Genomic DNA, 72,089 nt, shown 5'->3' with positions numbered 1-72,089 from the left:
TTTTGGTGTTTCATGAGGACAAATCTACTACAGAATATTTGAAGGGGATTCGGTTGGTCTCTTGATTGATAAAATCAGATGGATTAGGATCACCCATAGGCCCTAGATAATAGACATTAGAAGCAACAGCCGATGGAATCAAGATCTCATTCCTCATCTTCTAGAAACCAGATAATATAGATTTAAGAAGAAAGGAAACACATGGTAACAGTTGTGTCGGGTACCATAAATTGGGGTACCCCAAGCGTACACCAAAAGAGTCACTTAAATCTCATCAACAAACAAAGCCAGAAGGTACGTCATGGGTTCACCACCAGCCCCGTCCGAGCCCACCGGCTCTCTGCCTCGCCCAAGGCCTCACGCGGGAGGTCTCGACACCCTAACGAAATCTCTGCCTTGCCCAAGGCCTCCCACGAGAGGCCTCAGCAAGGAGCCCAATTTCTGTCTCGCCCGAGGCCCCATGCGTACAGCCTCAGATGAGACAGCTATTCTTCGTATCGCCCGAGGCTGGCTTGGCAATAACCCGTCGCTCCTGCCTCGACCAGTCTTCCCGACAGCATGTCATGTCCTATTAATGTGTCAACCACTCCCACAATCTTAGCCGGACGACGGCTCGACACCACAGAGTGGCCGACGGGACGAGGAGTCGCATCAACACCATACCGTCTAAGACAAGGCATGGCGGGGATTACCGGCCACTGTGTTCCGACGTTGTGCCCATGATCAGCACCGGCGCTACACTATGCCCCGTAACACCCGCCCCAAGGACAACGCGGCATGGGAGGTCTGACCCAGGTCATCATCGCCTCCGAACCAGCGCACCAGACCGACCGCTCCCTCCGAGCCTTGGCACCCTGCATCAGGGCCTTGGCCATCTCGAGATTCATGTCTGCTGAGACCCCCACCATGGTTCGGCCTCGGCACCGACTGAGCCTCGGCCTTGCGTGCAGTCAACCCACAATGACCTGCACACTAACCGCCACACCCACTTCGAGGTAGCCCTGGAGCTCCCATGACGCATAGGATCAGATGTGACCAGCACATCGCCCCAGCGCTTCAAGGACAAACCACTCTAACGACCATACCGCCACAAGAACAGGCTACAGAGCTCGGACATGCCGTCTCCATTCGCACGACGCCGTATAGTTAGCACACGTACTACCCTGGTCCTCCCTTCAATTATAAAAGGAAAGGACTTGGGCCGTTTCTAAAGGGGGGGGGGACAGAGGCACTCACGAAGAACAACACCCTGTAACACGCACACTTCCCTGCCGCCTGAGAGCAACGTCTCAAGTAGCCCACATCACTCCCCGCAGAGACCTGGTACTAGCTCCCTCTCTCACCGTGCTTGTAACCCCCTACTACAAGCACTTCAGTGCAAGGAATACAAGATCGATCTCTCAGACTGGACGTAGGGCACCAATTGCCTGAACTAGTATAAGCCTTGTGTCTCTTTGCATCACCATCCGGGATTGGGAACATGTAGTATAAATTGACTAGTTGGTTGAGGATCCCCCAGTCCAAAACACCGATAGTTGGCGCGCCAGGTAGGGGCCTCTATGTATTAGTTTTGTCATCCCAACAAGTTCTAGATGGCAGACCCCGTACAACCACTGTGTCTTGGCACAGTGGTCTGGTTTGGGAGCCTGGAGTTCATGTCTCTAGGACACGAGTACGAGATGGTACTTCTCACACCCCGAGCCCCGCCTGCCGACGATGACGTCACGCACCAGCAGCCTAGGCGCAGGCGGTGCTCGGGCGGCCGCTCTCGCAGCGCTCGCCAGGCACGACGCGAGCAGGATCACCCCAAGGCCATGCAAACCCAGGGCGACTCGCCGCTCTCCAATGGTATCCCATGACCTGCTGTTGGTGCAAGGTCCCTGGTTGGGGACCTGTCTAGCCTGAGCTTGGACAAGAGAAAAACACCGGTGGCACTCGGCGACGCCCCGACATCAAGCTCCGCTCCTCCACTACTTGAAGAGCCAACTCTGGTGGAGCAGAGCCCAGCGACGGCACCATCTCCATACCCTTCGGGTTGAGAAATGCCGCCGCCTCTTATGCTTATGCATACGCTTCCGCTCATGCAGATCTCTCAGAGCGCCGCCGGTGCTTCGCTTTCGACTTCGACACCACCGCCTCGACCCACACCCACGCCGACTCCTTGGAGGAGGATGAGGCATGGGCCGGAGCGGATTTCTCCGAACTCCACAACCCTGAAGCCATGCGTCGCTTCTTGGCCGCAAGCGACTACTGCTTTGGCTACTCTGACTCCGACAACGAGGGCACCTACGACCCTACTCACGAGTGTTTCCACGTCGGGCTCGGGATGCCGAGGGTGAACAAGGAGGACGAGGGGGTGGGTAGCCAAGACTTACGTCCTCTGCAATAACGAATTGTATAGGCGAAGTCCCTCCGATGTCCTCCAATGATGCATCACCACTGAGGCAGGCCGAGCCCTGCTTTGGGACTTGCATGTAGGGGCCTGCGGGCACCATGCAGCGCCTCGGACGCTCGTCAGAAACACCTTCTGCCAAGGGTTCTACTGGCTGACGGCGGTTGCCGACGCCACCAAGTTAGTACGCTCCTACGAGGGATGCCAGTACTACACACGGCAGACGCACCTCCCGACCCAAGCCCTCCAAACCATCCCCATCACTGGGCCATTTGTCGTATGGGGGCTCGACATGGTCGGGCCTCTACAGAAGGCACCCGGGGGCTACACCCATCTACTGGTATCAATCGACAAGTTCTCCAAATGGATCGAGGCTCGTCCGATCAATCGAATCAAATCCGAGCAAGCAGTGCTGTTCTTCACTGACATTATCCACAGGTTCGGGGTCCCTAACACCATCATCACCGACAACGAAACACAGTTCACTGACAAAAAATTCTTGATGTTTTGCGACGACCACCACGTCCGTGTGGCCTGGTCGGCCATAGGACACCCAAGGACCAACGACCAAGTAGAACATGCCAACGGCATGATCCTACAGGGCCTTAAGCTAAGAATTTACAAACGGTTGAAGAAGTTTGGCAAGAAATGGCACGCCGAACTCCCATCGGTCATCTAGAGCCTGAGGAACACCCCGAGCCGAGCCACGGGGTTCACGCCTTTCTTCCTGGTCTATGGGGCCGAGTCCATCCTCCCCACTGACTTGGAATACGGTTCCCCAAGGCTACAGGCCTATAACGAACGAAGCAACCGCACCACCTGAGAGGACGCCCTCGACCAACTGGAGGAAGCCCAAGATGTCGCGCTACTGCACTCAGCTAAATACTAGCAGACCCTACGGTGCTATTAGGCCCGGTGCGTTCGAGGCCGAGACTTGAAGGTAGGCGACCTGGTGTTGAGGCTAGCATAGAGCAACAAGGGCCGTCACAAGCTAACCCCGCCTTGGAAAGGACCGTACATCATCGCCCAAGTGCTGAAGCCTGGGACCTACAAGCTAGCCAATGAAAAGGGTGAAATCTTCACCAACGCTTGGAACATAGAACAGCTACGTCGCTTTTATCCTTAAAATTCCAAGCATTGTACATATTGTTTCCTGGAATACAATTGAAACTCGTTTTTTAGTTGTTCTAATTTTTCGAGAAAATCCCCAAGCCTATCGTTGGTCTCGGTAATACTATAAGGGAGACTTGGCTTTGCCTCCGCAGAACCGAATCTCCCTCGGGGGCTAGATGGGGGATTCCCCCTAAAGTCCCACGTGCCATTTTTTAGTTGTTTTTCAAAAAAATTCCTACGCCAAACCCTCTAGCATGCTCTGACGAATCGGTTGCGGAAAACCCAAGGACCAAAAGCCTGTCTCAGGGCCAGAAGGCCGGTTGAGCCACGAGACAGCCTAAGCCTCTGGGCTACGGCACTCCCTCACCACCTTTCACCCAGGGGACGGCTTAGGCTCCAAAGAGGTTTTTCGCAAAGAAATCAGATCGGAGACAACAAGAGGGCAGAGGCTCGGAAATACAAGACAAACAATTAAAGAAACACGAGTACTTTCAAAAGAAAGGCCTCCACGGCCACCAACGTTATGATACATAGTTAATTCCTATCCTATTTACATGGCCGCTTGGGCCCAGGTCAAGGCTCAGGACCCCCGGCATCGGCAGACAGCGGGGGAGGGACCACCTCCTCTTTGAACAATGTCGCCAGCGCCGTGCCAGGGCCTTCCACCGCCTCCAACAGCTTCATCACCACCTCATCGGCCTCATCATCATCATCGGGCAAGATGTAACCATCGCTGATGGCTTGAAGGTCAACACCAACGTAGTGCGAGGCGATGACGGCCAGTCCGCGCTTGACGCCCGTATGCAGCGCTCCTCAGAGCCGCTCACGCACTTGACCGCTCAGCACAATCAGACGGCTCCCAAGGGAGCTGCCTGACTGAACCCCCTCAACCACCAGGGCCTCACAGGCAGCACGGGCGGTGCTTTTCAGCGCCTCGTGCTCCCTGATCTTGGTCTCGAGCACCGTCTACACTGCGCTGGAAGCCTCGGCTACCCGGGTAACCTCCGCAACTGACTCTGCACCACAGAAAATGGAATGGGGTTGAGCGAGAGAAAAAACAAGCTAAATAGGGACGGAAGCCTACAGAACTCACCCTTGGCCTTAAGCTCCTAGTGTCGGGCCTTGACCCAAAAGGCCTCTGCTTTCTCCTTCAGGCACTGAGCCTCGACCCGAGAAGCCTCGGCCGCCCTAGAAGCTTCACTCCCCAGCTATGCATCACACAAGGAAGTTAGGGAATGAACATAAGAAAAAGCGAATAAAACGAAGGGACTAGGACTCACCCTCGGCCTTTCCCCTCCAAACCACAGCCTCGGCTCACGAGGCCTCAACCGCTGTAAGGGCCTCATCCAAAGCACCTTTCGTCAGCTGGTGCGCATTCTGTTTCGCCCCTAGCTGCCCAGCAAGAGCCGTGGCCGAGGCCGTAGCTTCTACGGCTTGAGACCTGAAGGCATCCCGATCACTGGCCGTGCGGGTGAGCTCCTCCTCCAATTCCTTGACCCACGCCGCTAGAGGGGCGAGCTGCTCCTAGGCCGTGGCTGCCTAAACCTTCGCGTCAGCACAACGAAGACGGAGGTCCTCCACCTCTGCGCTCTGCGCCGATAGGAGCTCGTTGGTGCCTGCAAGAAGGCCCTTCTGCCGCTGAAGCTGGTCCTAGACATCCCTCTCCCGGTGGAGGAAGACTGACTTCCCAAGAGATTGGGTCTTGAGCTCCTAGGGGAAACAGAACAGAGGTCAATCCCTACAAAGAAAGCTCGGAAAAAGACCACCGCATGGGAAAAGAAAGCATGAACCTAGGCGACTCCGGGCAAATCATTGGCCACCATGGACAGCGTCGTCCATAGAGACCGCACCGCCAGCTAGCGGTACTGCTCGAAGGTATCCCAGCGATCGCCCTCGGCCGCATCCTCGAGGGCAAACAGAGGCTCTACCTCAGGATCATCCCGGCTTTGCCACAGGACACGCGGGTGGTTCCACCCGCGGGGCTCGGGTCACACCCGTGTGAGGGCTGAGCTTCCCTTGCTCGGGGTTGGAACTGGCTATTCCATGACACCAGCCACCTCAGCGCTGGCCATCTCCTGCGCCTGGGAAGTATCGTCGGAGGAGATCAAAAGAATCTCCACCTCCCGGGCGCTCTCCCGCAACGGCGGCAGGCCTTGAACCAAGGGTGCCGCCAAGGCCTCCGCTGCCTTCATCTCCACTTCCTGGGCTGGCAGCCCCACCACGATCACGTTAGCGCCGGTGGTCTCGGGGGCTCCGGCCTCCGCCATCGTGGCCTCGGTGGTCTCGGGGGCTCCAGCCTACGCCATCGTGGCCTCGGCGGTCGCAAGGGCTCTAGTGCCAGCCGCAGCGGCCTCGATGGTCATGGGCGCCGTAGCCTCCGTCGCCCCGGCCTGTGAAACCTCGGGGACCTCGGTCCTGGTGGTCTCAGCGGCCAAAGGAACCTCGGCCGCATTCGACCCACGGGCCTCGCCACCACGGGGCGGAGGCGCTCCCTCCCCTTCCTGTGTTAGGGCCACCTCGGTAGCCCCTCCTTGGGTGGCCGGCTCCTTTGGGTCGGCCTTCGCCGACGCCGCGCCATGTTGTAAGGCGGCTTGCACTTCCACCACCCAGTGGGTGGTGGAGCCGGGGTTAACCTTGAGTGCTTTAAGGGGCGCCAAGGTAGGCACCTCCGTAGGCCGCTTTCAGCTAAGGACAAGACGATCACAGGGTCAGCACAAGACAAAAGAACGAACGGAAGGCACTGCGACCCCACCAAAAATACACCTACCTCGAGTGGGGCGGCAACCGCTTTGCCACAGCGACCCTTGTCCGCAAAGGTGGTGGCGGCGGTAGAGGCATGGCCTCCGTGTCCATCGGCGTCGGTTGGTCCTCAATGGACCCCGGAACCCCCTCGGTCCTCTGCGGGGGCAGTTGCGTCACCTCCGCTGCCACTTGCTCCACCACCGCCATCGAGCCCACTGGGCGAACGGCATGTTTGCCCAATGCCCGCGCCTTGGGCGTGTTGGCCTCGGCCCTGGAGCGGGCAATTGTCAACCTCGGGTCTGCTCCTCCTCCTCCTCCTGGGAGCATCGGGCTGCTGGCCGATGCCCCAGGCACCGTCTCTCCTACGTCAGGGAGATGGTCCAGGGGACCCCGCCCCATCTCGCCCTCATCATCCTCGTCCGAGGCCTCCGTCGACAGTGACGGCGACGGGGATTCCTCCAACGGGTGGCCATTCATCCTTTGCTGCCGGCGACGCTTATCCAGTTCCTCATGCACGAGGATCTTCTTCATGTGCTTCGCCGCCTTGGCGTCCTTCCTCTTTTTCTATGCCTCGGCGTGCGCCCGGTTGATCGCCCACCGCCTTGTGTCCTCGGGAACGAGCGGCAGAGAGGCGCGCACGTCCCTCATCCCCTGCAGTAATGGCGAACGTGCATAAGGGAATGAGAAGTAAGGAGAAACGGAGGAGGCTTAGGGGCTACAGCGGCGCATGACTTAAGAGCGAGAGGAACCCCCGTGATGGGTGCATCGCGATGGGGGTTAGGTTGCCACCCTCAGCTTCGCCTCCACCGTCTCCCCCACCCGACGAAGAATTTCCTCGTCGGAAAGGGCGGAGGAGGACATCCGGATGCCCTCATTGAACTCACCCGGCCTCATCTCGAATAGTAGCCGCCGCCGAGCCATCAGTGGCAGCACCCTCCGGCAGTGGAAGGTAGCCACGACCATAGCCGCGGTAAGGCCACGGCCCCGTAGCCTCTCTAGCCCCTCTAGAAGCGGCTACAGCTTGGGCTGATCCTCCCTCGGGACGCCATACTTCCACCTCTCCAAGCAGCTCCCCACAATCCACCCAGTGTAGGGGGGAGTCCTCCATCGTCGTTCCGAAGATAGAACCAGCTCATGTACCATCGGCGATTAGATGACGCGAGCTAGGCTGGGATGTAGAGGTGCTGGCGGTCCTGGCGCACTTGGAGAGTGCAGCCGCCGGCCCTCATCGCTTTCCTCATGCCCGACGTGCCCGTCGGCTTAGTAGTATGCCCCACCTAGAAGAGGTGGAGCCACAACTCCCAATGGGGAGCAATCCCTAGGTACCCCTCGCAGACAGCAACGAAGATGGCCGCCTATGCGATGGAGTTGGGGTTGAAGTTGTGGAGCTCCACGCCATAGTAGTGCGGGAGCACCCACATGAACCGATCCGCCAGGACGCTGAGGCCACGCTCGTGAAAAGGAGATGAAGCTCACGACATAACCGTCGTGAGGCCTTGGCTCCGGCTCACCCGACGGAGCGATCCACTCCGGCCTGTTGGGGTCCGTCACTAGATGAAGGAGTCCGTCGTCGACGAGCGACTGAAGCATCTCCATGGTGACGTCAGACGGATCCTAGGGGTCCGCCTCGATGACAACGATGTCGCTGGCCATGAGTGTGGTGGAGGGTTCGAATGCGGTGGTGAGTTTGTCTCTCTCTCTCTCCCTGGCTCGCCTTCCCCCTTCTTCTTCCCGGCGTCCGCTGCTCTAGCGACGGCTCGATGGGGGCAGAACTAACGTAGGCAAGGTAAAGTGAGGAGGGGTGAGGCTCGTTGTGTATTTATGCAGGGTAAAGATGAAATGGACAGGCGATGAAATCGAGGAAGTTTCCCCTGAATCCGGCGCGATTAACCCTGATCCGATTTTACCGCTCGCGTGCCCACCTTTTTTCTCATTAATTGCGGGAACAGTTATGTCCCATCCGCTGACACCACGTCGTGCACAACCGCTGTGGTAGTAGGCGACTTTTTGCCTCCCCAGAAAACCACCTCAAAAGGCACGCCAGCCGTTGCCGAGCCGATGGGGAAGATATTCCCCCCGCCCTATTCCTTTCAGATGAAGGAACCAGGCGCTGAGCCTATTATGGTCTAGGGGTTTCGACAGCTGCCCTAGGGCAACAGAGTCAGGGACAACTGCGAGCGAGCCCATACAGGGCTAACCCAAGCAAGCAAAACGCTTGGGACGCCCAAAGTCATGTCCGAGACCGATAGGGAGGTCTCTGAATGGGATCCCACCGTAGGGAGGCACCGAGCCACCGAGGCCCAGTGAACAGCCCCGACACCCACTAGAGAAACCCTCTAGTACTCTTGGAGTGCGTCTTTAGACCGCTAGCCGACCCCTAGCGAACGTGGTATGGGCCTCCACTTGGACTACCCGATAACAGCTCACCAGAAGTGCCACCGCTTGTACCCACCGAGGGTAGCGTGGCACATTCCACCCCTCCTTCTGAGCGAAAAGGAAGCATGAGGGTCGTACAAAAAGCCAGGGGAACCCCTGACGGCCTTCTTGCTCTGTGCAGAGGATAAGGGGCTCTTCCTGCAACCTTGCTGAGACCCAGCGACCCTGGCTTGCACTCGAGGGGGCTCGGCAAAACAAACCCTCCTTCCGAGCGAAGAGGAAGTGTGAGGGTCGTACAAAAAGACAGGGGAGCTCCTGACGGCCCTCTCGCTCCATGCAGAGGCTAGAGGGCTCTTCCTGCAGATATGCTGAGACCCCGCGACCCAGGCTCACACCCAAGGGGGCCTCGGCAAAACAAACCCTCACACGCGAGGGGCGTACAAAAAGCCAGGGGAACTCCTGATGGCCCTCTCGCTCCATGCGGAGGCTAGGGGGTTCTTCCTGCAACCTTGCCGAGACCCAGCGACCCAGGCTCGCACCCGAATGGGCTCGGCAAACAACCCCTCCGTCTGAACGAAAAGGATATGTGAGGGTCGAACAAAAAATTCAGGAGGACCCCTGACCGCCCTCTTGCTCCGCGCGGAGGCTCAGGGGCTTCTCCTACACCCAAGACAAAGACAAACGACCAGAGCCCGCACAGGAAGTTTCGTTAAAAACACGATAAAGGGCATCGAGCCCATTACGGTCCAGGGGTTCGAAGGCTGGGCCCCCTAAGGTTTCGACAGCCGCCCCAGGGTAATAGAGTCAGGGACGACTAGGGGCAAGCCCAAGCATGGCCAAGTCTCGAGCGAACGATCGCTTAGGATGCCCCAAGTCGTGTCTGAGACCGATAGGGAGGTCTTCGAATGTGATCTCACCGTAGGGAGGCAACGAGCCACCGAGGCCCAGCGAACGGCCCTGGCATCCACTAGAGAAACCCTCCAGTACTCTTGGAGTGCATCTTCAGACCGCTAGCTGACCCTTAGCGAACGAGGCTCGGGCCTCCACTCGGACTACCCGATAATAGCTCACCGGGAATGTCACCGCTCGTGCCCACCGAGGGTAGCTTGGCATATCCCACCCCTCCTTCCGAGCGAAAAGGAAACACGAGGGTCGTACAAGAAGTCAGGGGTGCTCTTGATCACCCTCTCGCTCCATGCAGAGGCTCGGGGGCTCTTCCTGCGACCTTGCCTAAACCCCACGACCCAAACTCGCACTTGTGGGCTTGGCAAATGCAAAATCTCTCGCTCAAAGTGAGAAAAAAGACCCTAGGGGAATGAATCTACTCCCCTAGGGCCTCAGGGGCTACACCTGGCGGGTGCACTCATGTGCACCCACCGAGGCCTCGAAGTACAAAAAACGCAATCCCTACAGGAGCGGCCACAAGCCGAGTCTCGACAAACCCTCAGGGAGAGTGCATGCACTCCCCCTAAGGCTCGGAGGCTACTGTCGGGTACCATAAATCGGGGTACCCCGAGCGTACACCAAAAGAGTCACTTAAATCTCATCAACAAACAAAGCCAGAAGCTACGTCATGGGTTCACCACCAGCCCCGTCTGAGCCCACCGGCTCTCCGCCTCGCCCGAGGCCTCATGCGAGAGGTCTCGACACCCTGACGAAATCTCCGCCTCGCCCGAGGCCTCCCATGAGAGGCCTCGGCAAGGAGCCCAATTTCTGTCTCGCCCGAGGCCCCGTGCGTACAGCCTCAGATGAGACAGCTATTCTCCGTATCGTCCGAGGCCAGCTTGGCAACAACCCGTCGCTCCCGCCTCGACCAGTCTTCCCGACAGCATGTCATGTCCTATTAATGCGTCAACCACTCCCGCAATCTCAGTCGGACGACAGCTCGACACCACGGAGTGGTCAATGGGACGAGGAGTCGCATCAACACCATACCAGCTAAGACAAGGCATGGCAGGGATTACCGGCCACTATGTTCCGGCGCTGTGCCCACGATCAGCTCCAGCGCTACACTATGCCCCATAACACCCACCCCGAGGACAACGTGGCATGGGAGGTCTGACCCAGGTCATCATTGCCTCTGAACTAGGGCACCAGACCGACCGCTCCCTCCAAGCCTCGGCACCCTGCATCGGGGCCTCGGCCATCTCGAGATTCACGTCTGCCAAGACCCCCCACCATGGTTCAGCCTCAGCACCGACCGAGCCTCGGCCTCGCGTACAGTCAACCCACAGCGACCTGCACGCTGATCGCCACACCCACTTCGAGGTAGCCCTAGAGCTCCCATGACGCATAGGATCGGATGTGACCAGCACGTCGCCCCAGCGCTTCAAGAATGAACCACTCTGACGACCATACCGCCACAGGAACAGGCTACAAAGCTCGGACACGCCGCCTCCGTTCGCATGACGCCGTATAGTTAGCACACATACTACCCTGGTTCTCCCTTCAACTATAAAAGGAAAGGACTTGGGCCGTTTCTAAAGGGGGGGATAGAGGCACTCATGAAGAACAACACCCTGTAACACGCACACTTCCCTGCCGCCTGAGAGCAACGTCTCAAGCAGCCCACATCACTCCCCGCCGAGACCTGAGACTAGCTCCCTCTCTCACCGTGCTTGTAACCCCCTACTACAAGCACTTCGGTGCAAGGAATACAAGATCGATCTCTCAGACTGGACGTAGGGCACCAATTGCCTGAACTAGTATAAGCCTTGTGTCTCTTTGCATCACCATCCAGGATTGGGAACACGCAGTATAAATTCACTAGTTGGTTGAGGATCCCCCGGTCCAAAACACCGACAAGCTGATACTTGGAAAATGAGAAACTTAAAAGCATACCTAAGAGACGTGGTCGTCGGTCGCCATTGCAGCCAGGATGGATCCAAATCTGAGGGAGGTTACTTGAATAACAGCATGACAGAGCAGAGGATTTGCTAGGGTTAAGGCCTTGGCGATGGCGGCTTTGGTTGTCGAGGCGTGCTCGAGAAAGAAGAGGAAAGCAAATGGACCAAGTAAGTTGGAAAAGATATTATTGAGGTATTATACAAAATTTAGACCAAGAAATCAGGAGTCACGCGAATATTTAGGAATGAAGATTGTGACACGGTGAGCAGGTAAATAGAAATTTTAGAATAAAATTATTTTTATCCCTAAATTCGGGGGCATGTGTTTACACCAAAATTTGGGAAAGAAGAACATGAGAACTCAAAGTTTCTAAAATTGTATCATCAAGGGATCGATCAGATGTGAATCGATATCAGCTGGTTTTGATGTAGTGTCGGAATCGGCTATTTTATAGATGACGTCAGTAGATAACATCAACGGATTACGTACAGATGGCGTCGGGGGAGGAAAATATGTCGAACTCTACAAAAAGGAAAGGATTAGGATCCAAGTTATCTTAAATTAGGAATGTTTTCTTTTATTTCAAAGATTGTAATAAGTCACGTTTGAGTAGGATTCATGTTTAAGTTCTGAGTATAAATATTGGACCCTAGCTATTGTAAGAGACATCCAATCAATCAATACCAATTACTTTTTTTGGCTTCATGCCAACCCTTAGGAGTAGGAGTACTGTTGATCTCGACGAGTTCTTCAACACGCAGGGCTGCATCGATTAGGTCGACCTCTGGCTTGTATGTAAGTACCATCATGACTTATACCTTTGTTTGTAAGGCTACATCGGTCCGGCCGACCTCTTACAAGCTCTAGTATAAGTTAGTTATCGATCCTTATCTAGTACAAGTATGGCTACATCGGTTAAGTTCGACCTCCACTGCTCGAATTAGATTAAGGTCAAGTTATCGGTTCTACCTAAGGGCGACATTCTTTGAGTAGATTCATTAAGTTACTGATCTTGCTAATGTTCTTGTTGTCATTAGTTTCAGCAATATCAACATGTCCGATCAAGATCAATCTAGATCGGCCTCACATCCTTTTAGTCCATCATTTATTTTTGTCACATTGCAATGGTTCTTACTTTAAATGACGGGTTATGTTTTATCGGCCGTTCTACTTCGATCTTGATCATGCATAGTACGTGGCTAAGGCATGCTTGATCTTGAGAAAGTTTACTAGCTAGTTGAATCTGATCTATAGCTCGCTATTAAGGTTGTAATGATCCAATCGATCCCACTGTTAGCACTTTAAATCGGAGTATGCTAGTTGATAGATTTGTTTTCGACCAGGCGTGACCTTGGTTGTTTGCTATACCTACATCGGCTAAATACCCGATCGCTCGTACTTTAATGCTTATAGTGTGTTTTTATGATTCTGTTAAATATGAATAGATCTGTTTATTTTAAAGGTTTGATTTGTTATCTTTATCATGACTGTCATCGATCTGGTCAAACCCCACTGTTAAGGATAACATGTTAGATTTGATGAGTTTATAGGTCTGTCTATATTAAATAGTTGATTGTTCACATGATGTAATCCCTTTTCTATCTAAATCAGCTATTTTAGCCGATTCACCTGTGCTTTCACAGATATGGCACGCTTTTCATGAACCTATTAAAGTATGGTTGGTTCTATTAATTTTCTGGTTCTAGACTATCATCATCGTCATAGCTGCATCGATCCGGTCGAACCTCACTATTGATGGTAATATATTAGATCTAGACAGTTCGTAGATCTGTCTATATCGAACAGTCGATTGTTTGCGTGGCATATTCCTTTTCACTGGATTCATTGGCTCTACATCATGTATTGATCAAATCTAATTTAGTCAGTGATGTATCTTTGACGCATAGATGTTAATAGCTTAACGGAAAATATCATTAAAACTAGGTGCATTGTATTTGTTACCATAAAATCAATCATGACCCACAAGCGTTACAGTCCTTAACAGTCGATTTCTTCTCGTATCAACTATTTAGTCGATCTTCTCGTCTGGCTCCTCCTGAAGCGGCACACTTGGAACTATCTGGGTAAAACCATCATGTTCTACCCTAAATTACTCATAAACTTTTTCTCCTTATCAATTGCAAGTCAAATTAACTGGCACGCCCTTGGGAATTCGCAGGATCGACTAGTCCTGCGTTGAAGCCTTGCAGATCTCTAGATCGTTCTGGCTTGCTACATGTCCACCCGGCGTGGCTACCACATTTTCGCGTTGACAAGTGGGCTAAAGTTTTGACCTAATTTTAGACCACCTGGTTTGAGCTTTAGCTCTAAAGTTTAGAGCTCTAAAGTTTAGAGGGGAGGATCCAAACAGGCCCTTAAGAGCAAATAACAAAAATGTGTTAGTCGTATATTATTGATAGAGAAAAAATACTCCGTAATGTATATAAACATAAAAAAGAAAACTGACATCAACCAGAAAGAGGTAACAGCAAGAGAACCACCATAAGTAATATAACATTAACGAAACCATCAAAATAATAACTGCCAAACGTCACCATGTATGTCGTTGGAAACAAATTCTGTAACCATGGAAGGAGAAGACATTCATTCCACAATGAATCCTCCGAAGAGGGGACCAACAGCCATCAATGCCACAAACGCCGAACAGGGAACCAAGGTTTTTCAACCAAAACTCCTAAAAGAGGAGAGGGCTTCACGACAATGTCTCTAACGAGTAGAGTGTCGCCAAAGACGTGACTGTTGTCGGCCACAGACAAGGCCTAGGCAGGGCCTTCATCCAAGACCCAAACCCTACCACGACATGGATCATCATAGTTGCAACATACTAGCCATCATAATGTGAGAAAAGCTGTTGAAACAATAATTTTAGAAAGTCACCGCCATCAGGGATATTGTTGCGGCACCGACAAGGTCCTAGACTTGAATGACATGTCACCACCACACCGGTCCAAAAGGAATGCCTCAATCCTGCATGTCACCAAGAATCATGCAAAACAAAATCTTGCTCCTTCACCATGTCGCGAGTGTCATCAACGCCATTGCATATCGGCGTCCTTCGAGCTTCTACTGAAAGCCACAAGCATACACATATATTCGACTCTACAGTGTAAAATACATGGTTCTATGTCTATAGGAACAGGCTAAGGAAAGCCCATCGCAGACACCTCTTATGGTCCTTAAGTTGGGGGCCTCAAAGATAAGGTGGACAACTATTAAGACAAGCATCAGCTATAAGGTGGGTTGACTCTAGGGAAAAAATAAGTTACCATTAGTTTCTCCTTCCCAACAATATCCTTGATGCCTAGTTCTGCATCGCCACTGCCATGGATTTCTTGTGTGGCAACCCATTCTTTCTCCTCGATACCTCCATGGAATTCGGTGAGTAGACTTTAGCTCCCCATCTCCTTCCTTCCCTATCCACTGTTTGTATTTGTATGTTGTATGGTGACTCGAATCGTATTTGGACTAAAACTCAAGAGAAATGTACTTTTAGGACTTTTCTATTATGAATTGAGTATAGAATACTACTAGGATTTCACCTGTTAGCTTTTGGAGGCGATAGTGTTTCTTCCTTGTGCTTGTTATAGGTAAATCCTTTACCTTTTTGCAGTGTAGGATCCTGTTTATGTTTTTTTGCTTCCCTACGCTTCACCATTAGCATCCAAGACCATGATGATTTCGAGCAATTTCAAGAACTAGGTGAAGAACAGCTTGTTCCTTGACGAGATCCAGCATCATGCACATGGAGTGATTCAACATAAAATTAATCAATTCGCTGTGAAGAACAGTTCAGTTCTAGTTTTGTTTTGATTCTTTGCATCGGATGTTATTAGATCATTTTTTGCACAGTTGTATGGTTTGAAAGTTTTCCTTTGTTTCTCTAAATCTATATTTTTTCCTAGTAATGTCTCTTCACATGTTCCCCAAACAACAAGTGTTTGTTGGGGACGTCATTTGTGCATATGATTTTCCTAATGAGATTTAGGGGTTGTTTGATGCGGTGACCCATGGATGTGGATACGCTCTTGGGCTGCAACGCCCATTTTGATATCTTGGGCTCACTCGCGAGCCAAGCCTCCGTGATGCAAAATCTACTCTCTCTCTTGGCTCCCTAGAAACAGAATGAGAGGTCATTTCTTTTCAGCCTGGCTCGCTGAAGCCTTCACACGCTCATTGGAGTCACCTCCTGAGTCCCCGTCTCTCACCCACCTCCCCTAGTTCCCGTAGCCATCTCCTTCCTCGCTTTCCTTTAGTATGTACACTGTCGTTGCTGCCTGCCTTGCACCGCTGATATTGCCTTAGTCCAGATCGAGCCTCCCTCTTCCTAGATCTGGTCCTAGGCTACAGTCATCGCCGTCGCCGCACCCGTCACCTTCACTCTACGTGCGGCCCCTCTCTCGCCCCCTCTCTGTCTGAAAGCAGAGCACACACGCATGGCGCTGCCGCTGCCGCATCCATCACCTTCACTCCGTGTGCGCCCTCTCTCTCCCCCTCTCTATCTATAAGCAGAGCGCGCGCGCATGGCGCCGCCACCACCGCACAGATCCGACCGCCGACGCGCCGAGCCGACTGCGCGCACGCATGACTGCTGCCGATGATGAGGATGAGCTCCGGGAGGCCTACCACAACCTTGGCAGCGACTCTCCAACGAGGAGCTCGCTGAGAAACTCCACGATGTCACATGCTCGTGCTGCCGCCGCCACCGCCGCGCCGAGTCACGCCTAGCTAGCCACGCGCGTGTGGTGTCTCCACCGCCGCGACAATACTGCCTCTACACCTGAATCCTCCGGCTTCTCCATTCTTGGAGCTGGACTAGCTCGCGTCCATGACCTACACGATGAAATGGAAGTGAGGAGTGCTGAGAAGAGCACTAGTGGTAAGGCTACCACATGAGGTAGCCATACTCTTTCTAGAGGTAAACAAACACAATCTCAAATCAACTCAGCTCAGCTTGGACATACAATCAAACATGATCGCCTATACCATCTCTGGCTGGCGATAGCCAGGCCAGCCGGCCAGGTCGGCCTGAGCACCAATATCAAACACGCCCTTAATTTCACATGGCTTTGCCCCCCCCCCCCCCCCCCCCCCCCCCCCCCACTACTATAGATAGGCTTTGTAGGGGTGGCTCATGGGCATTTGTTGGGGCGGTTTGGCCAGCCGCCCCTACCAAAGCGTAGCTACAAATCAATTTATAGAGGCGGCTGGTGTTATAAGTCGCCCCTGCAAATCGATTTATATGGGCGGTTCAGTCTAGAACTGCCCCTACAGTATATTTTTCCGCCAAAAAAAATTCAAATTTACAATTTAAATTCGATCATAACATATATATATATATGCATATATATATAATTCAAATCTAACCAGAACATATATAATTCAAATCTGACCACAAGCACAAGAGCACAAGATGCTGGTACTGAGGATTTCTACCTAAGTGAACGTTACAAGTATGTATATAAACATATAAGCTAATGAGGATTGTCGATATGTATACGTCTTGCCACATACTGCAACTCCTCTGTGTACGGTGTACCAAGAAGTGTGCCACTACTCAATATAGTGATTGCGTCTAACACCCCTAGAGCATTAGACTTTCAGACTGCAATATATTATTTTTCTTAAAATCAAATAACTGTTTTGACTCATGCTGCAAACTCAGGTTACATACTAAAATTAAACACATAGAGGACTCTAATGCAGCTACTACAAATCAACTTATATCTTAGTTACTAATGCACATATGCAGTAAAAATTTCAGAGGTAGTGACATTGTTTGGAGGCCCAACACTAAAGACAGTAGTTGAGCATCAGAAATTTGAGATATCTAAGAAGTCAATTGAGCTTACCTTCACTATTATTGGATTACTACTTTCCATTCAAATAGGGTCTTGACTCCTAAAGACAGTGGTTCACTAGAAGTTTGGAGCATCCCCTGGGGCCTTATAATGTATTGATGTCCCTCATCAATATTAAGAGCTTGTGATCTAAATAAAATATTATAAGAAAATCTTAGAATAGGAGGTAATGAATGTTATAAGAGATATTATTATTCAGATCATGACTTGCTAAATATATAGATTAGTATAATTCAGATCAAGACTTGCTAAAAATTCAGATTGCAGCCTAATATATGAGATAGTATATATAAGTCAGATCCAAATATGCTAAAAATTCAGACCGCAACTAAAACAATAAGAAAGTACTTGCTATTAATTTAGCATAAAATAACAATAAGAATTACTACATAGGTGCCTGCCAAGCAGGTAACTAGTTCTTAATGGCAAAAAAAATTTTGCCATCAAACTAGTGCTCTCTTCGGTGATGTTTACTGAGAAAACTAATTCATATCTGAGACAAGTATTTTTTGACCTGCATTTAGTTCAAAATTGATGATGAAAAAACAGGTAGCAATAGTACACTTACAAATCAAAGATTAATTTATCTAGCAGTTCACTAAACATTTATCGATACCGAGTCCAGACTTAACAGCCAACCATAAACACACACGAGAGATGACGAGATGAAACCATAATTGCATCTACACAAGCAGATAAATTACACGAGGGGAGATGGAGGGCTGTCTCACATTGTAGTGATGTTGGGAGCGCGTGTCGTCGTGGGTAGTGGTGGCCGCCGCCGCTGTGGCCTTGTCCTCCTCAGAGCTCGAACCACCAGCTCCTTCCTGAGCACCTCCTAATGGGCCTACGCTGCCACATCTCGCCCGCTGCCGCATCTCGAACCGGCACCGCTTTCAGCTTATTTACTTCACAAGGTTGAAAGGCAGCCAATCTGGAGAGAAGTGTTGCGGTAGCAGCCACTTAGCCATTTCAGTGGTTAGTAAATCTATATCTAGATATGGATAACAGGATGTTTAATAATGAATTCAAGGTACACATAGCTTATCCCCTAGGAGAGTGAGAGACTATGCAAGATAACGTGTATGGATGGTCGAGACCCTTGGTAATGTTTAGGAACATATTCGGGTTTACATATACCATAGAAATACTTCGTACAGGTCCAATTGAATACTGATTTTGTGAGTTAAGATAAAAAAATACAAAATTAACTTATAGAGTCAGGATGGAAATTTTTCTGGGCAACAATATTAGTATATTACTACACTGTCATAAATCATGTTGAGGGGGCTCGCTAGAAAATACCAAATTTCACATGTTTGGCGTTCTATGGTTGGCAAAATGGCAGGAGATAAACCAATAACCAATAGAACTTTACAACAACAACAACAAAGCCTTTAAGTTTTAAACAAGTTAGGGTAGGCTAAAGTTGAAACCCAGCAGAAGCAATCAAGGTTCAGTCACGTGAATAGCTGTTTTAACCAATAGAACTTTGTCTTTCAAAAATGGTAAGCTGGGTACACACATGCGTACCTGTAAAGTAGGGCCTAATCCACCATCGTCCTTAAGCTAAAAATACAACAACTGAAAAAAGAAGTGTGAACAAACTTGTTTTCCTGCAGCTGCACAATATATCAAGTACTTGGTTTATCTAAACATTCTATGCTGCGACAATATGCACAACTAAAGAGAATCAGGTAAGCATCAAACAACTATCGTAATCTAGTAACAACGGAAGTGAACTAATATTTTCCACTTAAAAGGTAGACCTATCCAGTAGATAAAAATCAAATAGGTTGGTTATGGAATACTACAGTTAAAACAAGATTATGCCTATTAGTGAATGGACATAATCAAGATACATCTACAATTGCACAATATATCAAGTACTTGGTTTATCTAAACGTTCTATGTTGTGACAATATAAACAACTAAAGAGAATCAAGTTAGCATCTAACGATTATCGTAATTTAGTAACAATGTAAGTGAACTAATATTTTTCATTAAAAGGTAGACCTATCCAGGTAGATAAAAACCAAATAGGTGAGCGGACATAATCAAGATACATGGTCAATTCTGTAAGAAGAAAAGAAAAATATGTATGTGTGGAACATGGAATTTAGAACAGAAACACAATAAATGGCAAATAAATCTGCACATGAACCATAATTCAGCAAGCTAAAATTGGAGCATGCTAACAACAATGGAGCAGGGAGAGCAGCTCTAACCATGGCATCGAGGGCTGGTGTTGCTCCGGCTCATCTCCATCTTGAAACCTCGGGCATAATAGTCGGCTCATCCACTCCTGTCGAGATCAAATCCACCCATAGCAAACCCTAGGTCATAAAAGGGCCAAAAACTTCTCACCTGCTTCCTGTACGGACAAAAGAAGGAGAGAGGGAGAGAGTTGGGCGTGAGGGTGAGTCATGATGAACAAATGTGATTTCTCTTTTTAATCTGTGGCTAAAATTTGTAACTAGTTTTTTTCTTTCATACTAACTCCAAATGTGATGGTTTTTTCCTAAATTTTTCTAAAATCATGCCATATCATTTTAGGCTGGTCATCTATCTTTCTCACTAATTTTGGATAATTCAAATTTTGAATATCAGAAAATGACAACTTCAAACCTGATTTTCAACTACTAAATGATTTTAGCTGTAAAGGTAATGAATATAAAAGTTGTTGAACACATCACTATCTATAACTTTTATTTTGGTCATCTTTTCATTTGATAAAATTTAAACAGTTCAAATTTTGAATTTCAATAAATGGCAACTTCAAACAGGATTTTGAAACATTAAATGATTTCAACTATAAAAGTTGTGAACATAAAAGTTGTTGAACTCATCACTATCTACAACTTTTATTTTGGTCACTTCTTCATTTGACAAAGTGTTAGTAAACATCATTCACAAATTCATATATCACTCGTAGTTTTATGAACTATATGAGAGACATGTTGATTTGTGAATAATGTTTACTGTCACTTTATCAGATGAAGAAATAACCAAAATAAAAGTTGTAGATCTTGATGAGTTATACATCTTTGGTATTCATCACTTTTCAGCTAAAATCATTTGGTGTTTTAAAATCTTGTTAAAACTTGTTATTTTTTAAATTTAAAAATTTAAATTGCTCAAACTTTGTCAAACGAAAAGAATGACCAAATCAACACAGTAACTTGATAGGGCATGATTTTAGAAAATTTTAGGAAAAAAATCATCACATTTAGAGTTAGTACGAGGGAGAAAGACTAGCTATAAATTTTATCCTGAGATTAAAAAGAAAAATCATAACTGTTTATGATGATCAATGATGAACAAGTGTAATTTATAGGGGCGGCCGGTGATTGAGCCGCGCTACAAATTGCAACACCGGGGATGGCTGGTGAGTGAGCCGCGCCTACAAATCGACCCATTTATAGAGACGGCTCGTATCACCAGCCACCCCTTAGCTGGTCTCATGGGTCCTAAACATGTCCATCGGGCATCCCAAAGAAACCCTTAAAATGTGGATGAAATTCCTACCTACGGATGCCCTAAAGAAAGTAACATAGCAGCACGTCGGTGTGGACTGTCGACGCTCGACGGCAAGTTGGCGACCGATGATGTCCCTCTGCTGCTGCCCCCTTCCCCTTGGATGTTGGATGCTCTCCTCGTGCCTCGTCTCTCGAGTCTCGGCTATACTGCGCCTGCACGTCCCCTGCCGCTGCGGCTGCCGCTGCTTTTGCTAGCCTACAACAATGCCAGTGCACCGCGCGCGCGGGCAGAGCCCGGCCGGCCACATGCGCGGGGGGCAGCAGCTAGCGCAGGAGTAGGTGGCTGCAGGCTGCCGCTTGCCGATGCAATGCGAGTAATGAGGCTAGCTACCGCCTACAAGTAGGCTGCTGCCTTGGTTGCCTGCTACGCCTCCTACTCGTGTGTTTCAGTTCAGTGTCCCCCCAGCCATGCGCTCATCATCGCCTCAGCCTCGCAGCACCGGTCATCATGCCTAGTGCCTACCCACTCCCGTGGTGCTCTCGAGCAGTTGAGCGCGCGCTCTGTCCTTGGCTGGCTCGCGTCCGTGACTCCGGGTGTCCGGCAGGCCGTTTCCAGCTTCCACCGTGCGCGCCTGGCTGCCTGCTCTCTGCTCATATCACCACAGAAAACTTCCTCATATCCAGGCATCGAGGCATCCAGCACAAGACAGTGCCCACTACTACGTTGCTGTAAAGTGGCCGGCCGGCTGCTCGCCACCGAATAAGGTTCCTCGTTAATCAAATCATCCATGGTTGATACTACTACAGACACTGCTCTCTTGCCACCGAATAGGTTCCTCGTTAATCAAACCATCGCCACCGACTGCTCTCTTGCCAATTGACAATGGTAGACGCGCATGACGCACTGAGAGAACACCTTCAGATGTCGAGTGGTTAATGCCTAATGTTGCAAGCTTCAGAATACAGACACGTTTGCTAGTCAGGTTTACAAGCCATATTGCACGGGCACGGCCGGCCATGATGAGCCGGTTTCCCATTGCGGCCTTGTCCCGTGTCCAGCGCCCGCGCGTGTCGCCTGCTGTCTCCCCTCGGCCCTCTCGCCCGCCTGCCCGTGCTCGCTGCGCACTGGCTCCACCAGTCCGTCCAGCACCACCGGCCTCCGGCCGAAGCGCACCAAGCACACGAAAAGGGCAGTAAAGCCCAGAACACCAGAAGCAAATTGCTTGTCTGTTCCTCCCAGTGGGGGCAAGCCGCTGCCGCTTGCGACTGCAAAGCCGTGAACTGGCTCAGGCGCCCAGCCACGCCCGTATGTACGTGCGTGCGTGCGTGCGTGCGTGCCTGCGAGTACGACGAAAAGGCGCCCCCATGCATGGTGCATCGCTGCCGGAGCACTGGCGCCGCTGTGGCTCTCTTCTTCGATGCATGCACACATCCTGCTCCTGCACCAAGCCGTGCAAGCGTGCTGCGGGGTCGGACGGTCGGTGTTCAGCTGCAGCTGCAAGCGCGCGCTCAAGCGAGGGCCATGGCTCAACTGAAGTCAACTCGTGTCCATCTGCTGCTACGGGGCACTGTATGGGCCAAGTAGCAGGAGCAGGATACCGGCAGCCCGGCAGGTCAGCAGCGCTACTTCTGTTCCCCAAACTGCGTCGTTGCCTGTTCCTCTGCGTTCAGCATGTCCCTCTGTCTCGCCTGAGCATCTCCCCTTTTCAGTATAATAAAAACTTCCTGAGCATCGTACCACTGTTTTCGAGCGTATAACTGCACGTCTCATTTTCCGGTAAGGCCACGTGTTTTCACCTTTAATTCAAATCCATTCCTTTGTATTTCTACACGTGGATTAAGACGAATATACGCGCATAAAAAAAAGACCTAAGTTGTTTTTAAAATCTAACTGGATCTACAAAAAAGATTGGAACTCTATGAGAAGATTGGAAACTTAGTTTCTAAAGCTGAGGAGCATCGTAAAAAACATGGGGCCTATTTGGCTGCTTGTTCACGTAGTCCTGCAGTTCCAGATCTGCACCGTGGCAACAGTATTCCGTGACATGTAGAACTAGCCGTAGAGGTGGCTGCTACTGTCAAGCCCAATAAGCCGAAAGAGTTGGCTCTTGGAGTGAAGTTTGAGAATAATTTTTTTAATTTTAACATTTTTTGAAAACTAATTTTAAATCTAACAAGGTCGGTTTTTTTTTTAAAACTAACACTCTTGGCCGCGCCTATTGCCCTGACATGGCCAAATGTCTGTGCCGCGCCATGCATGGTGACGCGGCAGAGGGCTGACGTGGCGGCGATCGGAATCGCTGACGGGGCAGGGCCTGCCGCGCCACCGATCTTGGCGCGGCACTGCCGCGCCCTGATCCGTGGCGTGGCAGAGCCGAATAAATATCGCGAGCGAGCCCCCCCGCCCGCACGCACCCCTGCCCGTCCGCCCGCCGCCAGCGCCCGCACGCGGCCACGCCCGCCCACGCCGTGCACGCGCCGGCCGCGCCCGGCCACTCCCGCCGCACAGCGCCCGCGCCGGCCGCGCCACGAACGCCGGCGCGTCAAGGCCGCCCGCTCCTAAGGTACCTCCCTCTCGATTTCATATTATTTTGATTATTATTGTTTTAGGATAATTAGTGATTTAGGATAATTAGTAATATAGAATAATTATGGTTTTATGATTGTTATTGATTTATGATAGTTAGTGATTTAGGATAGTTAGGCTAGTGAATTTGTTTGTGATTTACGTAGGTAGTTTTTAGGTTTGAGGTTAAGATTTTGGGTTTAGGGATTGATTAGGTATTTATTATTTAGTTTATAGTTAGTTATTTAGTTAGGGATTTTGGGTATAGATACTAGTTTACAAATGCGGTGGCTTCACACGTCTACGAGGAAACATATCAAGCCCCCGTACACTGAGGAGGTGATTGACGAGGACTCGGAGGAAGATGTCATCGAAGATGTGTACGACGTTTTCACTAGGGAGGACACATAGCTACAGAGAGCTCCGCTTCAAAGATACGTGGTAAGATACTTGAATCGTACAATTTGTTACCTTTTTGGTATTAAGTATGCGTACTAAAACTGTCCAACCACGTTTCTATACCCAGGCGACACAAATTGTCAAGGCTGTCCAACGAAGCAGCATTTCGGCTTCACGAGTCTAGAGGGCTTGGGCCAGGCGTTCTCGCGGCTTTTGTGAAGGTAAACATAAACTTTTCCGTTCCGAAAATATTTGTTCAGTGTATATGCGTTTGAGAAATGCACTAACTTTAACGTCTGTTTATGCAGAAGGTGAAGAAGAGCTGCAGGAAGCTAGCTCAGAAGCTGAGCTGCATGGACACTCCTTATGAGGAGCCGCCACTCCCGGTGCGGTCGGGTGGCACGTCTTCAGCCTCTTTGAGGACACCAGGCGACTCTTCTCAGCAGATGACATGTGCCACTTTCGCGGTGCGTACACCACCACATCATAGCGTTGGGAAGGACCCTACAATCGAGGACGACGAGGACGATGATGACGACGACGACCCCCCGGGCTTCCGTAGACAGCACGACCAGTGGGACGATTGGGCGCAGGACGAGATCGGTATGTCTCAGCTAGGTGGTGCCCCGCTTGGTACCCAAGGAGCCTCACAGGTACTAACAAAGGTAGTTTCTTTAAATACGCATGCTCTATGAACTAACAATCATAAAGAATTATAAGTAATCGTGCGTATCATATACTTGCAGGGTACGAGCCGTACGCACCGTCGACGCGACCATACCAACGTTGGCTACACTCGCAATGTGTTGCCAACAAATCCGAAGAGACAGAGGCGTTCGAGGGATTCTTACACTCCTGGGTCTTAGTTTGTTAGGTCAAACGAATATTGGCGTCCGAAATTTGCGGGGTTATTTGGTTATGTTATGTCAAACTTATGTCAAACAATGAAAATGTTATGTGGTCAACTTGCGCACGGACTTCATTTATTTGCTTCATATTTGTTTCTATGCGTCGCGGCAGCACTTTTGTCATGATTAGCTTTCCTGGCGTCCCAAGATACTACACAACATATGAGCACCGAATAACAATTGAGGATCGCAGCTTTATAGTTGCATTTCTATCTATTCTATGGAGCTGAAAAGATAGACAGGGAGGAGGAGGCCAGAAGTCGAAAGCATCTGATGAACTTCCACGATGAGTGCGTACGTATATATCCTATGAGTTATTAAGGAGCAACACCACGAGTCCACGAGTGCTTGTGATCAATTGATTCACCTATAATTAATGTGAGAGGCGTGTAAGGGGGAACTGAAGACTAGTCATTACGGTGGTTAATATGGGCGGCCATTGAAAGGGAAAACACATAAAACATACATCTGAAACGCGTGAAACATCTGGTTGCAAAAGGCTCGTCAACACGGAGCTCGACGCCGGCGCAGAGTTTGATGCCATGGAGTGACGGGGTGGTCGCCGGTGCAAAGTTCATTGGCGGCACAGGCCTTGGTAGTGGCCGCAATAGATGGATGGGCGCGTGGCCACGGCGAGTGGCGTAGTTCCAAGCACGAGGCACGGTGGAGGCGGTAAACCGTCCAGGTACCGCCGCGCCATGCGCCGTGGCGCGGCACTGCCGCGCCAAGATCGGTGGCGCGGCAGGCCCTGCCCCGTCAGCGGTTAGCGATTCCGGTCACCGCCACGTCAGCCCTCTGCTGCGCCACCATGTATGACGCGGCACAGGCATTTGGCCGCGCCAGGGCAATAGGCGCGGCCAAAAGTGTTAGTTTAAAAAAAACCCCGACCGTGTTAGATTTAAAATTAGTTTTCAAAATGTGTTAAAATTAAAAAAAAATCAAGTTTGAAGAGCTGGTCTGTTTGGCAAATCTAGACCAGATGGCCATCGGGTCCTTTGTATGAAATGGATAGAGTCATTAGAAACTATTAGTACTATTGTTAAAATTCGTCGAGGTTAGCAGACCCTGGTGGTATGCTGTAGCTTCGCCTCTAGTTTGGCTAGAGAAGCTGGGAGCAAAGTTAGAAAGATAGAGCAGATCGATCCTGGATTGGCCCCTAGTGTCATCGTTTGCATGGCAAAGCTGAACAATGGGCACTTGCGCAAGAAACTTATAGTCATTGCTCCAAATCATAAATAATCCATACGCCCTTCGTCTTGGGTTTAGGCCATTCTTAGATTTTACGCGAGTTTCATGAGTATTAATAAGTTAACAACTTAGCAAATATGGTAACATGACACATGCATATTTATGAAGAGAGAAAGAGAACCAAACTTTCATGAGGCTAAGTTATTCCATAATATTTTCTGACACATGGGAGCCTTAGAAACTGGAACATAAAACCTTACTGAGACTGACCTTATAAGCAAGGTCAATTTGACCTATCTCCTTGGTCAAATGACAATATGCTAGACAATTTTTTCTTATAACAAAATAAAAAGGCCTATTTTTTTCTATGTACTCCCTCATTCCTAAAAAGAATATAATTACATGTTTTAGCTCAAGTTTAACCAAATTTATAGAAAGTAATATCAACATTTATATCTTCAAATAGGTTTACTATCAAAATATATCTCATAATTAATCTAATGGTACTTATTTGGTATCATATATATATTGTTTTTTTATAGATTTAGTAGTCTAAAACTATTTGACTCCTTAAAAAGTGAGACTACATTCTTTTGGGGAGTTACATAGAACATGGAATTTTAGTCGAATTTCACATGGAATTATATTGTGAAATGAGTCCCCTGTTCCAAATGTAGGCCACGGGGCATTCCTAACCCATTTCCTTTTCTTTTTTCCCCCCGGATTGGGCCCTTTCTTGCAGGCCCACCCTAAGCCTGTCTCGGCTAGCATGTACTACATACTCAGGCATTTTTTTGTTGGTTGTGATTCACTGCAGCAACAATTTTCTTTTAAACAAATAGTCAGCCTTGAGTATTTCATTGGTCCCAAAATAAAAGCACATCTTATTTTCCAACAAAATTTAAACTTAATGAATAATAAATGTCATTAGATTGAGCGTGGAATATATTTTCGTAACAAATTTATTTAGAGATACAAATGTATGTTTAGTTAAATATTAAAAAGTTTAGCTCATCAAGAAGCAAGATATGCATTTATTTTAGGACGAAGAGTAGAAGAAGAGGAGGAGGAGAGAAAACAAAATTCTTTAGAGCATCTCCATCAGATTGACAAAAATAACACTTTATTTTCCAAAACCTGTGAGATAGAGGAATGAGGTGAAAAACATCCTCCAAATCCCCTTTTTATCCCATTTTTCCTTTCTTTCTCAATCCCTCAAAAATCTCCATGGATCCCTCAAACAAAAGGGACAATGCTTCATCCCCTTTTCCTTTCCCTTTTCCGCAACAGTTAATTTCCCCGCAACGTTTCCCGTCGGCCGTCGCTTTGCATCCGCCGCCAGAATCGAGCCGTCACGCCACTGGCCGTCTCCCCCGAGTTCATGGTGGCTGGAATCGGTCTGCTACTTGGGTTGACGTTGCACTCGACCATACACCGCCGACCTCGATCCGAGAAGCCAAAACACCGGGTGCCAGGGCCATCGAAGAAGAAGCCTACCGCCCGATCGAAGCAGTCGCCAGCCCGCCACGCGCCTAGGCAATCCGCACCGAGAAGCCGCCACACCAGGCGCCAAGAAGCCCCGCTCATGCTCTTCGTTCATGGAAGCAACCGTGAGCGAATACCAGAGGGATGAAAGAGAGAGAGTGCGACAGGCGGCGGCGGCTCGACACGGTTTTGCTCGGTCATTGCCCGTGCACGGCGTTCCCATCCATTCTGCTCACATGCCCATAGATGGAGCACATATATGTTTGCTTCGTAGCCTCCTAGGCGAGCTCCCAGCCAAGAAACCATCCTGGCCCTAGGCACTCGAAATCGTAAGCCTGAGAGCCGCGCTCGCGCCACACAGCTTTATGCCTGGGCGCAAAGCAAACACGCCCGGAGTGGGAGGGTGACGGCTTCTGTTGTTGTGCAAGAAATTACCGGACGGGAGGAAAGATAGACGAGAGAAAATTAGGGATTTGTTAAATTTCAGGTGCTTTTTCAGGCGACAGTTATTGCATATATTTTATACTAAAATTGTAATTTTAGTTTATTGTAATTTTTGTAGACACAATATGCAATTTTTAGTTTTGAGAATAAAAAAAACCGCTAGACAAAACCACAAACTTGACAAAATCTGATATGTGTTTGCAAAAAAACAATTTAACAATTTACAATTATTTCTATAGTCAGACAAGGACAAAATTTTGATATGTTATGCCACAAAGACAAATAACAAATCACACAAGTGATAATTTACTTGTACTAATCGGTAGTACAAGAGTGTTGCCTGAAATCATTTTAAAATTAAGGCAGCTGAAATACAGGAGAAGTGAGAAAATTAAGAGAAAAATTTAGACCATTGACACATGGGTCCCACTTGTTAGTGGATGGAAAAGAGATGAAGTTATTGTCAATTTTCTAGTGCATACATCTTTTATCTTCTTTTATTTATAATCTTGTTTTCTCAATCTACTACGGTGTACATTGAATCAGGCCCCGTTTAGTTGAAGCCAAAAACCAAAATTTTTTGCATAGTACCCGTCACATCAAATCTTGCGGCACATGCATGAAGTACTAAATATAGACGGAAAAAAAACTAATTGCACAATTAGCCGAGAAATCGTGAGACGAATCTTTTAAGTCTAATTAGTCTATAATTGGACAATTTTTACCAAATTAGGAGCAGCTGTTTGGCTGGGGAAATATCCGAGCTCTGGCACTACGCAGCGAGTCACGAGGAGAGGCAGCACGCTCCCGCGCGAGCCAGGCCATGGGGAAACGCGATTCATTTTCGTTTCCCCAGAGCCAGGCCGGCGGGGGGCATTTGCATGAGCAGGGCCTGGCCCTGGCCCGACGCGTAGTGCAGGCATCCAAACGTCTATCGACGGCATCCCAAGAGCCTGGCCCAAGCAAATACAGGCATCCATACCGGCTATATAAGGGGCACCCTGTATACGCCCCTGGTCATATCCTAGAGGCTAGAGCTGCTAGAGGCGCGTTTGCTTGCACGTCGGCCCTGGAATATGCTGGTAGTTGATCATGTTTCTCCCGTTCTCCCTCCTCGACAGCGACGAGACATCATCTCCCTGTTGGTCCATGAGCCTCTCGCTAGGTGAGACGACGCTTATCAGTCGAAATCGCAAGAGGGTACACCGGTACAGACTGCAAACGTCCTCTGAATTCTTCATGCAACATCGTTTTCACTTCTCGGAAGGGAAAACGCCTTGCGCCGGCCGCTCGGGGGGAAAGAAAAGGATACTAGCGACAACGTACAGGGGACGTCTGGAGTGGTTGAGTTCCTCGCTACTGCAAACTCGCATCGCATTGCCATGTTGCATTTTTTGGGGACGTTGGCAGACAACAAGAGGGCCGCAAGGCGGTGCACAGCAGGGGCCACGCTACTGGCAGAGTCCAAGCGAGCACGGTGCATGGCGAAGTCCCATGTTGGTCGATCGACCACGCACGCCCAACGACTCTGAGGAGGATCTGCCTTAATTTTGAAAAGATGGTTTTTCCGTTCCGCAGCAGGGATCTTGAAAGTGACCACGTTCTATTCTAAGCAACCAAGCAAGGCTTCCTGTTCCCTTGAGGACTTGTGTAATTTTGAAAAGATGGTTTTTCTCGTAACAAAACAGCTTCAGCTAGCTTATTAGCCAGACTTTAATGCCAGCCAAAGATGCCCTAGGTTTTGACACGCACAGGTCCTTTTTCTTTTCTTCAGGTTTATTTATCTTGCACGTTTGAGCATTTTTTGCCTAAAAGCACGGTTCGGCTAGGTTAGGGTTAGGTGGTGACAAATACTAGAAATTGTGGAAACAAATAAAGCATCGGCGCAGCATGTTGTTGTCGATGAAGCAGCGCAGCAGGTTTGGTACTGGATCGGTACCCAGATCCGAAAAGGGACCCCGCAACGCCACAATCTTCACGCGAGTTGCCAAATACCAAACTCCAAAAGAGACACAGGACCAAATCGGCTTTGTCAAGGTTGTTTCCTTCTCACTCATGCATGGACTTTCTGTGCTGCTTCCTGACCTACGGAGTAGCTAGCTAGCTCCCTCCGCTCATCAGCCAACGTCTGGACTTACGGCCTGTTCGCTGGTTGGGGCTGGTGCTGGTTTGGGCTGGCTGGTGCTGGATTTTTGTGAGAGAAAAACACTGTTGGCTGGCTGGTTTGGGCTGGCTGAAACCAACAAGCGAACAGGCTAAGTGTTCATGCAGAAACACTGTACGTGTTGTTTTGTTGTGAGAGAAAACACTGTCCCATCTGAAAAAGAACAAGTCGAACAAACCAGCTTCTTGCTAAGCCGAACAAAGGCGTAGAGGTTGGGAGGGCGACAATATGCATATAGCGGCATATTGTCTGTTATGTTACGTCATGTTCATATGGTATTGTATCCTCGATGCTACGCAAATAGTTTAAATCCAGGTACTAAAGTTCAGGGGTGTCACATCGGGTGCAACATGGGGTGTCATATGAGAGTGTTCGGATAGTAATAATAAAACAAATTACACAAGTCCTCAGTAATTCGCGAGACGAATTTATTAGGCCTAATTAATCCGGCATTAGCACATATTTACTGTAGCATCACATTGTCAAATCATGGACTAATTAGGCTTAAAAAATTCATCTCGTAAATTAGTCACAATCTATGCATTTAGTTTCATAATTAGTCTACATTTAATACTCCATGCATATATTCAAATATCCAATAGGATAAACTAAATTAGGAAACCAACAACAAGGCCGCAGACCAACTCTAGGGACAGGGCATAGGTACAGTTACTATTGCCTGTTGGTGAATGCAGCCATGCAGGTCATGTCTACGGACGAGGCTTCTCTATAGATCATCAGGCCCACCTGTCAATGAACTATATACAGGAACTGGTCGATCGTCCCCATATCATGATATCAATCAAAAAAAGGAATAAAAAAATCATGGATAATATCTAATTCCATTGGATTTAGCTTACAGTATATTTCATCCAATTGAAGATATGTGCCCATTAGGATATGGCCATCTCCAATATAACACTTTGGCTAGCAACATATATCTGTAACAGTATATTTGTTAAATAAAAATATCTATATATATTATGAAAATAGCAGTGGCAGCCTCTCCTACCATGAAAAAAATATATTAGCTATCTTTTGTCATGAATGTAGTGATGGCAATATCTCCTACCATGAAACTCATGAGAATTCCTTCCCTCTCCCCCCCCCCCACCCCACCCAAAAAAGCAACTCTTGCTTCCTGATTAGCCAACTCAAATAATATCCAATTTGACTATATATATATAATCTAATAATATTCATGATATATAATAAGTATCATTAGATTAAGCATGAAATATGTTATTTTAATAAATATATCTTTTATAAACTTAGTCAAACTTAAGGTTCTCTGACTTCTCGAGAAACGAGATTTACATATATTTTTTGAATGAGGAGAGTAGAAACAGTCAAAATTCATAAGGGCAGCTCCAACCACCTCCTATCTCGACTCCTATCTTATTTTTGAGAGATGAAACACAAAATCGCGTCTTCAACCGGACTCTTATCTAGTCTCGATGCACGAGGGTCTCCTATTTCTCTCTTCTGAACCCTTTCAGTAGGAGCTCCTCATCCTTCTCCCTATTCCTCTTTCTCTCTTCGTATAAAGCTGACAAGTGGGACCGATAAACATGATCTATGACAATATAGTGTAAAGTAGGAAAAAAATTTAGGAGATCAGTTAGAGTGCGTTGATGAGTAGGAGATGGAATACGGACGAAGGACTCTCGTTTAAAGGAACAGGGGGGCCAAAATTGAGGCTTTGGTTGGAATCGGAGTTGCCCAAAGGAATTCATGTAAACCAGACAAGGACACTGCTTGTACAGGAGATCTGAGTTTGCCGCGTACCCGATCAGAATGAGTTTGTTTGCGCTTTGTACCCTCTCCCTCCACGTGCTTCATTCAACACATTAACACACAAGATCAATAAAAAAAAAGAGCAAACACATTAACACACCAGAGCCCAACAATCCTCGTTGACCACTCATACCGTCCTGCGACATGACCTCAAGCTTACGTCACCGGGCACAGCTCACTACGGCTATAACGACCGACCCCCGAAGAACAAGGGCGTCTAAACGAGTTGACGTGGCAGCCGCAGGCCGCGGCCGGGCGGCGCCATACGCGTCCGCCAGCTGGACGCTCTCCGGGACCCAAGTGTCAGCACCGGTCAGGGGAATACAGGCCGTAAGATCGGCGCGGCGGAGGCTCCGATGTGCGGCCACGTCGCAAATCGACGATGACGGCGGGTGCCGCGTCGCTCGTGGGTGGCTTCCTCGCGACTCCACCCCGCCGTCTGGTTTCAAAGCGTACACTTTTTTTTGCATGTAGCCCCCTGCAGTGAGAGTGAATTGATTGATTAGGAGAGATTAAATAAAGACTTTGCTAGGAAGCCTTTCTGTTAGTTCTTAGGCAAGTGTCCTGTTCGCTTGGCTGATAAATCATGGCTGAAAGTACTATGTTCGTTGGCTGAAAAAGTATAGCTTATAAGTCAAACGAAGAGGAGAAGGATATTGGGTCTGGTGACCGGTGAGAGGGACACTAATTTGGGTATCTTTAAGATTCTCACATTGGATGCGTGCACCACATGACATGGATGGGATGGTGGTTGTGGTGTGAACAAGTTTTTAATTAGATATTTATAAAGGTGGTATATATATTAATATGTTGGTGTACTGGTATCTCACAAAGATGAAAGATACTTTTCCATCTCATCATGTACTGGCGTTTGGATACAGGGATATTGGGAGTGGGATAAAGAAAGAGAAATGAATGAACGGCTAGGATTAATATAAATAAGGCGTAAAGAATGAATGGCTAGTAGGATACACTATTACCCTTTAGAGAGTAGGATATCCATCTCCCTATTCCTATCCTAGTGTCCATCCAAACGCCACCTAAGACTAAGAGTACGGGGTTGTGCAAGATGGGCATGAAGAAGAATGACTGATAGTACTTTCCCATTAATCATTGAAAAAGGTAACTTGCCCATGGTGATTTTTTTGGATTTTAACTTTATAAGGAGGACCAAAGGGTTGAACTTATTGATCCCAATTGAAAATTCTTCTGTCATTTCCTGCATTTACTTATACAAATATCTTTAGTTATGAACTTATTGACTTCAAAATGTATGTACTAAAGCCAAAGATCTTTTGCACTTTAAGGTCAAAAAAACATATGCCGCCAAGTTTGTTTTTTCTCTACAAATCATTGGCTACTTGCTTACCTTGATCATCTAGTCAACGACTCCGTTGGGCTTAAACCTTTGTTTCTGTTATATATAGACAAATTGTTTTGGTTCATTACTTATACGAAGCTTCATATCACTGTTCTGTTATGAACTAATGTAACAATAGATTCCTTTTTTCATCAGCCAATGGAGAATCTAATGCTTTATCATCGGTTACAACGTTTGGGCACTATAAAGATAAGCTTCACCAAATAACTAAACAATGATATTCTTTTGAGTTATTATTAGAAACAATGATAATATTCTTCTTTTTTCTTTTTAATTTACACATCATGTACTAGCTCGATCATAGTCAGGGCAAGTTTCTTAACCATAATTTATTTTGTCAGTTATGAGGTCTACCATCTATTCTGTCAGTTACGAACCTAGAACACAACGGTAGCCATACCTCTATTTCTGTTACATGCGTATATATAACGCTAGTGAAGGTTTGTGTCCTAATTCTGTTACTAACCAGTATAATGTCTATAACAATAGGTTCTTTTTTTTTCTATCACCTCTAACACCAAGGGAGAATTTAAGAGCTCTACCTTCAGTTACAATGATGATTTTATATGGTCTATAATCTAAAGCTTTATATATACAATGTATGCGTTGTGGCATAGAAGGGGGGGGGGGGGGGGGGAAGAGGGAGGCTGCTGCGGGCATGGTAGGGCTTGGCCGCAGCTCCGCGACGCGTCACGGTGGGGCAGCGCGCGGCGGCAGGGTGCGAGGTCAGGGTCGGGGCGACAGGAGAAAGAAGATGAATAGGAGACAGAGGTGGAGCGTTGGATGAAGATCCAATGGCTCAGATCAATCGCCTGAAACAAAGAGAAATTTCAGGCGCATGTAGATAGCAAATCCCAATATAATACCCATAACAATAAACTTCTATGATTTTATATGGTCTATAATCTAAAGCGTACACCGTGTTAGGTGTAGTGGCATAGATATAAGCTTCCTTTTTTTCAAAAAGAAAATAATTTCATGTTCCATTTCAAGACTTCATATATGTAATATTTTAAAGAAATCAATTAATTACAAAAGTATTCTCTTTTGCCATACCGTGTTGAATGCGCCACAGTCCACAAGCACTAGGGCCTTGTTTACATCACCTCCAAATTCTAAGTTTTTTCACTCTCTCTCCGTCACATCAATTTTTAGCCGCTTGCATGGAGCATTAAATGTAGATAAAAAAAATAACTAATTGCACAGTTTAGTTGAAAATCACAAGATGAATCTTTTGAGCCTAGTTGGTCCATGATTGGACAATATTTATCAAATAAGACGAAAGTGCTACTATTCATCAGGTTGAAAATATTTGCAATCTAAACGTGGCTAGGCAATGGCCAATGGCCAATGGCCGCATGGCTATGGCTATCAATGATGAGTATCTTAAAATGCCGCGATCTGAGGGGCTTAAATGCAACGGGGGCTCTCGTTTCCCTCACCTTCCCGACGGCGACTGCGCAGCCATCCTCCTCCTCCTCTCCTCTCTTTCGCTCTCTACCCTCACCAACTCCTACCTCCCGAGACAAATTCCGAGGCCGACACAAGAAAAGGGAAAGAACCACAGGTAATTGCCTTCCTTTGCTGGGATTCTCGTTCCAATCCCCTCCGCGCCGGCCGGCCGGGTGCGCTGCCGCCACCCGGATCAGGCGCCCTCGCGCCATCGACTCCATCTCTCGCACTTCCGTCCCTGGTCGGCGGCCGCGGAGTAAAGATCCGACCCGCTTGGGATTGTTTGCTTCTTCTTTTGTCGGTAAGGACGCCCTGGTTGAATCGATAGTTCATTTCCCTCTGCATAATTCGAAATTCTCCTTCAGTGACGGACACCAATCGGTCCATTTTTGTTCTGGATTACTGTGCTTCGTGGCGCAGTGCTAATAGCTGGTAATTTTCTTTAATTTTGACCCCGGGTTAGGTGCGCCGCTGGACTCCAGTGCTGTACATGCTCGACGACGGTGCTGAGCTCCTGCGATGGCCCGAAGAAATGCCGGCGCAATGCAGCGGGAGGGTTCGGCGGGTTCGGTTAAGGACTGGTCGGAATTCGACCCCTCGCCGTCCCCCAAGCTGGCGTACTCGCAGTCCTACGTCGCCATGAGAGGGCTGTTGACGTCGGTGGCTTCTCTGGACCCTGTCCGGATGTCCAGCAGCCTCAAGTCTCTGTGGGCAGCCTTGTCATCGCACAGGCACTCTCGGTCCTTGGAGAGGCCAAAGTACAAGGGGGTGAACTGGAAGAGGCCCATGTTCCATCTGCTTGTGTGCTTCTTGGTGGGAGTTTTCATTGGATTCACACCACCCTTCTCTCTCGATTTATCCAACAACATAGATTCTGAAAACGAGACGCTTCCGTTCGATGGAGATGTGGTTGACAGACAAATGCTGGAGCTTAAAAGTACGAAGTTGGAGCCGTTTGTGGCTGCGGCAGAGACTGAAGCCACCGAAGAACAACTGGTTGATGAGAGTCCTCCAGTTCCTGTGATGTTGGATGATGAGGTGGACTTCATCGAAGCGTCGCATGTCCAACCTTCTGTTAATGACTCTGATTTTGTTGCGAGGAAGCAGCTGATAATTGTGACGACGACTTCTGTTCGACCACACCAGGCGTATTACTTGAATCGTCTGGCTCATGTGTTGAAAAATGTACCACCTCCTCTTCTGTGGATTGTGGCGGAGTGGCCGTATCAGTCCCGTGAAACAGCGGAGATCCTGAGGTCTTCTGGGGTTATGAACAGGCATCTTATCTGCAATAGGAACAGCACAAACATAAGGAAGATTATTGTCTGCCAGAAGAACAATGCAATTTTTCATATCAAGAAGCACCGTTTAGATGGTATAGTACATTTTGCTGATGAGGAGAGAGTGTACTCAGTTGATTTATTTGAAGACATGCGAAAAATCAGGTGATCTTTCTGTGCTGACACTTTCTTTGTGGTACTGGAATTTATAGTAGTTTTGTTTATCACAAATTTATTCATGGACAAATTTTGAAATAATGGACGATCCTAACTTAGCATGGATATACACGGTTTACTGATGCACTTTTAATCATCAAAATACTTTTGACCAATCGTTTGCTTGGTCGTGCTACCTTTTGCCATGTATTTTGCTTGTCGATGTTGTAAAATCTTTCTGCTTGTTCCATATCGAGACTGTATGCCTGTGATTGCTAGTTAGTATTAAATTTTTTTTTTTGCTTCTAAAATCCTCTGATATGGAGTGGTGTTGTAAATGATACAATCAACTCTGCTAAAACGATACTTCTCTAGAAACTAAAGGTTTGCAGTCTATTTGGTTGGATGGAGATATGCATTTTAGGTGGAGCTTGATGCAAGAATCCAGTTCTTCCTTTTTGCCTTTCCCCCCACTTTATCAGTCTTCCTTTCTAGTAGCTATAATTTCATTTTTATGTGTGCTCTGTGCTTGCTAGAGCTGTAGAATGGCCCACCATACTAAAGCCTATTTCATTTTCAAAATTTTAATAGGAAGCAGAGCTTTTGTCATTTCTTTCCTCCACTAAATAAAAGCTTACTTGATGATTACTTTAGATGCCTTTAAAGGATATCCTACTAAGCGTATTGCGTTTTAGTCATTTAACTAACCGCCTTCTGGTGTGGATGCAAACGCAATGTAGTAGAACGTCCTGGTCCAATTTTTTCTTCCCTCGAACGCGAGATGCATGCCATTTCACTAAAGAAGGAATAAAAGTCGCCACACCCACACACCCACAAGATATCAGTTCACTCGTGCCACAAATAAAACCTAGAAACAATCAACGACTATTGCCATGTTAGCAACATTATTTAGCTATTCAACTCCCAAGATCCTTAGCCCTGGCTGCAATCCATAGTGAAACCTCTCCTGCCGCAGTTCGTACCAGTGTGTCCAAGTACACAGTGCAATAATATTTCCTTGAGATTTCTGACACAAGGGGATTATGACCTCCCTACTCTGTATATAGCTGGCTGCTTTTCACATCTAAGAACAGCGTAGGATTTAATCACTATAGTACAACCATGAGTGCTCCTGTAGTACTTTCTTCAATATTTACATGGGAATGTATGCTATTTATAACACAGTAATATTCACTGTTACCAATCTTCTATGAGCACTTTTCGTCTCAAAGTGACAGTCGAAAATGTTCCTGATGATTTTGTTCAATGTCCTGCAGGCGCTTTGGTACGTGGCCAGTAGCAACACATGTTGGAGCCAGGTATAAGGTTGTTTTGGAAGGGCCCATTTGTAGGGGTAATCAGGTCACTGGATGGCATACAAACCAGAGAAGGGGTGTACCTCGTCGATTTCCAATTGGTTTCTCTGGGTTTGCTTTTAACAGCACTATACTTTGGGATCCCCAGAGATGGAACAGCCCCACTTTAGAGTCTATTATACTCCATTCAGGTGGCAGAGGTGGCTTGCAGGTTAGTATTATGACTATTTTTAATTAAAATGAAAAGTAGAAAACAAAGAAGACGATTATATGGTTTCACATAGATGTGGAACAGTGGAACTTTGGTTTCCTAATAGAGACCAATCTATTGTGTTGATGTTTCATCTTAATGGCAATATCTGCCTGACTAAATTTAATCCAGCAGAGCATGCATAAATCACTGCAATGTCTCCCTGTTGGATAAAACTGCAATATGAAGATTCACTAGATTCAGTGAATTACTGAACTTAAGATACAACCTATTGAGAGGAATCTGAACCAAATGTAACTGAAGTACCATCCATACATTAGAGTAACACATGAAACCACAGTGTTGTTAAAATGTATAAGTGCCACATGAATATTTGTTATGGGTGGTGGAATGCAGTACTGAAATAAAACCTACCAAAGAGGCAACTTACTAAAGCACACAAGGAAACATCTTTCTGTATATTGATGCAAATCGTGGCACTGCAGGAGTCAAGATTCATTGAGAAGCTTGTCGAGGACGAGACTCAAATGGAAGGCCTCGCAGACAACTGCACTCGGGTTATGGTCTGGAATTTCGACTTGGAACCTCCACAGCTGAATTACCCTACTGGCTGGCTGCTGCAGAAGAACCTAGACATCATCGTGCCTATAACCTAACCGCGATGTTGCTGCCCTTTTTGTTCGCGCCTCCTAGTGTGGAATGATGACGATGCCTATGCCTTCCTGAACTTGGTAGCGTCCAGGATCATGGGAAGCTGCTCTGCCAAGACCTGGTTCAAATAATGCGATACTAGTAACAACAGCTGAAAGCAAACAAGCCTGCCTGACAAAAGGGAAAAATTCTTTTCTCAAACATCCCCCCCCCCCCCCCCCCCCCCCCCCCCCCCCCCCCCCCCCCGTTGCGCTGCATTTTCTCAATGCTCTTCAACCTAGATAGGCTTGTATATTTCTTTTCTTTCCGTTTTTCTCCTTTTCCCGTTCGTTACACACACAATGCATACATACATACTCATATTCATTCATTCATAAGTACATACATACATCTTACAGTACTTTACAGATGTTAACGAAAGCGATCTCGCGACGCTGATGAGATGATGGCATATGTTGCGTTGTGCTTGTGCAATGGTGGTGTTAGGCAACCGATGTCAATTAAGTTGCAGCGTACTGTGGTAGCAGAGTACTGGTTATAATATAAACTTTAAACTTTCGTGTCTCTTTGTCCACTTACGAATTGCTCGCCGTATTGCAGCAAGGGTTAAGTAACAACTCTTCATAACTTCAGTTTTGAGTGTCGTTGTTTAAACCCTAGAGCTTGTAATAGGGCTGCTCGTAAGCCATAAGTTAGTTGTGTTGGCTGTGGGTAGTGTTGAACATAAGTTAGTTGTGTAATTGTGTTGGGTGGTAGCGTTGAATGAGAGGAGCACATTACGTGCAACGTTCCAGATAACGTTTATGTAAGCTCATATGAAATAAATACCGCCCAGTTAAAAAAAAAACTCTTCATACTCATCATAACAATGGCCTTCAAATATGAAAGAAAGGAAAGCATCCACATAAATCGATCAGAAAGGGAAACGTTCACATAAATCGATCTCAATCGTCTCCGTTTTCACCCGAAAACATTTCTCCATTGCAGGAGTATGCTCCTAGTACATGAGAAAGGGCTCTGCTGTAACACAAGCAACGCAGCGATCATCTTCGTGGAGGATACCAAGAATGCACCCAAGTGAGGAAAAACAATTTCAGTTCCAGTTTTACCCTGCTCCAGTCAGAACCAAGGCCCTCCATCCTTTAAGTATAGATAGGCAGATGCTGTGTTTCCCCCCTCGCAATGGCGGACGCAGCAGTAGAAAGCTGATGCTGCAGGCACATTGCTTGAATCAATCGATCTTCTTCACGACGCTTGCCTTCCTTGTAATCCATGGCTTCACATCTGATCTCATTTGGCTCCTGCCTACGACTGAATCAAACTTCTGTGACTGCCTGAAGACCGGACGAAGGCAATTTCACAATCGTAATCCTTTGCTTACTGCCACTAGTCACTTTTACTTTTTTTTGAATTCATGAATGAACCACCATGGGCTAATATATATCACAACCGTGCTGTTTGGTTCGCAGAACAGTAACAAAAAATGGAAATGAAATCAGATCAAATTGTACGTATTGCCGTAACGTCCACAGCTTTAATTAACTCCACAGCTTTAATTAATTCCTTTACATTTGCGTCCACAGCTTTAATTCATTTACATTTGCGTTACCAGTGCTACAACCTGAACCATGATCCCATAAACGGGAAGACTGCCACCAACAAGCGCATCAAGAGCGGCGCCTGCTTGTACCTGGTACTGCCCAGCCCCATTGTTCTTGGCATCCGCCGTCGTTTCATTCTCATTCTTTCTGGAGGAGCTCCTACTCCCTGATCCACTCTTCCACGACCGGCAGCAGCGGCAGCATAATCCGCATCTTCCTCCCCAGTCGCTGAAGGCCGCGATTTCGTGCTGTAACCAGTGTTGCCAGATGAGAATGAGTTGCTGCTCCTCTTCGCCTCCTGGGCAGCAGCAGTGTTGTTGTCCAGAAGCTCATCCCATCCTCCATATCCGCCACTGCTTTTGCTGGCTCCCCAGCCATCTCCACTGCTGCTGCTCTTGGTGTTATCATCAACTCCAACGGCGGTTGCGGCAGCATCAGCAAAATCGTTAGAAACCCTTGACTGGTAGCTCTGCCTCCCTCTCCTCCCCTCATAATAGCCGCCGCCGCTGTATCTGTTGCCTCGCCCACCTGTTGCAAAGTCGGTGGCGTCCTCAGGGTAATCTTTCTCTTCTTCCTCTTGGACTCGTCTCCTCCACCTGTCGTCGCGGTTGCCTTTTCTCCTTCCCCATACAGCGTCAAGCAAAAATGATATGGCCGACTGACCGAGCGGGAACGCCATGGCCATTAGAAAGGCCTTTGTCCCCGTTGCAGCAAACATGGACACAAGCATCACCGGTAGCAGGAATCCGTACATCTTAAATACCTAGGCCACAAGTATAGAAAGCAGCAGGCCATTGATCAGTCACTACGACAACAACGAAGCACAGTTATTCATTCATTGATTTTATTACAGTACTGATCTGATATGCATGCTAAATTAGTGATGAAATGAAAAGCAGCAGGAACAGAAGCTGATGAGTCTGGGCTAATTGATTGTAGCGATCAGTTAAGTTCCAAATTAGAGAATTATAAGTAGAGATTTGGTTTAGATATACTAGGCAAAAGAAATATATTGTTGCTTGATTTAATACCAGAAAAAAAATGAAGGATGATTTGATTTAATTTCAAGCATTTTTAAATGTAACTCAGAATGATTGGCAAAGGATCTATGATCCCAATCCCATTATACGCTCACTGTCCAGAGCACGCAAGAAAATTGAAGTTATGTTTTCAAAAAGAAAATTGAAATTATTGATGGCATAATGACAGAGCCTACCAGAAAGAAAGGGGAAAAATACAGGAACAAAAATTCTATACAATATGTATGTAGCAGACCTTGGAGAACCAGGGCTCGTCGAACAGCTCCCCGGCACCACCAAATCCGGGGAACGCAGCGTCATCCTCGTAATCATAATCGTATTCCTCCTCCTCTAGAGAAGAGGAACCGTAGTCTTCTTGGCTGCCGTCGGGGTCGGACCACCACCTCCTCCTCGTCGCCCTGCTGCTCGTGGTGGCGGTGGTGCTGTCTCTTCCATGGGTGTTGCCGTTGGAGAACCACCAGCTGGAGGAGCCGCGGCGGAGGGAGGAGGAGAGGATAGGAAGGGGCGGTTTGCCTGGTGGTGCTGGAACTGGAGGCGCAGGGGCAGCAGCTACTACCATTGCATTGCCTGCCGGCCGCCCGGCCGCCGCTGCCCGCTTTTCCGTAACAGAAAGCTGTGTACAGGGAGGGGAGGGAGAGGATAATCTTTCCCTTTCCCTTTTCTTAATTTCTTTTCTATTCAAAATCTTTAGAAAAATGAATTTGGGCTAAGTGGGGCCAGAGTTCACACGAGGTTCCCACGTGCAGCAGCAGCAGCCGCTGCTGTTTTTCCGTTTTTTTCCGCCCTTTTCCCTTCAAAGAGAATGCAGCTTCTTTACGGGTTTATCTAGATTCTTCTCCAAACGTTTCAGATCTCGATTCTCTAGAAATGTTTCTTGTTAAAATATGAGTTACTTGATAAGAATTAGTGAAACATTTGGCTATTGATTCAGATTCTTTTTGAAATGAACTAGAATCACTGCGAAACACTTATTTAGGTGATTCTCATTCCTAGTAAAAAAACGAGAAACGTTTATCTAAGAATCCGAAATGTTTCTGTCACCTATTTAGATGTTTAGGAGCGATTCTGGTGATTCACCTCAGAATCCAAAACGTTTTTGTCATCCAAATGGGGCCTAAATGTGCCCACCCCGAGCGCCAAAACAAGAATCCAGCTCATGACCGGCTAGTATCTCATGAAAGCATCTAGTCTCGATTTTTTTAGCATGACACTCAAGATGTCGGTGCAGAAAGTGATCAACAAGTAAATATTTGTAGTTTTACCGTACGTTGTGATCGGAGGTGGTCTAGCACTCAATGATACAGGGTTTATACTGGTTCAGGCAACGTGTCCTACGTCCAGTTGGAGTCGGTCGATGACTTTATTCCTGAGCCCAGGTGCTCGAAGTTTATAGTGGGGTTACAAACGAGAAGGAGAAAGATGGGGGATACAAGAGGTCCGGTCGGCTCCGGTCGGAAGGGCCGAGAGCGACAGGAGCTCCGCTATGAGCTATGTGTTCAAGCGTATGCTTGAGGTCTGAACCTGGTGGTTTTGTGGTTGTGAGCTAGCGAACTCGATCGATCTAATGAGTCTAGAAGCACTTGAATCGACTTGGCTTAACTAAGTCTCTTGGAAGAGAGCGCATCCCCTTTTATAGATGAAGGTGATGGACTTACAAGTGAGAGAGAGAGAGTACGTATGCTTCTAAACCTTGCTGCCTACGCCGGCGGGTACAGGATGATGGTAGACGTCCACAATATAGTTGGATGTCGGATGCACTGGGAGGCTGCGTCGTTTTGATCGGGTGTGGCAGATGTCGGTACCTGCTATACTGTTGATGCCCATAGGCATATGAGGAGTTTTACCATGTTTACTCGGTATGGTAAATGCCGACGCCCACAACACCGTCGATGCCCAGAGGCATGTGGGGGGAGCCTTACCGCATGGGAGTTAATGGCGCCCATAATACTGTAGAGAAAACATCGGCGTCTACAACACTATTTGTGTCAGGGCGGTTGCAGAGTACTATTTCTGCAGGTGTACAGGGTACGGTCCCTGGTATCGTGGTTCGACTTGTGTGCCTTGCCTTGCTTTCTCCGTTCGTTCCCTGGTCCTTTTCGAACGGGCGTCCTCGGTCGGTCGGTCCTAGTTGGCTCTGGTTGCGCTAGTCGAGGAAGAGTGGTGAGCAGGGTTTTTGCGTGCCCCGATCGAACACCCGGGGTCGGAGTCAGAAGTAGTGTATCGACCAGGCCTTCCGGTCGGAGAGACCGTCCGGGGGCAGGCTAGAGATCGAAGTGAGCGCTCCAGTCGGAGACGAGGGCCGGAGTCGAAAAACCGACACCGTTCCTCCTCGGCTAGGCCTTTCGGTCGGTGATTGGATCGTCCTTCTGGCCTATTGTTCCAATACTTGGGCTGGCCCATGAGTTGCGCGTTGTCTGCTTGGGCCGAGCCTTTGTTGGGAAGTCGGTCCGCGAGGGACCTCGGGTTTATAAACCCGACAGGAGCCCCCGAGCCCCCGGGCGATTCGAGTAGAATCGTCTAGGGGATTTTTTTGTCTTGACGGCGGGTGTGCGCGAGCGCACCCGGGGGTGTAGCCCTCGAGCCCCCGGGTGATTCGGGTAGAATCATCCAGGAGGTTTTTTGTGTTGCCAGCGGGGGAGGTTTTTGTTTTGTCAGCTGGTGCACGCGAGCGCACCAGCGGGTGTAGCCCCCGAGCCCCCAGGCGATTCGGGCAAAATCATCTGGGGGTGTTTGTTAGCGGGCATGCGTGCGTGTTTTTTAGTCGAGATGGAATTGTCAACCAAGGCGTTGTTGCGCAGCTGAGGCGTTTTTAGTTTTGGGATAGGGCGAGGTAGAGCTCGTGGATCCTGGCGTCGGTGCGCGCCGTGGGATCAAGCGAGGCAATTAGTTTAGGGATCGGACGAGACGGAACTCGCGGTTCCTGGCGTCGGTGCGCGCTGTGGGATCGGTCAAGTCAGAGTCGTGGATCCTAGCCTTGGTGCAGCCCGCACAGCCGAGGTAGTTAGTTAGTTAGTTTAGGGATCGATCGAGACGGAGCTCGCTGATCCTGGCATCGGTGCGTGCCATAGGATCAGGTGAGTCGGAGTCATGGATCCTGATGGACCGAGTTCAGGGTCGCAGACCTAGGCATTTTTTGGTGTGTAGTCGAAGCATAGCCAAATGGGGCAAGTTCGGGGTCACAGACCTAGGTAGTTTTTGGAGTGCAGTCGAAGCATAGCCAGATGCGGCGAGTTCGGGGTCGTAGACCTAGGCATTTGGTGTGCAGTCGAAGCGTAGCCGGATGGGGCGAGTTCGGGGTCGCAGACCTAGGCGTTTGGTGTCTTGAGCCCCCGAGCCCCATTGGGCCTTAGTAGGGGTCGGTTTGAGTTTGTGTGCGTTACCCCATCCTTGGTTTCTCACAACTGGAGGAGCGGAGTTTTGTCGCTTGTCCCGATCGCTCGGGCTCGAGTGATGTGCTCGGTGAGTTCGATAACGGGTATGATCGAGTGGAATCCGGGTTCATCGTTCATGACGGGGTCGGCATAGTCCTCTTGTGACATTCCACTGCACCTTTACCTACAACCCGGCAGATGTCTAGGTCGTTCTAGAGACCGATCTGGGTGGCCTAATGGCCTCCCCTCGATGAAGATTCTATGGGCTTGGCAGAGGCTTAGGATCAAACGAGAAGGTTGAGATGACCCTGTCTGCCAGTGAAAGTGCATCTAGCCCTTTAGTGGATTTTGGATGATTGAATGACAACGTGATTAAAGGTTTAACTCGTTTGCTAAGTGTGGACAGGTAATATGTTATCTCATAGGTACTTAATAAAAGTCAAAATGATGTGATGTTGTATAAACAATCTAGTTCAAGCACAAGACAATAATGTAAATAGAATTCATGCAAAGGCTTATTTATTGTGGGATTTCCATGTACTGTGTGAAAGCTAGCTCGTAAGAATTAATTAATGAGACATGAGGGATTGCATATGGAATAGTCTCATATTTAAAGCTTGCTAAATTAAAATAAAAAAGATAACAATACAAATGAATGGATGATTCAACACAATATGTGACTTGATAACTTGAGATGGTGAAGATAGCAAGGAAAGGCTTCGAGGTACTAAGCAAGGGTGAAGGGCAAGCGACGGCTTGGCGGCTGAAGAACCTAGCTAGGGTGAAGAAGGAAGTACTTGCATTTAGTTGAGGTACTAATCAAGCTATGATAGTCATGTTAATATGAAGGATCAAACCACTATTGGAGTGTTTGATGGAAGTGACTTGATACATTTGGGATTATTCAAATTTGATGAATAGAATCCAGTCACGTGCTCAAGATGGCTATGCTCAAGTGAAAAGATCAATATCAACATGTTGACACCCTCACTTGATGAAGATTGAAATACACGGCTTTAGTTGAAAGAGATTAACTCAAAAGGTTTAAATTCGTTATACTTTTAAATTTGAGTTAATAAGAATACCGTACTATTAAGAGGGATGCATCATGTTGGTAGATGATATTTCATAAGTGCTCAAGCCAACCCATGTGAGTTTTGAGTGTTTGAGAGATAAAATAAACTAACCTGTGTTTTGCTGATCTAGCAATACCGGACGTGTCCGGTATGTGCCCAGCCATGATAAATTTCTTATTGTTCTCGGGTTGATTTGTTGGGAGTTTCGACGTAAGTCAGAAGTTCCGACAGTCGGGAGTTCTGACAATAGTCGGGAGTTCCAACGCCTCACGCTTAACTGACTTAGATGGTTTACTGCCCTGGTCATACCGAACGTGTCCGGTATTCATACCGGACGTGTCTGGTATGGACAACCAGAGGGCAACAGCTAGTTTTCGAAAGCCTTGAGGGTTAGGAGTTCCGACGTGAGTCGGGAGTTCCAATGGTCGAAAGTTTCGACATGCGTCGGGAGTTCCGACACCTCATAAACTTCAACTCAGTTACTTAGTTTTCAAATATGCTGAGGGTCGGGAGTTCCGACGTGAGTCGGGAGTTTCGATGGTCGGAAGTTCCGGTATTCATTAGGAGTTCCGATGCCTCACATTGTCACTGTAACTTAGTTACCGTTGGGGCAGTGTAAGTCATACCGGACGTGTCCAGTATGCATATGGCAAAGACTATAAAACAACTAGTTTTTCATGGGGGGCTATAAATACCCCCAAGCCTCCATCTTTGGAGGCTGCTGATTCTGCTGATACACACACACATTTTTTAGCCTTGCCAACTCTCCCAACCCTCTCTTAGTGCATGTTTGATCAAATTTGCCAAATCAAATTGTGGGTTGAGTGAGATTCAAAAAGAGAGCAATCCAACCACTTGAGCACTTGTGCATATTGTCAATCTCATGATTCGCATTTGTTACTCTTGAACTCTTCGGTCCTAGATGGTTAGGCATCGTCGGAGAGCACCCAAGAGATTGTGGTGTGCCTCGGAAAGTTTGTAACGGTCGATTCCGCCGCCTCGGAATCAACTAGTGGAAGGAGGAAAATGAGTTGGAAAAGACTTTGGCTAGAGTGACATTTATGGTACCCTCTAGGACTGACCTTCGCTGGGTCACCCGTAGCCCCCTCAACGGAGAGTAGGACTCGAACGAGTCCGAACTTCGGTAAAACAAATATCGTGTCTTAATTCACATTTCATTTGATATTTGTGTTGCTCCAGCTCTTGTGCAGGTCCTCTATGCATATTGTCATCTCTAGTAGGTACCTGCAGTTTGGATTGAACATAGAAATCGAAAGGAGCAAGTTTGTGGCTGCTCTGTAGAAATCGTGTATACCGGACACGTCCGGTATTTCCTACCTGTGCTGAAAAATATTTATTCTCTATTCTAACTTTGTGTTGCAGGGTTGTAGCTTCTAGATATATTCTTTATACTTTGTTTACTCTGTGGCTAACTTGTGAGGGGTGGTATTACTCTTAATTTGGAGTTTCCATTTTGGAAACTCCCTTCTCTAATTGTTTCCGCATTTAAAGGTGTTAATTTTTAGAAATGCCTATTCACCCCCCTCTAGGCGGCATCCTAGGTCCTTTCAATTGGTATTAGGAGCAAGGTTCTCACCTAAAGCTTCACCACCATGAGAAAAGGATGTCGACGCCTATCGAGTTGGAGCCGGTGCTTCTCCAAAATGATGGTTCAAACTTTCTACCTTGGTCAATATATGTACTCAATTCTTTTAGGGATATTAGTCCTCTTGTTGAGCATATTGTGGATGCAAGCATACCTCTTCCTATAGTTGATTGGAGCAACTACAAAAATTTGTCAAAAGAGGAAGAGATATGTGTGCAACTCAATGCTCAAGCTATTAATGTCATGTTGAGTACATTGAGCGCAAAGGTTCAAGACAAGGCAATCTTCAATGGACAACCACCTCCGAAGAGTGCTCATCTCATTTGGACTGGACTTTTTGATTTATATGGAAAATCCAAATATGATGATGCACTTGAGATTGAGTCAATGGAAAGTATGTCCATTGTGTCTTCATGTAGCGAAGAAGCCTCACAAAGACCTCAAGAGCGCCGAGTCGAAGCAAGAAGTGCAAGCAACGCATGACCTACTGTCTACCTGCACATATCAGACGTGTCCGGTATGGCCGAGGTAGCAGAGCAGCACGTAGCTATTTGCAATGATGTTCAAGCTCGGTGGTGACCAAGTGATGAGTCAACCTTAGTATCTCATGATACTCATCACTTGTGTCTCATGGCCAAGAAAAGCAAGAAGAAGAGTAACAAGAAAGATCTAGAAATGTAGAAAGCACAAGTAGATGATCAAGATGAGAGTGATGTTGAAGTTGAAGACAAGTTCATCATCATGAAGATAGTTGAAAAGAATGATGAGCTTGAAGAAGAGATTGAGAAGCAAGAGCAATCACTTCAAAAGCAAGAATTGTTTCTCATCTCCAAGATGGAAGAACTAAAGGCTCTAAGTGAAAGGTATAAAAAATTGTCAATTGAGCATGCTTTAGTTACTAACTCCTCTTCTAGTGTTTCACAACTAGAGAAGGAAAACTTGGAGCTCAAGGCAAGGCTAGATGAACTATCAAGCAAGTATAATGTGCTACAAGCAAACTATGTTCATCTAAAGTGCTCTCATGATGAAGTAGTAGAATCAAGCATTATGCTTGAGGTGGCTCATGAGGTTGTGATCACATTGGTAAAATTTTCTCAACCCCTCACACATTCACTCACTAGTACACCATCTCAATTAAATATTTCTTGTACTAATAAATGTGCTCCTCAAGCAAGCCAATCTTCGATTGAGCTAAATCTCATAGAAAACATAGAGCTCAAAGAAGAGGTGAAAAGATTAAAGAAAAATGTGATTTGGTTAAAGGGTAAGGAGAAAGCACAACCTTCTCAAGATAATCATGATAACATGGTGAAGAAGCTTGAGAAGGGTTCAAACCTTGCTTCCTTCAAAACCTAACAAAAGAATCACATTTCAAGTAAGTCCAACACAACCAAGAGCAAGAAACATGGAAAAAGGTTATGCTATGGTTGTGGATTATATGGACATGAGTGGTGATGAGGACATCACTTTTTCAGAGGTACCTGCTGATCCTCCAACCATCATGCAAGGTCTAATGACCCGGGCTCGAAAGCGACAACTCAATTTAGAGGTGAGCTCGTTCTTAAGCGATACTTTTCATACTTTTGAGAATAGACTAGTACCTAATGATGTTATCTTGCTTAGGAACATTGGAGAGGGTCATGAAGGACTTAGAGGAAGTGGTGGAGGTGATGATGACCAGCAAGGACGTCCAACACAAGCCGAAGGCCCAGTCCAACAAGAATTCGAGTCTGCCTCGGCCTCCAGGACCAGTCTATCTTAAATTGGTCACCCAGGACGCATCTAGACTCCGTTTTCGATGATCCACATATGGATGGAAATCTAATTTGATAAGGAAGCCAATCCAAGTGGTCTCACATCAAAAGCAGTTCGGAATCAACAGGAATCGTCGAAACAAGTCAGCGTTCAGAATCTGTCAGGGTGCTGCGACACCGTCTTTTGGTCCGTTGGACCATGTATCGTGTTTGGGCCCATTAGGGGTGCATCCAGGGGTCTTGCATGACCCTAGAGTCTTCATAAATAGTCGCCACTCCTCTATTAGGGTTCAGGTTTTGCTTAGATTATTCTGTCAAGAACAGTTTCGCTGTTCATCGGTTTGTGAGACCCCAACTTCGTGAGATAATCTTTCATCTGCAATTTGGTTGTATTCTTTCTTGTTCTTGCTTGTGTTCTTCATTGTGTAGGCAAGGATTAGCCTTCTTGGCGAGGTCAACCTAGTTCGTGACTTGGTTGATAACCAGAGGAGCTGTGGTGCTAAGATTGCAGGGTTCGATCTTTCGATCTGAAGCTAGATCGGTGTGTCATTCTCCGCCACAATGATAGTTACCATCACCTGACGGAAGATCAGGATCCCTGTCTCCATTAAGTGGGCCATGTGTCCACATAAGAATTGGGCCAACAAGTGTGAAGTGGCCGAACAAAAGGCCTCAAACAAGTTGGCCAACCAAAAGAAAAGTAATAAACAAAGCGCTTGTCTCATGAGCAAGAAATTGGGGCATCCTACCAAGAAATGCCCAATGTACAAAGAGGCAAGAAAAGAAGCCCAAGTTGGAACAAGAAGATGCTATGGATGCAATGAGATGGGCCACAAGGTTGATAGATGTCCATACAAGCAAAACAAGCATAGAGCATACAAAGGTCGCATATGCTATGCTTGTAGAAGAAAGGGGCATTTAAGCTATGAATGCCCAAATGGTAACACACCTAAGCCGAACACATTCATTTGTAATGATATGCTTAGAAAGACCACAAATGGAGTTAGCACTAGCCAGGTGATGTGTTCACCACAAACTATTGCTAAAGCCATTTGGGTGCCTAAGCACTTGTTGACTAACCCAAAAGGACCCAACAAGAGTTGGGTACCAAAGTGTGCTTAGGTTAATGATGTAGGTACTTGGTGATGAGATGAAGGCGTCGGAGTGGTTGAGCAAGCTAATTGAAAATATTCACTCAATCTATCAACCAATTCTTATCATAATCTTCTATATGGTTGACCCAAAGATAAGTTAATGAATATATCATCTACTTCATCCTCACCATTGACAACAAGTACCTAAACCCTATAGGATATCCACTTTGTTTATTTTGTGCTCAATGACTCACAAATAGGCATATTTGTGAAAAATCGAAAGTGGCTAATTAGTTTTACTTCATAATTATCATGTTTGCCATATGATGCTTTTAATAGCTCTCTAGTAGAGCAATTCATTTGTTGAGATGCAGGGCATAAATAAATACTATAGCTAAAACGAAGAATCACAAGCAGCGGGTTATTTGTTTCTGTCCTGCACCTATCGAACGTGTCCGGTATGGCTAGGGATAGAAAGAAAGTGTTTCTGTTCTACATATTCTGGACGTGTCCGGTATACCTACCGGACGTGTCTGGTATTGCAGGAACCAGAACACTAATAGGATTATAACTGAATCTTTGATCCATATATTTTCATATATCCTCAATTTACTCAGAAGCTTGTGGTTTACCAAATCTAAGTGGATTGTGAGCATCTCTTGAACTCAAATTTAAATATGGCAAATTATTTGGTTATGGTTCAAAATAGAAAATTGTCTCCTAAATTCTTAATAGAATAAAGTGGTAGTTGAAAGTCATTTAAATTACTTAAAGCACTTATTTAGGGGGAGCTCAGTTTCTATTTTGCACCTATTGGACTAACAAATTTATCTAGCATTCTTTGTAGTCCTTTGGATGAAAAAATGATTTAGTATCTAGCATGATTATTTGGCAACTAAGGTCAACATAAAGACTATCATGCTATGTATCTTCTTAGTGGTATTCTTGTGGGCTCAAGACAAAGGTATGTATTTACATACATGCATTGTAAGTGCATCTAAGGCCCTTTATATGTTAGAATGTGCATTTGTGTGACATAGGAGAGATGTTTTTCAAAACCCATAACTAGCATGTGTAGGTGGTGTGAATTTGAAAAATTATTTGAATCTTGGTCTTTATGACCTAGCCTTGTCATGTGATAATTATAGCTCTCCTTGATTGTTTGATTGGCTAATTATTCATGACATGGCTTTCTTAAGTCCATAATCTACTATGTCTCTCAATATCTCTCTCTCGAGTAATCAAAATCTATATATGGCTAATATTTGGAAAAGAGAAGTGATACTCATAACATTTGGATAAGAAAAGTAATTTCACCATATTTGGATCAAGGACATACATGTTTTTGGATCAAGAAATGATAGAGAAGGGGATTGAAATTAAGTGAATGAAGTTTGGAACAAGAACAGCCAGACCGCAAATACCGAACGTGTCCGATATTCAGGTATGAGCGGGGTTATAAAACGGCCGGTACCCCTTCGGCCAAGTTAGTTTCTCCTCCTTCCAGCCAACCCAGCTTCCTCTCCTCGACCTCCATTGGCGATTTTGAGTTTCCACCATGAAAAGGGAGAGAGGGAGATTGCATTGGAGAAGGCTTGTGTCAAGGTTGAAGGCCCAGGGATTTGGATTCCACACCGCTTTCTCATCTCTTCGCTCAAGGTACTCTAATCCCGGATGTCATCCGATCTACGTGGTTAAAGCATGGTTTTGAAATTCCTTCGGTCAATATGCTGCATTGGTGATATAGAAGCGTTGCCCAAAGTTTGGAATTGATCCATGATGGATTGAATCTAGGGAACCTGGTTAGGGTTGCTAAGCACGCATACCGAACATGTCCGGTATGCCTACTGGCGCGTCCGGTATGAGCCAGCAGAGCAGTTCACTGCTTCCCTTTGATTGAATCCAATTCAATAGTTGTATATTAGGCTTAGTTTCTTTTTGTATCTATGTTTTACAAACCTAGTGATAGTGGTATGTCGAGGTGATTGTAAAACCATGGATAAAAGAATCTATGTCTAATTGCAATTCAAGATTAAGCTGTGGGCATGTATCTAAAATTTCTTGCAAATCTTTGGATACAGGACAACAACCATGAGTGGATGATAGGAGCCTAGGTCCAAGCATAGACATGATCCAGCACTAGAGAAATACAAGAAGGCAAGATAGGAAATGCATCCTAGATTTGAGCCGACCAGCAGGAGGTCTACCAGAGCTGCCTCTAGTGCAGCACCTCAGTATGCAGAGGGGTCAGGGAGCTCTTCTTCTAACACTGATACTGATGAGTTCAAAGTGGAGCCTAGAGAAGATAGAAAGAGGAAGAGCACTAACAGGGGCTTAGAAGGTGACAACTCAAATAAGGAGCAAGAGATTGAGGAGGAGGAGCCAGTACCTCCATTTTAGCACTAGCCTGGTCAGGGTACGCATTATGGTCTTCTTGAGACACATCTACCTAATGTGCCCTCTTATGTTTCTAGAGTTGACTACAGGGGAAAGGGCATGACCAGGAAAGGCAGAGATGAGAGAAGAGTAGATCCGAGAGGCTTACCTAAGGTTCAGTATGATCATCGCTTCCAAACAACCTTTCACATGGACTTCTACTCCAGTGTGATTCTCACCAGGAACCCTGTGGTAGCCAAATCTTAGTGGATAGACTGGCAGTACGCCAGAGAGCTACAGAAGGCCTCAATTGATCATGCTATTGCCATTTGCCAGCGCACATGAGTTTATGAGATCATGGAGTTCCAGCATGACTAGAACACAGAGGTGGTAGCTTAGTTTTATGCTACTCTGTTCATTGAGGAGGATGAGGGGCGGATGCACTAGATGCTTGAGGGCCAGTGGTACAATGTTGATTATGATGTATTCGCCGCCCAGCTTTGCTTCTCAGAGAATGATCTCTAGAGGGATAAGATTCACATAGAATGGGTACTTCCTCTAGAGCAGCTGGCCTACATGTACCCACCAGGAGGTGAGAGAGGAGCAGTGGGCAAGGTTCTAGGTCTTCACCCTACTTACAGAAACCTAGACAGGATGTTCAGGAAGACCATTGATTGCAAGGGTGGAGATAAGGGAAACATCATAGATTACTGTAGGAACCTGCTCCACAGGATGACACCTAATGCTCGGCCCTTCAGTGTTTTTGACTTTATCTGGTGTGAGATCCAGAGTGTAGGTGAGAGGCCCCTCAAGGGCTATGGATTCGCTCCTTATATCATGTATATGATTGAGCAGGTCATAGGGCACACATTTGAGTATGACAAGATTCACATGGCCTTGAAGATTGTTGCAGACTTGCCTAAGATAGGGATACCTCCAGTAGGTCTAGGGGAAGCAACAGCTGCAGCTATGGCAGATGCACCTGCCGGTGGTGCACCAGTAGGAGGAGCTTCCCTTCCACCATGTGGTTCTCACTCACATTCTTCCTCAGGCCATGGCAGTCCTCCCTTGCCTATCCGTAAGTTCTTCAGTTCCATCTTTGGGATGTGCCGGGACATTCAGGTTAGGCAGCGGGGCATTGAGTCTAGGTAGAGGAAGGAGAGGGAGGCTAGGAGGAAGGACACTAGGACTCTAAAGCAGTTAGCTACCAGACTTGAGCTTGATCCTCCTAGGTCTCCTCTGTCAGATGGAGCAATCTTAGCAGCTAGTGAGCTAGAGACTGAGGAGCAGTAGCAGGCCAGATATGACAGACAGTTTGCTGAGTTCTTTCAGCGATAGCAGTCTCTATAGGAGCAGCCTTAGGAGCAGGCACAACAGTAGCCATGCCCTAGTGCGGGAGAGGAGATGGGTTCTGCTTTCTGGCAGGACATCTTCGGTAGTGACCCTAGGTACTCTATCGGTGACTACAGCTATGGTGGCTAGGATCTCTATGGGGGTATTGGTGCTCCAAGATAGAGTTCTTCTCGCCCACCCGGTGCTTCACGCTCAGACGACGAGGGCAATGGTGATGGCGATGAGTGATGTCAGAGATTAGATATAGCTTGCAACCCCTTTTGTTCTTCATATGTCATTATTGGACCTTTGTGGTGATAGGTGACAAAGGGGGAGAGAGACTAATTAAAGCTTTAGGACATTTGTTTTTGCTTATCTTTGTACCTAAAGATATGTACTGCAGGCTATAGTTTCTTGAGCTTCATTTTAGTTTTTGAGCTTCATTAATGTATCTGGAGTTTGAGATAGATTGTATCATGTGAGAGATGAGACTTACTTATGCTTTATCTATGTATCTCTTGGACATGATCTTTATTTATATTATATTAGTGGCTTGTGGACTTAAGAAAATGTGTAATGAGTGCTATGTGTGACATACATGTGTTATATTTATTTTCATAAGGACTATGCATGCTAGAATGAAAATATTTGATGTGATGCCTTTATATTTATTCTTGTGTGATATATCTTGTCATATGCATCACGGTTTTACTTTGTCACACACAGATGCACCCCACGGATGCAATGATTTAGGGGGAGTCTCCTATATGTTTTAATATGTGCAATTGACATTTAAGGTCATTTTGTGAATTCTAATCATAAGCACATATTAAGGGGGAGCCTCTCCTAATCATTGAACCCAAAAGCTTAAATGTTTATATTCTTTTGTAAGCTTTAATCAAGTTGTCATCAATCACCAAAAATGGGAAGATTGAAAGTGCATCTAGCCCTTTAGTGGGTTTTGGATGATTGAATGACAACGTGATTAAAGGTCTAACCCATTTGCTAAGTGTGGATAGGTAATAGGTTATCTCACAGGTACTTAATGAAAGCCAAAATAATGTGATGTTGTATAAACAATCTAGTTCAAGCACAAGACAACAATGCAAATGAAATTCATGCAAAGGCTTATTTATTGTGGGATTTCCATATACTGTGTGAAAGCTAGCTTATAAGAATTAATCAATGAGACAAGAGGGATTGCATATGGAATGATCTCATATTTGAAGCTTGCTAAATTAAAATGAAAAAGATAACAATACAAATGAATGGATGATTCAACACAATATGTGACTTGATAGCTTGAGATGGTGAAGATAGCAAGGAAAGGCTTTGAGGTACTAAGCAAGGGTGAAGGGCAAGCGATGGCTTGGCGGCTAAAGAACCTAGCTAGGGTGAAGAAGGAAGTACTTGCATTTAGTTAAGGTACTAATCAAGCTATGATGGTCATGTTAATGTGAAGGATCAAATCACTATTGGAGTGTTTGATGGAAATGACTTGATACATTTGGGATTATTCAAATTTGATGAATGGAATCAAGTCACGTGCTCAAGATGGTTATGCTTAAGTGAAAAGATCAATATCAACATGTTGGCACCCTCACTTGATGAAGATTGGAATACACGGCTTCGGTTGAAAGAGATTAACTCAAAAGGTTTAAATTCGTTATACTTTTAAATTTGAGTTAATACGAATACTGTACTATTAAGAGGGATGCATCATGTTGGTAGATAATGTTTCATAAGTGCTCAAGCCAACCCATGTGAGTTTTGAGTGTTTGAGAGACAAAATAAATTAACCTATGTTTTGCTGATCTGGCAATACCGGACGTGTCCGATATGTGCCTAGCCATGATAAATTTCTTGTTCTCGGATTGGTTCGTCGAGAGTTCTGACAATAGTCGAGAGTTCCGATGCCTCATGCTGAACTGACCTAGATGGTTCACTGCCCTAGTCATACCGGACGTGTCCGGTATGGACGACCAGAGGCCAACGGCTAGTTTTCGAAAGCCTTGAGGGTCGGGAGTTCCGACGTGAGTCGAGAGTTCCGACGGTCGGAAGTTCCGGCATGCGTTGGGAGTTCCGACACCTCACAAACATCAACTCAGTTACTTAGTTTGAAATATGCTGAGGGTCAGGAGTTCCGACGTGAGTCAGGAGTTCCGATGGTCAAAAGTTCTAGTATTCATCGGGAGTTCCAACACCTCACATTGTCACTGTAACTAAGTTACCGTTGGGGCAGTGTAAGTCATATTGGACGTGTCCGGTATGGCGTCGGCTATAAAACGACTAGTTTTTCAAGGGGGCTATAAATGCCCCTAAGCCTCCACCTTTGGAGGCTGCTGATTCTGCTGATACACACACGTTTTTGAGCCTTACCAACTCTCCCAACCCTCTCTTAGTGCGTGTTTGATCAAATTTGCTAAATCAAATTGTGGGTTGAGTGAAATTCAAAAAGAGAGCAATCCAACCACTTGAGCACTTGTGCATCTTGTAATTCACATTTGTTACTCTTGGACTCTTCAGTCCTAGACGGTTAGGCGTCACCGTTGAGCACCTAAGAGATTGTGGTGTGCCTCAGAAAGTTTGTAATGGTCGATTTCGCCGCCTCAGAATCAACTAGTGGAAGGAGGAAAAGGAGTTGGAAAAGACTTTGGCTAGAGTGACCTTCATGGTACCCTCTAGGGCTGATCTTTGCTGGGTCGCCCATAGCCCCCTCAATGGAGAGTAGGACTCGAACGAGTCCGAACTTCGGTAAAACAAATATCGTGTCTTAATTCGCATTTCATTTGATATTTGTGTTGCTCTAGCTCTTGTGTAGGTCCTCTATGCATATTTTCATTTCTAGTAGGTACCTGCAGTTTGGATTGAAGATAAAAATCAAAAGGAGCAAGTTTGGGGCTGCTCTACAGAAATCGTGTATACCGAACATGTTTGGTATTTCCTACTTGTGCTGAAAAATATTTATTCTCTGTTCTAACTTTGTGTTGTAGGGTTGTAGCTTCTAGATATATTCTTTATACCTTGTTTACTCTATGGCTAACTTGTGAGGGGTGGTATTACTCTTAATTTAGAGTTTCCGAAACTCCCTTCTTTAATTGTTTCCGCATTTAAATGTGTTAATTTTCAGAAATGCCTATTCACCCCCCTCTAGGCGGCATCCTAGGTCCTTTCAGCCAGACTGGGTGAGGGCTGCATGGGGCTCATCTGTGTTTTTCTCCCCTGGCTCTGTTTGACGTGGGGTGGCCTCAAGCCCTTCATGGGCTGGCCATTGAACCCTAGTCGGTCGTTGCTCATATTGAATGAGGCAACTACCGCTTCATGATGCAACACGGAGCATTGTGATGCATTTCGCTGCGTGTGCGATGCTTAGTTCCCAAGCCCTCGGGCGGTTCAGGGCCTGAATTGTTCGGAGGGCACAGGCGTATGGAATGAGTGCACATATGGATGTATGAAATGATTTATAAAGAAATAGAGGGGGTCGGTAGTGTTACCTTGATGACTCAAGTGATGGGGTTTAGAGAGCTCTAGTCGGAAACATCTGATCGGGACCTGTGCCCGTCATTCGTGACAGAGTTAGCATGGCCTACATGGGGCGTCCCTTTGCTCCTGACCAGCCGAGTAGGCAACCAGTCCCCGGGCGTAGCCTCAAGATGAGAACAAGCACATTCACCATAAGGTGAAGTGTGCCCACTTAGTCCCCGAGCCTGCTGGAAGATGAAGAATGAATTTTGTAGCAGGGTCAAAGAAAAAGAAGTCTGAAAGCTTGCCACATTGTCCGACATGTGCGTATCAAGACCCTAGATGTGCTGCCCAAGATCAGCACCCTAATTTGAACAGCATGGAGTAGCTTGATAGTACACCGATGAGATGTAGCAAGATACGAGCACCGAGGAGTCCTCGGCGTAGCTGACGATGTCTGACCACCTAGGGAGTTCTCGGCGTAGCTGGCGATGACCGAGCACCGAGGAGCGAGGAGTCCCCAGTGTCGCTGGCAATGACCAAGCACCGAGGAGCGAGGAATCCCTGGTGTCGTTGGCGATGACCGAGCACCGAGGAGCAAGGAGTCCCCGGCATAGGCGGCGATGTCCGAGCACCGAGGAGTCCTCAGCGTAGGCGGTGAGGTCTGAGCACCGAGGAGTCCTCGGCATAGGCGGTGAGGTCCGAGCACCGAGGAGTCCTCAGCGTAGGCGACGAGGTCCAAGCACCGACGTAGCTAACGATGTCCGTGCGGTGAAGTGTGCCCACTTAGTCCTCGAGCACGAAGAATCCGAGCGTTGAGGAGTTACCGGCGTAGCTGGTGATGAAGCACGAGTGACGAATAGTCTGGTCAACTGGTCAGCGGCGAAGTGAGCATTGAGTAGAAGCGACCGGCGAACAGTCTGATTAACTAGTCAGTGATGGAGTCCATGAACCAAGCGGTCCAACCAGTTGATCGGTGGAGAAGCCCGAGCACCAGGTGATCCGATCACCTGGACGATGATCCTGCAATACAAACATGTAGAACGGGTAGTTCATGATGTACAAATAAATAAACTCCGGAGAAAAATCAGCAATGGTGATGTATGCAGTTCGGCGATTAGTTGGCGTGAAAATATATTTATATTTAATATAAACCGCCCGACCGGTTAGTGTGTAGCTGAGTCTCCAGCTCTAGCTAGCCCATAGTCCATAACGTCGAGCGCAGAGCCCGTGCACGTGCAGGAGGAATAGGTGTGACCAAGGAGCCACTGCCGACCACCCATAACGTAGAGCGCGGTGCTCGTAGCACGTGTAGGGAGGAGCCGGAGACAGGGCCATCTCTGGAGGCGTCCTAGCATCGACATGACTATCCAAGGGTTCGAAAAATCGTTTGGAGAGCAAATATGGAGAAAACAGTTCGGAGAAACATTATGGCAATATACGAAGATTGGAGAATATTTAGAATAATATTAAAGTGTGACTTAGCTTTGGACAGAGCGTCTGGTCGGCGGCGTATGGCGTTGTCTGGTCGGCGTTGACAGTGAGCACCCGACGGGTGGTGAGTTGTTGGTGAAGGCGACCTCGGAGGTGGTTCCGAGATCGGATCTGGTTTGCTAGAGACGTGAAGTCCCGTCGCAGGCTGCTGGAAAGTTGTCATTGCCGTGATGTCGAACGACATCAGGTTGCTGAAGGACGCCGCCGTAAGAAGTCAGGTTGCCACGAGCGGCGTCGATCTTGAGATCCCATCTGGCCCGCCATGGATCAACACGCACACCCCTACCTAGCACACCAATTGTCGATAGAATATGCTCGGCAGTCCATCGAGGGGTATCCCGTGATGGTAGATTTATCAGTGGGGGTGCGCGTAATCAGGAACCGGATGGTGACACAAGGCGCAGAGACAGCGATTTAGACAGGTTCGGGCTGTCTAATCGGCGTAATACCCTATGTCCTATGTCTTTTGTGTACTGTATTGATCTGTATGTAAATCCGATCTTATAGATCTTGTCCGCTAGGGGACCCCAACCTCTCCTTATATACTCTGGAGGAGGTAGGGTTACAAGTAAAGTAGCCTATTTGGTACTATACAATGTCTTGCGATGCACGCCGAGCAGCGCCATGCATGCCTTGACCTTGTGGGCCGAGCCACCCCTGGGGGCGCAGCCCATGTCTTGGGGGCCATACCCCCACACTTTCCTATTTAATGCAGATAAGACGTGCCTTGACCGATGAGACGTGCCCTGCCCGACAGAATGACTCCTGATCAAATGGGATGTGGCCTGGGTATGGCCCACCACTACCACACGCCAATCACTACCGCACGTTGGGCACAAGAACCAAAGAGTCACCGCACACAGGCGGTCCTCCGCTTCCCCAGGCGGGACATGGAAAACACAAAAATGGGATCTCCGCCAGGAGAGACCATTGGACTTCCTAAAAGTCGATCGAACGACTCAAGAAAACACACCGAGGGACAGGTACTTTCTAACCCTGGCACCACGTGACTACATCACCTACTGTCAGGCTCGGGGACTAGCTATGGGGGTATGACCCCCAAGACATGGGCTGCGCCCCAAGGGGTGGCTCGGCCCACAAGGTCAAGGCGTGCACGGCGCTGCTTGGCGTGCACCGCAAGACATTGTATAGTACCAAATAGGCTACTTTACTTGTAACCCTACCTCCTCTAGAGTATATAAGGAGAGGTAGGGGTCCCCTAGCGGATAGGATTTATCAAATCGGATTTACATACAGATCAATACAATACACAAAAGACACATGACGTAGGGTATTACGTCGATCAGACGGCCCGAACCTGTCTAAATCGCTGTCTCTACACCTTGTGTCACCATTCGGTTCCTGATTACGCACACCCCCACCGACAAATCTACCATCGTGGGATACCCCTTGGTGGACTGCCGAACATATTTTATCGACAGAAAGAGAGAGGGTTTTTCGCTCCGCCGTTTCGTCTTTCCCGATCGGCGTGCCCTCCCCTAACTGTTGTACCCTTTTCCTTAAGTAGGAGAAGGGAGAAGGTTTATGTCCTATTCTTTCACCTATTCCTGATCTGTCGCCTCCTTTCCTTTTCCTTCTTGCCGAGAGCATTCTTGAGAGCTGCGGCAGTTTCTAGGAAAGAAATGGGAGAGAGTGAGGGAGAAGAGAAAAACTCACAAATCCTTTTGTGATCCCGGAGCAAAATGTTGGACTGGAGGTTATCCACTATGAGGGAGTTGGTTGTTTACACCAAAATTTGGGAGAAAGAACGTGGGAACTCATAGGCTTTCAAGGTTGTGCCAGTCAAGAAAGATCGATGTCAGCCGATTCAAATGCAACTCTAGAATCGGATATATTAGGGTGACGTCAGCAGACAGTAATGATGAACTACGGTTGGCACCGAGAAATTACATGTCAGACTCTACAAAAAGGAACAAATTAGAGTCTAAGTTATCTTAAATTAGGAATGTTTTCATTTTATGCCAAAGGTTGTAACAAATTGTGCTCGAGTAGGACTCGTGTTTAGGCTCCAGGTATAAATACCAAACCCCGGCTATTGTAAGATATCAATCAATCAATCAAATACAAGTCAATTACTTTTTTCGGCTCAGGCCACCCCTTAGGAGTAGGAGTAGAGTAGATCTCGGCGAGTTCTTTGGCAAGTACGGCTGCATCGATACGGTGGACCTCCACTACTTGTTGTAAGTACCATCATGGTTTATACTTCTGTTCGTATGGCTACATCGATCTGGTCAACCCCCATTGCGGCTCTGGTATAAGCTAGTTATCGACTCTTGCCTAATTCAAGTATGGCCTGTGTGATTCTGCCTCACACCCCACTGCTTGAATTGGATCAAGGTCAAGTTATCGGCTCTATCTTAGAGTGGCAGTCTTTGGTAGATTCATTAAGTTACCGATATTGCTTATTGCTTTCATTGTTTATCTAATTACAGCAATATCACTCTGCCTGATTGAGATTGATCTGGATCAGCCTTATATCTTGTTTAACTCATCGTTTACTAATCTAGAACTGATCTAATCTGCCTCTCACCCCACTGTTGGCACCATGGAGTAGCGATTGTTGGTTGATAGACCCGTTCTTGAGAAGACATGACCTTAACTGTGTGCTATGCCTGAATCAGCTGTTTAGCCGATATTGAATGCTTTCACGAACAGTTCACATCATGAGTTCATTGAAGTAGAGATAAGTTGAAAGATGTGTTAGCCCCATGATCTTGTTATTGTATTATGGCCTGCATGATTCTACCTCATGCCACATTAGTATTAGTAATGAGTTAGGGTTGTCGAGTCTATTGTTGTTTCTACGGCCTGCATGATTCTACCTCATGCCCCACTGGTCATGGTGATAGATGAGATCTAACATGTTCATTAGATTTATCTTTATTAAATGATTAAGTGATGTTGAATTGTTTCTTTATATAAAAAGGAGTTCGGTTACTCGTAATCATTGGCTCAGCATGGACCGATCATCATTGATATCTTATTGCCATTGATTAATATTCATTTAAATGATGTTTATCCTGAATGATAACCGATTCTCTTCACACGACCCCATGAGCTCTAACTGACTTATTCTCATGAATATACTGGAATCGGCTATTTAGCCGATTTCCTTTCATATCGGCTCTCACAGCCATACATTCAGGACTGTCTGGCAACACCGGCAAGTTCCGCCCTTAATTACTGATGAACTTTCTCTCCTTGTCAATTGCAGGGTCAAATTGAGTGGCATGCCTTGGGAGGATTGTGTAGGATCGACCACCCATGCGCTGAAGCTAGGCGGATCTGCTCCATCGAGCGGACCCTTCTGGCTTGCTGCGTGTGTCCTCAGCACGGGACGAAATTCTATGTCGACACACGTTTCTAGCATGCCCGGTGGGACACCACAATCGTCATGGCGGTTCACAATAATGACAACATCCTTATGGTACATTATGAAGACCTACCTGATGAAGATAAGGATACCATCAACAAAGCTACGAAAGAATTTCAGAAGAAGTGTTTGTTGTCCTACACCAAAACACGTGAGAGCATAATTATTCAAAAATTTCCACTACCAAGAGTTCTACTACATGGACAGATAGATATGGTCGAAGCTGAAGATAGGCGTTTCTTTATAGAAGCCATAGACAAGTCTGTTCGTGATGCCATATCAAGCCGCAATGAAGCTTTCGTTGACGCGTTTCACAATGCCATGAAAGAGGCGATTCATGGAATTATAGTTGGTTAGGTTGGATCGACTTGTTATAATATTCCAGATCCATCGACTCAAGGGACTAATAAAGTCGGTACCAGCCATCAAGAAGCAGCACCAGCTGGTAATGGTGACGTCCAAACACTTCAATATTCATCTAAACAAACTCTAGGTACTACTACAAATTAGATACAGTACAATCCTGGACCATCAGTACAACATGTGCAGTAGCCGGCGGGGCAGAGTCAAAACCAGATGATCAATTTTGGCACATCAGGCTCAGAAGATAGCACCATCAATTCAAAGGATCCGTAGAGATATAGATCCTTATGTCTATAATCAGAGACTTCAAGCAGCAAGCCAGCAAAGGACCCAATAGATTGAGATTCCACAAGGCTATCACTATGGCATGGATTATAACACCCTCCACATGATACCAAATCTAGGATATCAAGGCACACGGGATTTCAATCCACAGATGGGTCAGCAAGTACCGAGAAATCCAAATCCGTAAGCTGACGAGTTGCTGCTCAAGGTGACCAAGATGATGAAGAATCAGTTCGGTCTGAAGCCAAAAGGAATGACTTTTTTGTACAAACGCCCATATCCAGAATGGTATGATTTGGTCGCCCTTTCTACAAATTATAGGCTCCTAGAATTCACCAAGTTCACTAGTCAAGACGGTACAAGCACAATAGAACATGTCAGTCGGTATCTTACACAATTGAGCGAAGCGTCAGTTGAGGATGCCCATCGAGTTCAGTTCTTCTCTTTGTCCCTATCAGGGCTAGCCTTCACTTGGTTCTTATCACTACCAGTCAACTCCATTACCAATTGGACTGACCTAGAGAAGAAGTTTTATACATATTTTTACACTGGGACTGGAGAGAAGAAAATAACCGATTTGACAACCATGAGACAGAGGACTAATGAATCGGACACTAAATTTCTTCAGAGATTCTGAGAGACTAAGAATCTATGTTTCTCGTTGAGCTTGGCCGATGATCAACTAGCTACTTTAGCCGTCCAAAGAATGCTGTCAATGTGGAAAGAGAAACTACTGGGATAGGAATTTGACAACTTGGGTCAATTGGCTCAACGAGTGGCAGCACTTAATAGCCAATTCCAGAGCATATACAGAGATACCCGATTCTAGAAGAGTACCTCAGTGGCCAAAGCTTATGATCCATATTTAGTCGATGACGAGTATGAAGATGAAGAAGAAGAGGTTGCTGCGGCTGAATAGAATTATGGCAAGAAGACAGTGATGGTGCCAAATCCTTGGGGAAGAGGAGTTGAGGAGAGTTATGACTTTGATGTTACCAAATCGGACAAGCTCTTTGATTTCTTGCTTGAGAAGGGGCAGATCAAGTTGCCCGATGGTCATGTCATGTTGCCCCCTAATCAGTTGAAGAACAAGAAGTTCTACAAATTCCATAATGCTACTTCTCATTCCACTAATGAATGTAGAATCTTCAAGCAGCATATACAGAGAGCTATTCAGCAAGGGAGGCTCAAATTCGATACACCTCGGAAGATGAAAGTCGATGATAATCCTTTCCTAGGAGATTAGAACATGGTTGATGCTGGGCCGTTCAAAGGAAAAACCAAGGTCCTAACATCAACCAAATCGAGAGAAGCTGGGACAGTCGATCCCGAAATGCAAATATCGGCTGATGAGTACAGAGAGATTAGAAGACATTGTGCCGAACAAAAGAGCCGATACGAGCAGAGGAAGACGTCGAAAGCAGAGACATCAAAGCCATGGGTCACATCTTAGATTCTATTGAATAAATGGCAGCGGCAGAAGAAAAAGGATTATCAACGTTGGTTAAAAGATCAAGCATACCAGCATCAATTAGAAGAAGAGAGGTATGAAAGGGAACAAGCTGAATTACATTGGAATTGTCCCTTCTTTAGGCATTGCTGGAATAAAGGTTTGAAGTTGCCTACCAGACATGACTGTCCAGAATGTAGCAATCAATATCAGAAGTATAGGCAATCTCGAACCAACCACCGGTCTATCCATGCTCAAGATGCATATCATCATAACAACATGGATCAGCGCTTAAAAAACGAAAGTGTTCATGATCGGTTGGGAAAAAGAGTCATTGGATAGGACTGGGCTGATCATGAAGAGGAAGGCACTAAAAGAAGATACATGTGGCAGGAAGGCCAGTGGTGCCCAGGAGATTTGACGAGAAGCCAAAAGAGGAGGGTGCAGCGCCTAAGGAACAGAGAGATGGAACAGGCTCAGGCACTCGGTAAAACTCAAGTATGGCGTACCAAGCAGATAGCTGATAAGAGGCAACCATCGGCTAATATTCAAATGGCTTTTCTGTTACCACCCAAATTCAGAGCTCTGGCAGATCAGAAAGTTTATTCAGACTTCGACAAGTTAGAGTATGAAGAGATGGTTGCCAAGTTAACGGTTGTGCAGCAAGCAATATTTGATAAGCCAGTCAAGCATAGGCACTTAAAGGCTTTATATATGAAAGGTTTTGTTGATGGGAAGCCGATGAACAAGATGTTGGTGGACGGAGGTGCTTCTGTCAATCTTATGCCATATACCACTTTCCATAAGCTTGGCAAGGGACCAGGAGATTTACTTGAGACCGACATGATGCTTGGAGACTTCGGAGAAAATACATCCAAGACCCGGGGGGCAATAAACGTCGAACTAACAATCGGGAGTAAAACTCTGCTCACCATGTTCTTTGTCATTGATGTGAAAGGATCATACAGTTTACTCCTCAGTCATGATTGGATTCATGCAAATTGCTGCATACCGTCGACCATGGATCAGTGTTTGATTCAATGGCATGGAGATGATGTCGAATTGGTTCGTGTTGATGAGTCCATAAGCATCACAACAGCCGATCCAGTCTTTTGGGAACTAGGAGATTTCAAGTGTTTTTCTGGCAAGTCATGGGAAGGAAGCTTCATTAAGATTAGCAATGAAAGCCAGCAATGAAAGCCAACAGCTGATGCAAGCGATCGGCTCTGAGAGTTTATTTTAGTAAAAAAGGTTACGGCTTCATATCGGCCATTGGAATAAAGGAAAACAAGTATTAGTTATGAGGTTTAGGCCGATGCATGAATGCTAGATAAGGTGGCGAATTCAGAGTTAATGGATTTGAAGAAGTTATGTTTCACTTAACAGGATGTTTGACCTAGGTTGATTGCTCATTCGACTTTTGATGTGAAAGTTTCTATGGTATGTTATCCTGACACCCAGGCAACATTCGATAGCCGATTCGTTCTCAGCTCTAATAGCCGGTACCATAAGGGTTTTGCCTCTAGTAATAAAAATCTTCAAAAAAAAGTAAAAGCTAATATGATATGTATCGCCTATAGAACAAAGACAAAAGAAAAAGCAGTCATACGCAAAGGTACCAAACGGCTGAAGGAAGGAAATCGAAGGATTCTCTTAATATAAGCCGTGTTTTCAGACTCAACTGGATTAAGATCAGAAGTCTGAGATTGGTTGTTTTAAATTGGCTCTTTAGTCAAAACAAAGATACAACGAGACAACAGGAAAGTATGGTCATACATGCATTAACTTATGAATTACAAGTTCAAGACATCCTGGATAATTTTCAATAGTTCTAGCCAAACAACATCGACTTCTGCAATCTTTTGCTCGTACTCTTCGGCTGTTCTAGGAGTGTTCTCAAGACTGCTATGAATGGCTCTGCTTCTTTTTACTTTGGCCAGCAAGTCCTATTTCTTCTATTTGACAGCATCGGGGATTTGGGCTAGAGTAAACTTGCGACAGTCAATAGCAGCTTTCATGCTTTCTAGTTCCTTCTCAAGTTTAGCATGTTTGATTTCTAGCTAGGAAAGCTCCAGATCGGTCCTGGAGGAGGAATTTTTTAGATCATCAATTAGCCGCATCAACTCTTTAGCCTCTTGCTTGTTGGAGCTGTCCTGGGCCATCAAAGCTTCGCGGTTGGACATGTTTCTCTGAATCTTTTTTGCCTTCAGAGCTTGATCTTCAAAAGAAGACAAATATAATAAGACTCTAGAGAGGGTTGGAGATGGATCACCCTTTACAGCCAAGAAGACTCTCTACATTGAGTTGGTGTCTTGGATTAGATCGGCTACGTCCTTCTCGAGCATTGGCAATATATGTCTTAGCCGCTTTCTGGTCTCTTTCGACAGGGCTTCACTAGGAGAAGTAGCTGATGATTTGATTTCATCCTCATCAAAATATTCCTCAAAATTGAGAGAATGGCTCTGGGCTGGAAGGTTGGATGCCTGTGTACAAGAGAAAACTGGATTAGAAGGTTTGGCTTGATTTATCGCAAAGTGAACAACAAAGAAGATATGGCACCTTCTCTATAGCGGCCTCTATCGGAGGGGAAGGGGCAGCTGATGATGCTCCAATAACATCTAGCTGAGTCGGCTCTAAACTTCCAGCGTTGGCATATGCAATGACAGGGGAAATTTTCAATTCACGATCGTCATGATGGAAAAGACGTATAGTTTCCTTACCATCAGGTGTGTGCCGGATTGGGGGATCGACAATCTGAACACCGACCACAGGATTATTCCCAATGTCAATTGGATCATTGCTAATAGGTGAACTACCAGATTCCTATTCTTGCATGAATGTTTCATCAAAAGATGTCTGGAATAATGAATAGCCAAATAAGAGGTGGGGATAACAATGAATCAAGAAATCAAGAAGGATGCTCCAGTAAATTTCAAAGATGGAACTTACATTTTCTGTCGTTATGGGAGTATCAGTTATTTCAGCTGAGATCGGCTCCATTCGTGGATCAGCCGATGAAGGTTCAGTTGGGGCTGAATCAAATGCCTGGGATAGCAATCCGGCGCCCAAAGTAGACTGTGATGCAATGCTCGATAACTATGAAGGAACGAGATTAGAAAGTTAAACACCAATCTGAGGAAAAGGCGAATTGAATACCTGAATAGCTGATGATCTCGTTCTACGCAGTCTCTTCCCAGTAGTAGCCTTTTGAGTTACCCCTAGAGACGCCTTGCGCTTTGGGGGGTGACGTGTCACAATTGTGGGAGCAGCAGGGGTTCTCATCAACCTCTTCAATGAAGGTGCTGCTAATCCCATCCTTGAAACTGGGCATGAGGGTTGGTAATCTATGGGATGCCCTCTCCTATCCAGGCTTGGAGGGTCGAATTCGACGTCCTAAAAGGATCAATCAGAATGATTGGCAAAAGGATTCACCAAGTAGTCTATCTGAAAAGGGAAATAAAAGATTACCTCACTACCAGAAGCAAATTCCTCGTCTAGAGCTATACATAGAGGGTGGACTGGCCCACAGAAAAGATGGGAACGCCATTCTTGCCACCAGGTGTCAGAGGCTAGAAGAGAAACTGGCTATGACCTAGTCATGCAAGGAAAAAGAAGGAAGGTTTGACCCCAATTGAAAGATTCTGGAAGCTTCTAGCATGTCGCTGACATCTTCCCTTGGCTTCAAGATGTTCTCAAAGAACAGGCGAGGGGAAGTTGGCCGAGGCCGAACTGACGGGCCACAAAAGAAGGGTTGTAGAACTCATTGGTCAGAGGATTGCCCAGGGTGGAGGAGCCTTTGACCATTTTGCCACGACCATGATGAAATTCAGCCAGAAGAACATAGGGCTTGATAAAGGTATTAAAGATCACGACCGCTATCTCGTTTGAGCAGTCGGACTCAAATCGGAACTTGAATGGAAAGATCAGTTCATCATCTTCCTTGTAAGGTAGCCAAGTTAGGACGGCTACATCAAACCCTCTATAAAGCTTTTTGAAGAAGCGGCCAACATCGAAGTCAATGGTTATGGCCAATGTAGCCTCACCATAATTCATACACTGTCGGGTTCTTCCTTCTTTGCCTCTGTATTCCTCATCAAAATTGGAGGAGGGAAAACTCAGATCTCTGAGATCAGGCCTTACCAACTTATGCATGTACAGATTGAGCCACAATTGTATCAGCCACCAAGGGCCGCTGATAGTCTGTACTGGTTCATTCTTTAGCAGTTAAGCAGCCACTTGGTACATCAGATGATAAGCAGCTCCTAGCAGATATTTTCCAAGAGGGATATCCTTACCTAATGCTAGGTGTTCTGCCATAAGTTTGTAATTATAAGTCAGGCCACAAGACGACCCACAAAAGATAAATTTCTCCAGCCACATATTCAGAAAGGCCATGTACTCTCGTTCACTAACAGATGATCCATCCTCAACATGATTCAGAATGTAACTCACCCATCTAGTACAGTCTGCTATCTTGGCCAGTCTTTTGGAACCAGCACTCAAGTACTCATAAGGTTGCATTGATCCAGTAGTTCTAAGGCCGGTCAACATGTATACATCGGCCAAGGTAATGGTCATCGGGCCATGGCAAAAAATAAAAGCATTTAGAGCATTGGACCAAAAATAAGAAGCAGAGATCAGGAGTAAATCGTTTCTCTCCATTTCGGACAATGAAAGTGTCAGACACTGGTTCAGATCATAAAGCTCCCAATCTCCACCCTTTTTTGCGGATACCCTACAAAACTAGTCTCTCCATCCCTTAGGCGCTTTAGGCTAGTTTCTAAAGGGAGTTTTGTTCCAAGAAGACAAGTCCACTATGAACCTTTTAAAAGGGATCTGGTGGGTTTCTTGGTAGATAAAATTAGATGGATCAGGGTCTCCCATTGGCTCGAGGAAGTAAGCATTAGGGACAACAGCAGATGGAATCAAGATCTCGTTCTTCATTTCCTAAAAATCGGATAAAATAAATTCAAAAGGAGCAGAAATACGGGGTAACGGCCGACACCTAGAGAATGGAAACTAGAAACATACCTTAGGAACATGATCATAGGTCGCCATCATAGCCGGAGCAAGTTCAGATCTAACAAAGATAGCTCGAATAAACGGTTTGATGGAATAGCAGATTTGCTAGGGTTTGGGTCCCCGGTAACGACGGCGTCGGCTGTTGAAGTTGGCTCCAGAAAAGAGGGGAAAACAAAAAGGCTGAGTGCGTCGAAAGAGGCACTATTGATGTTATGTGAGGCTCAGGCCAAAAAGTCAGGAGTTATGCATATTTCTCAGATAAAGACGGTTGCGGCACGGTAAACCGATGAGTCGGAATTTTGAGATAAAACCATTTTATCCCAAAATTGGGGGGCATGTGTTTACACCAAAATTTGAGAGAAAGAACGTGGGAACTCGCAGGCTTTCAAGGTTGTGCCAGTCAAGAAAGATCGATGTTAGCCGATTCAAATACAACTCTAGAATTGGATATATTAGGGTGATGTCAGCAGACAGCAATGATGAACTACGGTTGGCACCGGGAAATTACATGTCGAACTCTACAAAAAGGGAAAAATTAGAGTCCAAGTTATCTTAAATTAGGAATGTTTTCATTTTATGCCAAAGGTTGTAACAAATCGTGCTTGAGTAGGACTCATGTTTAGGCTCTGGGTATAAATACCAAACCCCGGCTATTGTAAGATATCAATCAATCAATCAAATACAAGTCAATTACTTTTTTTGGCTCCGGCCACCCCTTAGGAGTAGGAGTAGAGTAGATCTCAGCGAGTTCTTCGGCAAGTACGACTACATCAATCCGATCGACCTCCACTACTTGTTGTAAGTACCGTCATGGTTTATACCTCTGTTCGTATGGCTGCATCGATCCGATCGACCCCCATTGCGGCTCTGGTATAAGCTAGTTATCGACTCTTGCCTAATTCAAGTATGGCCTATGTGATTCTGCCTCACACCCCACTGCTTGAATTGGATCAAGGTCAAGTTATCGGCTCTATCTTAGAGTGGCAGTCTTTGGTAGATTCATTAAGTTACCGATATTGCTTATTGCTTTCATTGTTTATCTAATTACAGCAATATCACTCTGCCCGATTAAGATTGATCTGGATCGGCCTTATATCTTGTTTAACTCATCGTTTGCTAATCTAGAACTGATCTAATCTACATCTTAAGCGATGGGTTATGTTTTTATCGGCTATTTTGCGTCAATCTTAATTGTGCATAGCATGTGGTTAAGGCATGTTCGATCTTGAGTAGATCTATTGGTTAGCGAGAATCGTTTCATGGCCCGTCATCACGTCCTATGGGATTCTGCCTCTCATCCCACTGTTGGCACCGTGGAGTGGGGATCATTGGTTGATAGACCCATTCCTAAGAAGACATGACCTTAACTATGCGCTATGCCTGAATCGGCTGTTTAGCCGATATCGAATGCTTTCATGAACAGTTCACATCACAAGATCGTTGAAGTAGAGATAAGTTGAAAGATGTGTTAGCCCCATGATCTTGTTATTGTATTATGGCCTGCATGATTCTGCCTCATGCCTCACTGATATTAGTAATGAGTTAGGGTCGTCGAGTCTATTATTATTTCTACGGCCTACATGATTCTGCCTCATGCCCCACTGGTCATGGCGATAGATGAGATCTAACATGTTCATTAGATTTATCTTTATTAAATGATTAAGTGATGTTGAATTGTTTCTTTATATAAAAAGGAGTTCGGTTACTCATAATCATTGGCTCAGCATGGACCGATCATCATTGATATCTTATTGCCATTGATTAATATTCATTTAAATGCTGTTTATCCTGAATGATAACCGATTCTCTTCACATGACCCCATGAGCTCTAACTGACTTATTGTCATGAATATACTGAAATCGGCTATTTAGCTGATTTCCTTTCATATCGGCTCTCACAGCCGTACATTCGGAACTGTCTGGCAACACCGACAAGTTCCACCCTTAATTACTGATGAACTTTCTCTCCTTGTCAATTGCAGGGTCAAATCGAGTGGCACGCCTCAGGAGGATTGCGCAGGATCGACCACCCCTATGCTGAAGCTAGGCGGATCTGCTCCATTGAGCGGACCCTTCCGGCTTGCTGCGTGTGTCCTTGGCATGGGATGAAATTATGTGTCGACATCAGTGTTGAAGGCCTTCACTGTGAAGGGGTTTCTGCCGCCGAAGGAGGTGGTGCACTGGAGGGCTCCCGAGAGGGAGGAGTTTCCGCAACCTCGACCCGGTGAGGTGGTTTCCTTTCTCGCCTTCCATGAGCGCGGGTTAGGATACCTTGCGCATTGGTTCCTCATGGACTCCTCAATGAGTGGGGTCTAGAGCCGTAGCACCTCAATCCAATGGGGGTGCTGCACATCGCCGGCTTCATCACCGTCTGTGAGGCTTTCCTCGGGATGGAGCTACACGCAGACTTCTTCCGGTGGCTGTTCTCTGGGAGAGCTTTGACGGTGGGGAATCTGCCCGAGGTCGCGCTAGTGGGGGGTTTCACCCTATAGAGAAAGCCGAGCGTGGGAGGCTCATATCCCGCGTACATCCCCTATGACTCCAACCGAGGGTGGCACGGGGAGTGGTTTTACATCAGGAATCCAGTGAGGCACCGTTCTCGGCATTTACCGGAGGGAGGTCAGAGAAGTAGGATAGTTGGTCATGGGGTTGTGCCTGTCGAGAGAAGAAGAAGGTGGAGATCATTGAGGAGGAGCTCCAGAAGCTCATGTGGCATGGCCTTGATGGGATGCGTGTGTTCCACACCCTCTACCACCACCGGGTTGCATCATTGGTGAAGAGGACACAGCCGATGTGGAAGTACAATGGACCGTGCATCGCTGGAGGAGCTGCTGGACGACGAGGTCTAGAGTCACCTTGACTGGGTGCTGCAACTGAAGCCCAAAGAGAAGGTCGATGGGAAGCCCACACCTTTCAACTCCGCGATCGTGTCCAGACTGGTATGCTCCCTTCCCTTTAGTTCGTGCTTCTTTGTCTGCTTTCCTATTTTTTTATTTTGAGTCACCCGTTCCATAGGGACTTGGAGTTTACAAGTCTCGGCCACACCTTCCCAAGGGACCAAAGGGCATGGCTCGGCAGGCCACCCGGAAGGAGGCAGTGGATGCCAGGAAGAGGAAGAGTGAAAGTGCATCTAGCCCTTTAGT

At 46.6% G+C, this 72,089-nt stretch overlaps 2 protein-coding genes across 3 annotated transcripts; one reads left to right on the top strand and one right to left on the bottom strand.

Moving 5' to 3' along the window:
• The first annotated feature begins 34,602 nt into the window (after positions 1–34,602).
• On the top strand, positions 34,603–38,431 carry LOC136458701 (probable beta-1,4-xylosyltransferase IRX9L). The gene is made up of 4 exons (XM_066458629.1): positions 34,603–34,913; positions 35,076–36,057; positions 37,326–37,575; positions 38,061–38,431. Exons 2-4 carry the CDS (start codon positions 35,132–35,134, stop codon positions 38,229–38,231), a joined length of 1,347 nt encoding a protein of 448 aa, XP_066314726.1. The 5' UTR covers positions 34,603–34,913; positions 35,076–35,131; the 3' UTR covers positions 38,232–38,431.
• Positions 38,432–39,740: 1,309 nt separating this feature from the next.
• LOC136458700 (uncharacterized) lies at positions 39,741–41,512 on the bottom strand. 2 transcript variants are annotated; one of them, XM_066458627.1, is made up of 2 exons: positions 41,103–41,512; positions 39,741–40,590 (listed from the first exon to the last, which is right to left on the bottom strand). In XM_066458627.1, the coding sequence occupies exons 1-2, from the start codon at positions 41,424–41,426 to the stop codon at positions 39,841–39,843; spliced, it is 1,074 nt and encodes a 357-aa protein (XP_066314724.1). In that variant the 5' UTR covers positions 41,427–41,512; the 3' UTR covers positions 39,741–39,840. The 2 variants fall into 2 exon arrangements, with proteins under 2 accessions (XP_066314724.1, XP_066314725.1); XM_066458628.1 differs by having other exon boundaries at positions 39,741–40,581.
• Between the last annotated feature and the right edge of the window lie 30,577 nt (positions 41,513–72,089).

The sequence above is a fragment of the Miscanthus floridulus genome, chromosome 6, assembly GCF_019320115.1.
Source record: "Miscanthus floridulus cultivar M001 chromosome 6, ASM1932011v1, whole genome shotgun sequence".
NCBI lineage: Eukaryota > Viridiplantae > Streptophyta > Magnoliopsida > Poales > Poaceae > Miscanthus > Miscanthus floridulus.
The sequence above is the reverse complement of the archived record's forward strand: the minus strand, read 5'-3'. Positions and strand labels throughout refer to the sequence as shown.

What these genes read in the sequence shown, in the direction of transcription:
- LOC136458701 (XM_066458629.1), top strand. Translation starts at nt 35,132, where the DNA reads ATGGCCCGAAGAAATGCCGGCGCAATGCAGCGGGAGGGTTCGGCGGGT. An exon ending in GAAGACATGCGAAAAATCAG is followed by an intron (nt 36,058 to 37,325) that starts GTGATCTTTCTG and finishes AATGTCCTGCAG; the next exon opens with GCGCTTTGGTACGTGGCCAG. An exon ending in GTGGCAGAGGTGGCTTGCAG is followed by an intron (nt 37,576 to 38,060) that starts GTTAGTATTATG and finishes GTGGCACTGCAG; the next exon opens with GAGTCAAGATTCATTGAGAA.
- LOC136458700 (XM_066458627.1), bottom strand. Translation starts at nt 41,426, where the DNA reads ATGGTAGTAGCTGCTGCCCCTGCGCCTCCAGTTCCAGCACCACCAGGC. An exon ending in ACGAGCCCTGGTTCTCCAAG is followed by an intron (nt 40,591 to 41,102) that starts GTCTGCTACATA and finishes CTTGTGGCCTAG; the next exon opens with GTATTTAAGATGTACGGATT.